The following is a 69,859-nucleotide window of genomic DNA, read 5'->3' as shown; positions in this document are numbered from 1 at the left end:
TTTCCAGTGTTGTATCAGAGCCTAAAGGATTCCGAACCCTGGTGCTACCGGTGTCGTGCAAATAGCTTTTAGGTTTCTCGGGTACTGTAAAGTTTGCATAATGTGTAGTTCACCTCCGATTCTGTAATCTTGTCTCTCGTGTGGATGAGAGAAAGGAGGAATTGCAAGGGAAGAAGCGCACATCAGTTAGTTCATGGTGTTTTTTGCAACGGTTTGCAACTTTTAGTGCAATGTGATCTGAGGATTGGATCTGAAGGTGTATGATGGTGTTTGGTTGGATGAAATTGTTTGCACCCGTGATGATATATTCGTTGCATATTAAATGGTCCTGCCCGTTATTTCTTTTCTACTACTAGATTTCTTTCTTCTCTGGATACAATTTATTTTGTTTATCTCTGGCTAGAAGAAAGTCACCGGAATCAGGTGGCTCTGCCTTAGAAGAAACAAATTCTTTGACAAGTAAGCACAGCAATTTCCATGTGGAAAAGAAGTGTCTCTGAGTGGAACTAAGAATTCTGCTGACGAACTTGTGGTTTGTATTCATCCGTCTCCGATTTTCAGTGTATTCTGCAATCTTTTTTTTTCAGGAAATTTGAGTGCTGAGTAATTGATATATCAACTTGGTCCTACGGAACATGTTTGAACAGCTACATATGCTGATCCTTGGGACATGTTTTTTTTTTGATACTCGATCCTTGGGACACGTTGGAATACGTTATCGGAATGATCAGCAGATTATGCAGAAGGTATCTGATGTGAGCAGCTGTAGCTAACAAATATTCCCTTCAGGGTGCAGTATTGGATTTGTAGATGAATATTCAAACACATCTTGCACATAGATTTAGCACGTGGCGCCGCCAAAGTGCAATTTATTTAGCAGAATAGAATATGGACCTCTGATAGGCTCGAAGCCCGCGGATGGGAGAACAATGGACATTGTGCATTATACCGGAGAATGCAGGAAAGGGGCTTCCATCTCTTGAAAGATTGCAGGTTCACCAAACGTACATGGGAAGGGGTAGCAGAGTGGCTCGGTAAAATTTTCTTATGGCCAGGTAATTGGGCACCTATCGACTCGGTGTTGCAATGGTGGACACAATTGTGCGCTACACCAAGCGCCACAAGAAAAGGCCTGCGCACCCTTGTCATCTTAACTTGCTGGGAGATACGGAGAGAGAGAAATGCAAGAATATTTGAACAAAGAGAATCGGCAAATGCAACACTCCTTTAGAAAATCAAGGATGAGGCGTCCCTTTGGATAACGGCAGGAGCAAAGGCTCTTTTATCTACCGCTCTTGAGCTTTTATTTCCTTTGCCGTTGTACCACGGTATGTATGTAACCATTTTGCCTATCTAGAATTTCTAAGCAGCTCTCCTGCCAGATTGTTTTAAAAGAAAGATTTAGCACGTAGCAATTGCCTAGCCAAATTAACCCTGCCTGATGAGCATAGAGAAGAGGCTCCGAGATCTTGAGTCTACCAGCTTCGATTTGATCTTGGAGATGGCAGACGAATGGAATGACACTAGCAGCCGTTACCTCTTTTTTTTTTTTTTTTTGCCCGCTACTGTTCTTGACGATTTTTGCAAAGATTTCTTTGATCTGCCAATGTTCTTTGAGCGAGTTGCTGGATGCAGCAGGATTTGCAGGTGCTTCTAGTGGGAAAAGTGACGAGACCTGCTGGTAGGTTGCTGGTGGCATCTGCAACAGATAAGATCTGCATGAGAGTTTGCCTGCGGCCACGCTTTGCCGGCAGCAGGAGAGGGCCCGTGGTGCAGATAGTCAGATAGGATTGGACTTGGGCCAAGAAGGGGCAGGGGTTGTGGCCGCAGCAGCCTCCCTCCTCCCTCCTCGTAGGCGCTAACCCGTTCATCCTTTTCAAAGAGCAGCAAAACATTAACCATACAAATAGGCCGGGTCTTTAGAAAAGAAAAAAGAAATGGGCAGATCTGCAATGGTGTGGATCTTCCGAATAGAGCAAGTACCAGTCCGCAGACCACCACCACCTAAACTTTAGATCTAGGTCGGTCACCAGGAGCTTGTTTGGATCGAGAGGTTAAATGGCTAAAAATTAGTCCGGGTGATCCAATCAATGGGGTTAAAAGTGGGCTAAAAATTAACCAATCCTCCAACTAAACTTTAGTTCATTAGCCATCTCCAAACCCAACTAATGGGGCTAATTTTAGACATAAATGGTAAAAAAAATACCCCTCCCACTAAATCTTACCATTTTTTTCCCTACACCACCTAAGGTTAGAATGTACTTTTATCAATAAATGGGCTAAAAATTAGCTCCGGCTCCAAACAACTAAAATTTAGACATCTAAACTTTAGTTTTAGTCCATCCAAACATGCCCTAGGTTTGCATTAGTTTGGTTGTTTGGTTGCGCGTCTCGACTTGCATGAGTTTCGACTGAGATTAAGCATGTATTTGGTTTCGAAATCAAATGAGATGGGTTGGCATCATCCTAATTTTTTGGGTTAAGTTTAAATCATCTCGTATTTAGTTGAGAGGGATGGATCCAACCTAATTTTTTTATTTTGTTGCGGAGGTCGAGAGAGTTAGGTTGGATGCCATCTTGATATCGTTAACCATAATAATTGTGGTGTCCACTTGTGCACAATAGGGCGCACCAGTCATTTTGTTTTTTTTCTTTCTGCCTTATCTTTTTCCTCCAACCTCCACCCGAGCTGCCCTTCCCTACCTTCCACCTTGCCGTCTGTCACTTCTGCTCCATCCCGCCTACCTCGCCTCCGCTCTGCAAGCTGGCCCCAACCTCGCTTCCACACCGCGCCCCCACGTGCGCGGCCTTGCTTTACCTGATTAGCGGTTGCCCGGAGTCCCTCCGCACCGTCCTCCCTGCCATTTCTGCATGGCCTCGCGCCCCTTCGGTCGTCCACACTACTAGTTGGCCGGCTTGTTTTGCCCTTGTCTCCTTATTGTACGCGCGGCCCTGCTCCCTAATCGGCGGTCGCCTGGAGTACTGCACCTCCGCATCAACCTCCTCGCCACTCAAGACAACTAGTTCATTGTTGCGCACATCTGAGCTCACCCCTACCCCTCTCAGCTGATGTCATGCCCACACGAACAGAGTAGACACAACATGCATGAGGATGAAGTGCGTCATCTCAATTCACTCATTTTGGGAAAACGGCATGAACCCGCATCTACGGGGAATATTCCATATTCCCCTCCTAGGGATGAATGTAACCCATCACACTCCAAACCAAACACCTCAAAAAATGGATCCAACCATCTTCAACCCTCAAATCGAACACATGCTAACAGTGCATAGTGTGCTGGATCCCATAAGGTGGCATGGAAGGAGTGATAGCTTTTGACTTTAGAATTACATGTCTAAACAAGTTCTGGACAACTCTGGTGCAATAGGTGAAGAGTTGAAGCTCCAAATTTATTAGTAAAAGGAATGTAAGTGCAATAGCAAATGTGGAAGATAAAGGGGTAGAGAATGCAAACTTCTGACTGGCGACACGATGAATTTTTACCGAGGTATCAGAAAGCAAAGCTTTGCTTTAGACCTCGTTGTTGGAGCCCCTCTGAAGGGAATGCCCACGCAAGGGCATAAGCTCCCCGATCAAGTAATTGCTGATGGCAGTTAGCACGCCAAGTTGTGAAACCGCAAGCGCACGGATCCGTTGTAACTTTTCCCTTGGAGTATCCTCCAAGGTTTATCAATCCACGAAATAAGGGATTTGCACACTTAACTAAGCACTAATCTATGTAACCGAAAGCTCTTTGTATTTGATAAGGTTATGCTAACGAAACAACTAAGCAGTCTAAATCAAAGCAGATAGAGAGTAAAAGGTTGTGAACAAGATAGGTGAAATGCTTGTCCTAGGGATCTAGAATCACTTGAAGATTGAATCGTCATGAATGAAAGAACTAGATCTAAGTGCTATCATGAGTGGATGTGAATCATGCCCAACACTTTCCCTCTTGCATACCGTCACTACACAAGGATAATCAACTATTGGACAATAGGAACACGACACGATTATCGTTCTAGGTAAGAAATAAAGCAACCCAAAGTAGCGCTGGCCAGCCATTAAATGAAAGAGCATCATTAAGATATGAATGATAACAAATAGATCTTAAACAAGAGGTTCAATGATTACAAATCAAGATTTCCATACAACCCCAAGGACAAACAGAGATTTTTCCCCATGATCTTACACATGTTGACACAAAAAGGGGTAAAGGACGCCCTGTAGATCAACTAGACCGATGAAGATGGCGAACGGGGGCAAGAAAGCCCCAGGACGATCGGCCTAGGCACCTCTAAGCCGATCGGCTTGGGGGTTTTCCCCTCCTCTGGTGCTCTGCTTCGCATGGCCTCCTGTAGATCCAATATTCTCTCCGTTTTCCTATCTTGTGGCGGCGGTGGATGGTGTTTACATGGCGTTTCCTCCTTCTCTCTTCTCTCTCTTGCTTGTAATCCATGAGGGGATATTTATAGTCCTTCGTAGGCGGCAGCTCTGGACGATTGGTCAGTGGAAAAACCCTAGATGTATCATAGACTTCACGCCAAAGAAACAGGGATGTGACCGGACCCTGGAATGGGCCAGGCCGATCGGCCCATAGGATCCCAGGCCGATCGGCCTAGGCCCTTTCTGGCCCATCTGGTTCTCCTCTTTCTCGTGCAGGCTTCTCTCGATGACCCTCATCCAATTATTCGTTAAGCTCCTTATGAAAACCTACTAATTATGTCATATTTCCTGTCAAAACACAATATGCTCCAAAATACAACACGTATGCAATAATAGGGTAATTTCAAGTGCCATGTGGTGGGTTAGTATAAGGATTAGTCCAATAATGCCACATAAATAATACTAAAAAGGTGTCAATAACGAGCGTCAATAATTCCCCCACACTTAGCTCTTGCTCGTCCTCGAGCAAGTCAGGCGACCACAAACATCTCCTAAGGTTGAACAAAGATCTTGAACCCAACCTAAACAAGCGAGTCAGCACCTAGCCCTTCAAACAAAAGATCAGAGGAACAACAAAGATAATCAAAGTATGGGTGTTCAAAGATTTATCTAAGCAAAATTTTACCCCACAGCTTCTATTCAGAACCAAGTAACTTCAAGAATCAACCACACTTACTTTCTGGCTCTCCTTGGAGGGTTTTCTTCATAAAACATTCTCCGTACAACAAGAATTGAAACAAAATTATCTTCCAAGTGCTTACATGTTGCTCAATTTAAAAGGTGGCTATCCTACTTATTGTGCAAGATCTCATCTCTCAAAAAGTCACTCATTATATGGTAGAGCTTAGGAAGGGTTTAGCAAGAATAAATCACTTATATTATCGAATTAAGAAAACTCTCTAACGGTCGCTTACCTTCCGAGCCAATGATCATGAGAATATCCACATAATGCGAGGTTTTCAAGGATGAGAAGATATAGAATGGTGGACATGTGCAAAAGCAAAGTAAAATAATGACTCTGAGGCACAAGCGATGTCCTCGTCGTCAGATTGCACATCGTTGGAATGAAATTTTCGTTCCGTGAACAAGGTAATCTTTCTTTGCACTTTTCTATCTTCATGATGGTGAAAAACTCCTCCTTTTGTTTCTTCCTTTTCCTTCTATTTCTTTTTCTTTTTCATTTTCTTTCTTTCTTTTCTTTCTTTCTTTTTATTTTTCATCTCTTCTCCGAACCTCCTCTGATTAGTACCATATCAAAATTAGTTTTAGAATGTTCCAAAAACCTTCCAAGGATTTTCCACACACGAACCGAGGCCAGAGGTCCCAGGACGATCGGCCCATAGGGTGCTAGGCCGATCGACCTGGCCTCCTCTTCCTCCCTTTCTAGCTCTCTCTTTCTGGTGAGGCTCCCATATCTTATATCCTCCATATTTTTGCATAGTCCCCGACCAGAAACGGAACAAATCTTCGAATATTGGGTTGTGTTCAAGGAATAGGTAATAAAATTGAGAAATTTTTTGTTCGGGTTTAGGAATTTAGTAGAGCATATGATTGTTTCATCGAAGAACTCTCTTTATTGAATATTGACGAGCCTAACAATTAGAGATGATAGTAAGGACATGATCAATGCTCAGAATTAAAGCTATCCAAGAGAGAGCAATTCTAACTCAATTCAAAGCATCAATTTCGCTTATGGTGGTATAATAAATTTAAGGCACTGGATAGGATAAATAAAACTCTCAACTTGGTAGAGGACTTGATCAACTTGTTTTTTCAGGGGTTTTAGATAAGTGATAGAATTTTAAATCACCTTCAATTCAAGTCTTACTCACAAGCGCAATCGAAAACAAAGTACAAGGTCATATTAGAGCATGGGTATTGCATAAACAAATCGATTACTAAACTCTACAACAAAGATTTAAAATTCAAGACAAGGCTCGTGATCCAATATTGAAAAAACAAAGTAAAAGATAAGCAAGCAAAGTTAGACACTAAAAACACTCGCACAATCCTCGAATTTTATTTATGCTTCTTCTCACAAAGGCGCTAAAGTAGCGATCTAGGCTTAAGTCTTCCTAGAAGCTTAAGAAGACTACTACTTTATCTACTTTTGATTGAAAGAAAAACTCTAATTTAGACTCTCACATGACCTGACTCGACCAAACTAACTCCAAAAACTCCATACAAGCAGCGATCCTCCCCCCCTCTAAAAATCTACGATGTCCTCGTTGTAATCGCATAAAGTACAAAAGGGGAAAAACACTCGTAAACACACTAGTGATGCTGCCCACATTGGTTACACACGGGGCGGTTGCTGCTTCCTTCTCCATGGGCTCTGTTCTTCCTTATGTTGCCACACATCCCGAAGAGCTTCCTCACATTCCTTTGCAAGAACTTGAAGTCGTCCTCCTGGCGGTGTTCATTCTCTTCCATCTTGTGATCCAGCTCCAGCATGATTTGCACGATGTCGTCGATGGCATCGAAGAGGTACTGGAAATTTTGCTTGCAACTAGGGCAACACGCATGGCGATGCTCCTCGGGTTCCGGACCATCATCATCTGGATCCTCTTCTTTGCCCTTGACGGCAGCCGTTCGGCTTCTCTTACTTGTCATCCTTGACTTCTTATACCCAGCCAAAGTACTCGTTGTCACCTTCGCAGCCTGCAGCACCCCACGATCCAAGGCTCATGTCGTCCTCCCAATCGCTATCACCACCATAGTCAGTCGGCGTGTACTCGAGCATCTTCTCCACGTAACACTTGCGCTTGATCCCGAGAAGCCTTGCTGAACGCCTTGTGGGAGTGACGACGGCCTCCTCCTTTTTCTTGGGCGCTTCGTCTTCGCTCGAGATGACAATTAGCTTGTGATCCGCAAGCTTTCCTGACGGCGCCTTGCCTCCAACGCTGATGCAAGCATTACGAGAAGTTCTCCTCAGAGTATTAGGCATCCAATCGCACCTTTTGGCTTCCAGGTGAAGGGTGAAGGTAGCGGCGAAAAGAGGGGGAGGCCGATCAGCCTGGGGAGGTCAGGCCGATCGGCCTGGCCTCTCTCGTGGCCTCCAGGTGCCCTCTCTCGTCTCCCGAGCTCTTGGTCACTGCCACTAAACTTTTTCCAGGGTTTCGAGGTTCTGGATTGCTTGTGTAGATGCGAAATTGCTCTTCCAATTGGCCTCAAATTTATACTCTTGAAGTCTTGGCCAAGGATCCAAATATTTCCAAAAATTTCTTCACCCTTTCCCGAAAAACTCACTTCCATATATTGTCAATACCAAAAATGGGGAAGGGGGAACTGAAACGGAGGCGGAAACCTCCCAGGCTGATCAGCCTGGGGGCTACTAGGCTGATCGGCCCAGGGGGTTTTCGTCCCCTCTAGCTCTAGTTTTTTTATGGCAGTGCACACGTCTAAAAATAAGCCTAATTTTGTCGAGTGCCACATAAAATTCAAAAGAAAAATAACAAAAATGAAATAAAGTATGTACAGGGTACCTATTTTAATGTTGTCAGGCTCGATGAACTCGTTCTTCCTCCATGATATAGACATCAACATAATTGATGGGCGCCACATCATGTTCGGACACCTTAAGTCGCTGCCCATTCACAACATATTGATCTACCTTAATGTCCATGATCGTTACTGCTCCGGTAGGTGACACAGAATGAACCACATATGGCCCGTCCCATTTGCTCATTAATTTTCCTTTACCGAAGAGTTTAAACCTGGAGTTGAACAACAACACTTTGTTTCCCTCCTTGAATTCCTTCTTGTGAAGCCATTAGTCAAACTATCTCTTAATCCTCTCCTTATAAATGCTTGCACTGTGATAGGCCTTAATTCTTAATTCTTCCGATTCAGTTATTTGAATCCTCCTTTTTATTCTTGCAGCATCAACATCAAGATTCATCTCTTTTATGACCTAATAAGCTTCATGTTCTAGTTCAGCGGGAAAATGACATGTTTTTCTATAGATGGATTGATATGGGGTCATATCAACGGGTGTTTTATGAGCTGTCATGTATGCCCATAATGCTCCGTCCAGTTTCTTTGACCAATCCTTCCCTCCCTTGATCACTGTCTTCTTCAAAATATCCTTGATCTATTTATTTGAAGTCTGCTTGGCCATTCATCTAAGGATGACAAGCTGTAGATACTCTGTTTTCAATCCCCAATTTTGATAGAAATTTGCCAAAGTCCTTTCCTGTGAAGTGCGATGCCCCATCGTTGATCAAAATCCTGGGCACCCCATACCTAGGGAATATTATTGTCATGATCATATGAATTGATTCTTCCATCGATGCCTTCCAGCATGGAATAGCTTCCACCCATTTAGACACATAATCAACCATAACCAAGATATGTTCATATCCATGCGAATTCAAGAATGGCCCAATGAAATCTATTTCCCAAACATCAAACAAATCTATTTGCAAATTGTAGTTCAAAGGCATAGAATTTCTGGATGAAATATTCCCCGTTCTTTGGCATTCTGGGCAAGTAGCAACGAACCTTTTCGCATCTTCGTGCATTTATGGCCAATAAAATCCACTCACCCACACTTTCGCTTTGAGTTTTGAAGTGTCCATAATGTCCTTCATATTCTGATGAATGGCATTTTGTAAGTATGGCCTCTCTTTCTTCTCTTGGGATGCAACTTCTCAATACTCCATCTGCTCCATATCTATATAGGAAGAGTGCAGACCAGTAATATTTCCTGCTCTTAGCAATTACTTTTCTTTTTGCATTCTTGTCCAAGTAATTCAGGGGAGCTCTTTTTATTGCCCTGATAATGTCATTCATCCAATCATCCTTGACAAGTAATTTGTATAAATGATCATCTCTCATACGATCTTCAATAGGCTCCTTTCCATCATCCTATTGATACATCCTTGAAAAGTGGTCGGCTACCACATTTTCGGATCCTTTTTTATCTCTGATTTCCACTTCAAATTCTTATAACAGCAATATCCAGCGAATCAGGTGTGGTTTAGCATCTTTTTTGGACAGGTCAGTGTACACAATCACTTTAGAGTTCACAATGTATGACCTGAATTTTTCAAAAGCGAATATTACAGCAAGCAATTCTTTTTATGTAGTTGCATAATTCACCTAAGCCTCATTTAAAGTCTTGCTTGTATAGCAAAATGTGTGTACCTTTCCTTCTTTTCTTTGTCCAAGGACTGCCCTAACAATATAGTCACTTGCATCGCACATTATCTCAAAAGGAAGATTCCAATCTGGAGGTTGAATGATGGGCGCACTAATAAGTGATTGCTTTAAATTTCTCAAAGCATGAAGGCATTCTTCATTAAACTCGAAGGTCACATCCTTCTGCGAGAGTTGTGTCAATGGTTTCGTGATGTTCGAAAAGTCTAAATCTCCTGTAGAATTCGGCGTGTCTGAGAAAGCTTCTTAATGACTTGATGTCTGTTGGTGGAGGCAACTTTTCCGCAGTTTTAATCTTTGCTTTATCAATTTCTATCTCTTTTGGAGATAACATACCCCAATACTATTCCTTGCTTCACCATGAAATGGCACTTCTTCCGGTTCAGGATCAAATCAACTTCTCCACACCGTTTGAGAGCTTTATCAAGATTTTCTAAGCAATTATTGAAGCTCGTACCATTTACTGAGAAGTCATCCATAAACACCTCCATAATAACTTCAATAAAATCCGAGAATATAGCCATCATGCAGCGTCGAAAAGATGCAGGTGCATTCCATAAATCGAAAGGCATTGTTCTATAAGAAAAGGTTCCATATGGACATGTGAACGTAGTCTTGTGTTGATCGTCTGGATGCATAGGAATTTGGAAGAAACCAGAATATCAATCAAGGTAGCAAAAGTGAGAATGCTTTGCTAACCTTTCGAGTATTTTGTTAATGAAAGGAAAAGGAAAGCGATCCTTCCTAGTTACCTTGTTCAACTTCCAGTAGTCCACATACATCCTCCATCCCGTCTCTGTCCTCTAGGGAATCAGCTCATTCTTCTCATTCTTCACAACAGTCAACCCTCCATTCTTTGGCACCCAATGCACTAGGCTCACCCATTCATTGTTCGGTACCGGATAAATTATCCCAGCATTAAGCAATTTGATTACCTCTTCTTCACTACATCGTGCATGCCATGGCTCAGCCTTCTTTGATTCTCCACAATTGGCGTGTATTGATCTTCTAATTAGACTGATTCCCTTCAAGTCATTGATCCTGTATCTAATCACTTTCTTATGATTTCTCAATAAATTCAGCAGCTTCTCGGTTTCTTCTTCGCTCAGCTCGTTGCTAATGATGATTGGATACGTCTTATTGTTCCCCAAATATTCATATTTCAATCCCTTGGGTAATGACTTTTGCTCAACATCTGGTGCTTCAAATTCTTGTTGTATTAAATCTTCTATATCTTCAAATTTTTCTTCCTCCAGAGTTCCATATTGAGCCGTCAACGCATCTGTTCTTCTCCCAATTCATCATCTTGGTTGTCTTCATTATTTTTCCTTGCTTTTAACAAAGGATCCCTGAAACTTTCAGCAAAACAAACATTCTCTACCCCCTCGTCATCAGGATGTAGAGGCAATATTTGGCGGGAAGCAGGCAGAAAATCATATATATATTTAACTCTGTCAAGATTAATGGTTACTTTTCCTTTTCCCGCATCAAGAACAACATTAACCAACTTAAGAAAAGGCCTACCAAGGATTATATCATCATAATCATCGTGGCAAGCATCAATAACAAAGAAATCAATTGGTATAACTTTACCAGAGAAAACAACATCTAGATCTCTAAGCACACCTAAAGGTTTTGTTGTTCTACCATCTCCCATAACTAGTTTAATCGGTGTCGGATCTAGCTTCAAGGTTTCACTCTAAAGCTCATCGTAAATCTTTGAAGACATAACACTTACATGTGCTCCAATATCATAGAGTGCCTTGTAGATGATCTCACCATTGATTGTGCAGTTAATATGTGGTGTAGGCAAAGGTTCACTTTCGTCGTGGTTAGCTCCAATGGCGTATACTCTTGCCAGACTAGCAAACGGCGATGCTTCGGGCTTTACTCCCATGATTGTCTTCACTTCAGTAACGTAGTCTGGGTCTACTTCTTCACTAAAGAGTATTTGAATTATCTCCCCAATTATTTCTTTGTCAAGCACATACCCAGTGTCTTTCTGGTGGAAGATCTATTTCTACAGCTCTAGCTAACCCCTTTTGATTTGGATATGGTTTATGCTTATCAAATATTATGCTAAAATCGATAGGGATCCAATCTATTTTTTCAAACTCCCGCAGGGGCTTCGCACTTGCCAGGCTTCGGGCTTCCGATGTTTCGATTTGTCATATTTGATGTACCGAGCAGGTTCCTTCCTTTTTGTGTGCTGGTTCTTCTTTCTTTTTGCACCACATATTCTTCTTTTGTATCCCTCTGGAGTTCTTTTCTAAAAATTTCAGCAACTATTTGTCCTTGAGTTCCTTGCTCTTGTGCTCCAGATTGATAACTATCCCATTCTCTATTCTCGGCTGCTCCTCAGCTGATCTTCTATAAGTGTTGTGCAGCTTCCTGAGTGTTTTATCTAGAAGATCTCTTGCACAAATTTGAACAAACTCCCAGCATTTTTGGGTTAGTGAAAAATACAATGTATGCAACAACACATCACCTGAGAATCCCAGCTTAGGTCTTTGTTCGAGTAATCTATTAAATCTATCCCAGGCTTGATCTATCCCCTCATCTTCTCTTTGCACAAAAGTGATCACTTCCTTCCAAAGGTTTTGGACTTTGCTTACAGAGAAAAATCTCCCGCAAAATTTTGTCATTAGTGTCTCCTAATTCCCCTCGCATTGAAAGAAGCTTTCGTGTACCATCTCTTTGCTTCCTGCAAGTGAAAACGGGAATAGATTCCATCTGAACTAGGTTCGTGGAACTCCTTGTTGTATCGTGTTGCAAAACATCATGAATCGCTCAATGTGCCTGTATGGATTATCAGTCTCCACTCCTCGGAAAGGATTGCTTTCAGCCATCTCAATTATTCCTTGATTCAATTCATATTGCGTGGCTGCAAGTACTGAGTCAGATTTCTGCATGTCGAATTGATCAGTTAATGGTATTGCATAGTCCCTCAGTGACTTCTCTTTGCATAGTCCCTCAGCGACTTCTCTCCTTCCTCCTTGTTTTGATTGATCAGAGCCATCCAGACACCAAAAATAAAAACAAGCATTTTTCTAGATAAAAAGTTAGATGTTAGAGGTTAACAAAAATTAATACAAAGTTAAACATAGCAAAACAGACTTATTCCCCGGCAACGGCGCTAGAAAAGCTTGTTGACGGCAGTTAGCATGCCAAGTTGTGAACCGCAAGTGCACGGATCAGTTGTAGCTTTTCCCTTAGAGTATCCTACAAGGTTTATCAATCCACGGAACAAGAGATTTTCACGCTTAACTAAGCACTAATCTATGTAATCTAAAGCTCTTTGTATTTGATAAGGTTATGCTAATGAAAGAACTAAGCAGTCTAGATCAAGGCAGATAGAGAGTAAAAGGTTGTGAACAAGATAGGTGAAATGCTTGTCCTAGGGATCTAGGATCACTTGAAGATGCAATCGCCATGAATGAAAGGACTAGATCTAAGTGCTATCGTGAGTGGATGTGAACCATGCCCAACACTTTGACTCTTGCATATTGTCACTACACAAGGATAATCAACTATTGGACAATAGGAACACGACATGATGATCATTCTAGGTAAGCAATAAAGCAACCCAAAGTAGCGCTGGCAAACCATTATATGAAAGAGCATCATCAAGATATGAATGATAACAAATAGATCTTAAACAAGAGGTTCAACGATTACAAATCAAGATCTCCATACAACCCCGAGAACAAACAGAGACTTTACCCCATGATCTTACACATGTTGACGCAAAAGGGGTAAAGGACGCCCTGTAGATCAACTGGACCGAAGAAGACGACGAACGGGGGCAGGAAAAACCTAGGCCAATCGGCTTGGGGGGTTTTCCCCTCCTCTGGTGCTTACGTGGCGGCAGTGGATTGTGTTTACCTGGTGTTTACTCCTTCTCTCTCCTCTCTCTTTTGCTTGTAATCCATGAGGGGATATTTATAGTCCTTCATAGGTGGCGGCTCTGGACCATTGGTCGGTGGAAAAATCCTAGATGCATCATAGACTTCACGCCGAAGAAACGGGAACGCGATCGGGCCCTGGAATGGGCCAAGTCTATCAGCCCATAGGGTCCCAGGCCGATTGTCCTGGGCCCTATCTAGCCCATCTGGTCCTCCTTTTTCTTGTGCAGGCTTCTCTCGACGACCCTCATCCATTTATTCATTAAGCTCCTTATGAAAACCCATTGATTATGTCGTATTTCCTGTCAGAACACAACATGCTCCAAAATACAACACGTATGTAATAATGGGGTTATTTCAAGCGTCAAGTAGTGGATTAGTATAAGAATTAGTCCAATAATGCCACATAAATGACACTAAAATGGTGTCAATAATGAGCATCAACAATAACTCCATGGGTAGCCGACGGGCCGTCCCCACACGTAAATAGGTCTCCACCTTGCCTCCTAGATGCTTCTCGCCATTCTTCACTTGGTAGAACCTCGGCAAAATGCCAAGGGCCTCTCCTCCCTTTAACATGCACCAGCGACCACTCCACAAACGTGGTTATACGGTCTTTCAAGACTTACAAGCCCTGGATTTACAACTCTGGGTGTGCACAAGCACCAATAACAAAAAGGTGTGCAAACCTCGCCTAACTCTAGGCCAACCCCTAAACCAATGCGCTAATAGGCCTAAACTACACTAATCAAGACCTAAGCCTTGTGCTAATTGCCTTAATCTTCTCTTTAGCACTTTGGTGGATAGAGCACTTCTGTATGTGTGGAAACCAAGACTAAGACTATATCTTCTCCCAGCTCTAACATCCATGAAATGGCGGAGCAACGGGGTATTTATAGACCCAACTTTAAGAACTAGCCGTTGCTCCAACAGACACATTCATTGTGATGACTGTCTGATTTAGTGCTCCCAATATGCACCACCGAATGAGTCAGTGGTCCTATTCCAAGTAGCCGTTGATGCCTAGGCCCTACATATATGTACCACCGATGGATTCAGTGACAAGTATGGGTATCATCATACGAATCGGTGACCCCTTCCTATGTCTTCCATCACTGACTGATTCGCTACTAGCTTTACTATTCACACCGAATGAATTTGTGTATGCATTAAAACATCCAGAGTCAAAACTAAACCGATGATCACTGACTGATTCGGTGATGATCATTGTTGACACCGAATGAATTGATGCACCCAGTGCATGCACCTGTCTTGACCCTACTGCCGATCTAAGTTAAAAAGATAAAATTTACAAGAAAATAACAAAAGAAAAATATGAAGAGATAGGTAATTTGGAATTATGTAACAGCCCGCCCTCCAAAGCCGCACAACCCAACCCTTGCAAGGGGCAAGCCCACGTATACTCAACATCCTACTTACACTTTCATCCTCATTTCGTGTAAAATGGTTAACCTGAATGTATTATAGCTAAACTACAAAGGCTTATAAGTTGACTCTACCCTTTCTCAACTAGTAAGATGGTACTAAGCATATGCAAACAACACTCATGGACCACTACTGGGCCACACCAAATTGGCCTGGGTGTTGCAAATTGTAACACCAATGCATACTTGGAATTCTAGCACCAACCACCAAAGACCATTGTTGCGTATCAGCAAGGCATGTGAGACAAGTAGCTCTACGACTTCAATCCAAGCACTTTCTAGGAGACAACATGTAACTTATTTAAAATTTTTAGACTATACTATGTCATCTCTAGTTGCTATAATCAATTAACATTCTACTATTGCTCTAAACTAATGAGCACTTTGTTACATTAATTGGAAAAATTGTAGACTTATTATGTTTAGTTAATTTTTTAGTATTGTTTATTATTTGTGTTCTCTTTTGGAGGGTATTAGAAAATATAGAACTTTAAATTGGCCAGGGAGTAGTATTATCACATAGATATCATGGTTATCACTTATGAATGAAAGCATATATAACTTCTTCATGCTTGCAACATCATGAAGGGCACTAGGATTACACCCATTAGTAGATATTGCACTTACCCTTTCTATGGGCACCATGGTGGCTGCCCCCACCTTCTCTATGGTTGTTGCTGGCCAGCCACACCATCCCCTTCCTTGTCTTCTTCCAGTCCTAAAGCCACCCGATCTAGATCTAGGTAATAAGATGGAGAGCAGGGGTCTGCAAAGAGAAGAGAAAGGTTATGTGCATCATCGAACAAGTCTGACCATGGGGCCACTAGCCATGTAGTACCTGAGGAATAATAAGAAAAAATAGAGGGGTAGAGATGGATGATGTGGACGGTCGCCACTTGCATCACACTTGGTCGTATCTGCCAGCGCAGGCGGGGTGGCAATGGATGATTTGACTTTTATACAGGTTGGAGTTTGTTTTGATTTGCTTCTATATTCAGCGAGACTCTTTGAGTCTACCATTAAAATATGTTATAGACGTTCTTAGCGAAGATACTATATGCACTATATCTATTATGTTAGTTTTGCATTCATATTCTATCCTGCAAAGGGGAAAGAATATTTTAAGATGGCTAGACACTTCTATAGAAACATGCTTAATTTGTAATTTTTCCTATGTTGTCATGTACATAAACTTGTTTGAAGTTTTCCATACATATTTGTTGTAGTGGGAACTTCTCCATAGTTCTCCGTAAAAAGAAGTAGCTTGTAGCAATGTGGCCTTTCAATTGTTTGTGTCCTATTTATAAATTAGTGATGGCATTTGATTACAATGTTAGTACTTGAGGTTCAATTTTATTTATCATCCTGCTAAGCCCGATATAGAAGAAAACAAACTTAGCAGGCACCATGGCATCCATCATCATGAACACACTACACTATCAATTGAAAACTTCCATATTTTCATTCATTTGAAATCTAGTAGGTGCACAAGGAGAGATTAATATGGGAACAAAAAAACATTTCAAGTTTTGACATCTGCATTGCAATCAACAAACAAAGGTAAAAAAAACTCTTGCCATGGCTAGAATGGTACATAGCAATTGAACATGTAATACAATGCGGCATCTACCAATTTCACTTGGGCACGTCTTTCCTCAGAATCATCTCATCAACATAGCTACTGCCATGAGGAAGGTAGATTAGTTCTTCCCCAGGGAACCAATCTACATGGACATTAACGTCAGGCAATACCAAAGGCCACCTGTTCTCATCCTCAAATGTTCGGCCGGTTTGTTGCCGCCGCTGGTGGTACTGCTTGACCCACAGCTCATCAGTGGCCTTGTTCTTGGCGGCTTGCACAAATGCCTCTCTCTCGGCATCCAGCTTGGCCTTGGCACACGTCTCCTGGCTGGCATTGGTGCCAGCTGTGATGGAAGCCTTCTCCTTGAGACGATGAAGCATGTCGCTGTGTCTGAGCCGAAAGTTTGCCACATCGAGCGCCAGCTCTGGATCCATGTACGCGTCGAACGCGTGTGCCGCGAATCGGGATAGCTCGGCATCATAGCTGCCATCACAGCTCTTCTGCACCATGGCGACCACTCCTGTAGGACGCATCGGTGCATGGCGACCCCGAAGAAACCGCAACTCTGTGTCGCTGAATGCGGCACGAAAGTTGAGCACCGCCGCGGATGTGTCTGCACCCAGGACAGCGAGTATGGCACGGTCATGTGCGAGTGCCGCGGCTGTTGCTGTCTCGAACCGACCGACATTGAATGGCCGACCATCTCGATTGACGATATAGGCATGCCACTTGCCGTCGGGCAGCATTGCAACACCGCGGTACTGAACGGCAGTGGCGGGAGTTGGGGTGAGGGCAACAGGAACCTCGGTGGTGGCCATGGAGCAATTGGCTTCAAGGGCCGATAGTTGGAGGTGTAGCCTATATATAGTGTGAATTGCCTAGATGCAATGTAAGGTTGTGTGAACAGCTAGGATATGGCTAGTACCATAAATGTAGATTTTTTATATTGTAGGAATCAATTGCATTAATGCAAATCCATTGCATGCATGCTGTCATTTAAAGAAGGCATATGAGCTTGGATATCCTATTTAAGATTTGCATTTTATGGGACGAGGCCACTGGCAGTAAAAGTAGTCCTACTTACATTAGCAGTATGTTTGGTTGGAGGTAATTGGTGGAAAGAAACCGAAGTTCAGAGATAGAGGTTTAGACCTCTTATTTGTTTGATGGTAGTAAGACTTTTGATGGAATGGGAATTTAGAGGGCTAAATGTTTCAGCTTGTTTTGAGAACAAAACTGAATGCTAACTATATATATGTCAGAATCTAGTTTCATACATATAATGGGTCCATGAGAAAATAAGAGTAAAATTATCAAGTACATAGCATTAACATTATCAAGTACACAATTTAATATGAAAGATGAGAAGACTCCAAATTACACGGTACTTGAGTAGGGCCTACATACTCCTAGATCTAAGCATCATCTTCTCCTACTGTCATTGTCGAGATTAGCGGATCAAGACTACGTCAAGTAAATTTCGTTTATGCGCGTAAGGCTTCGGATGGTGGCGTGAGAGGACACGGGGTAGACTGGTTCGGGCAGGAATAGCCCTACGTCCAGTATGAGGAGCTGCTCGTGTTACTCACGCGTGGTATGTAGTAGGGGTTACAAACAGGCGAGAGAGAGAGCTGGTCCCAAGTCTCCTGGGTGTCCACTGATGCTCGTGAGCAGAGTGTGTGAGTTATGTTGGCTTTTTAGTCCCCCTAGTCTCGGGGCCCCTGGTTCTCCTTTTATAGCGCAAGGAGAACACAGGAGTCATAGGTGAGCCAGGCGTGTGGAGAAGTAAGAGAGATAAGCTAAGTAAGGTAAAACATGGGGACAAGAACCGAGTTCCCAGGTCGCCGCCTTCCTCTCCGACCTTTGTCTCTCGTCAGCGTGGCCGCTGGAGGGGGCGGCTGTCGTTGGATCCTGTCGGTGATTCCCCGGTCGACCGTCGCCGCCTGGCATGATGATGATGCCCGGCCGCCACAACCGTGCACATCGTGAGGGATGGCTGACCTCTGTAGTCCTGCGTATCGCCCGCGGAACATGGACGTCACGTTCTTGTCGCCGGACAGGCTGAGCGCGACAACGGGCGGGGCTCCTGTCGCTGTCGCTGTAGCCTGTGCGGGCGTGGCTACAGTGTTCCGCCGGGGTACTTGTGGCGGGTCACGTTGAGGAGCGCGGGCGCCTTTCTGCGCGCCAGAGCCACAACGCATTTATGGTGAGATTGGTGGGGGCCCATGAGATCCGCACCCTCGTCTGCTGGTTTATGCCCGAGGCAAACCCTTGTCTTGTGGGCCCGGATGAGTCTGACCCCCTACGCCCGGGGTCGGGCGAGGCGGAGCCTTGCGGCGAGGGGTCGGGCGCATCCGACCCTGGGACCGTGGGTCAGGCGAGGTGGAGTTTTGCCAGCGAGGGGTCGGGCGTGTCCGACCCCGGGACCTTGGGTCGGGCGAGGCGGAGTGGAATGCTCCTTGCCCATGCCGGGTCGGCGGGGATCGCTATTGCCGTAGGAAGGCCCGAGCCTTTATGATTGTTGTTTAAGGGGCATAAGGAGGTTGTTAATATTTCCCCCCAACAGTAGCCCCCAAGCCTTTGGTGGAGCAAAGATGCTCCTCCAGAGGCTGCTTTCGTCGTTCGTCGGGGATCCTTGTTCGTCCTGCAAGCTGCAGTTGATCAGGGATAAGAAGTGTCGTTTGTTCGGCTTGGCCGGGGAGCTTGGTCAGGCGGGGTATCCCGTGGACGGCTTAGCGCGGGAGGATTCCCTATTGTTTCATAGGGCACTCCCGCCTCGACACCCCAAATTGTGACCACACGCATGGTCATTGGCTGCGATGCTAGCCCCCGAGCCCCCGCGCATTGCAGAAGACCGGTCGGGAGGTTAGATCGACTTTTGATCGTTACCTCGCATTCTTCTAAGTATTCTATCGATATTAACTTCTTCCTTCTTTTAGGCTGCGCAAATCGCTCTAGTGCAATCTCTGCAGCAATTGACTAAACTCCAAGCAGAGACCGGGATGCCAGCAACTCTTCCCACTGAGGTAAAGAGTCTTTGTTTGACTCAATTTTCTTAATGCTTAAACGAAATCTAACCAATTTTGATGTAGACTACCCTGGGCACATCGATTGTACCTTTCCAACAATCACCGACCGGGCGACTCACTGAGGTATGGCAGTCATTATATATCATCAGACTTAATCATTTGCCTCATACTTATAAAGATCCATTTCTTGATCTTTTCCAGGAAGCTGGCCCGAGCACGGCGCCGATAATCGTCGAATCCTCTTCCTCCGATGAACCAGCCACGCCAGCTCCCGAGACAAGGGTAGCACTCCCACCGATGCAAGCAGAAGAAATCCGCTTTAAAGAGGTAAGAAACTTTGACACCCAAATTGGCCGATTTCTTATTACCGTCAGCTAAACTGTATTTTTATTTTTTATTCTTTCTCAGGAGCAAGATACCTCCAACAATAGTCTCTTTTCTTTTGTGGTTGCACTTTCTAATGACGAAGAGGTTGCCTCGTGCCAAGTCGCACTGAGCTCGATCCCTGATGACGTCCGTGCCAAACTTGAGAGCATAAGGGCCCTCCTCCAAGACGACATCGGCTGACTAGTGGAAGACGCCTGGCCGATTCGGCAGCTTCTCAGCGAAATCAGAGGCCAAGTTCCAAAAGAGGCAGAAGAGGCTCTGACACCCGCCACATACATTGAGTCAATGCGGATTCCAGTGTTCAGGGCCTTGCGCCACATGGCCGATCGCGCCAAATTAGCGAAAGCCCACGAGGAGGAAGATTCCTACAAACATCGAGCTCAAGAGGTACATCAACGAATCAGATTCCTTGAAAGCTCTCGCCCAGATATTGTTGGTGCTATAGATCGCCTTAAACGGCGAAGGGCAGAGCTTGCCAAGAAGATGGAGCAAGTGACCAAGGCCATAGCCGCCGAAGAGAAGAGACTCCAAAACCTCCCATCTGTCATCGCCGAGCTGAAGCAGGAGAGGCAGAACCTGGCCCATGAAGCAATCAAACTCCACCGTCATACGCCAGAAGTTCCTGGATCGGCTGATGACAACCAGAGGACTTTAGACTCGGCCGATCAAGTTAGGCAGCGAGCGATTGCAGCTATTGATGCCCTCCTGGGGTGAATTGTAAAAGTACTAAATGCTCTGTAAAAACATTTAATGTCCTCTTGCTATTGACGTGCGGATCCAAACTTGGACCGTTCTTTATGGCAGTCTTTTCATTTAATGATCCTTTATTCCGATGGGACGCGTCTTACCAACCCCTCATCCTTTTCCTTCTAAAAGTATGAGACCCTGTATCGTTTCTAAAGGTATTCGCATCGCCCGTCCTCTTTTCCTCTAGTGGTTTGATCTCCATACCCTCAAACTAGGCGCCGAGATGTCTTCTTCCTCTTCTTCTTTCCCCGTCAACCAGGTACAAAATCTTCCTTCGTTCCTCCGTCTGACATTTCAATCAATCTAACAATGGGTGGTTGTTTGCTACTTTTCAGCCGAGACGCCTTAGTCCTGGCCTGGAACGAGCAACCGAGGTTATGCACTCCGACGAACCGCTATGGCAGGCGGACAGAGATCTGATCAGGACTCATCACGAAGAACTCAAGGATCACATCCCCGCTGATGTTCAGAAGATCCTGGACCATATGGACGCCAACTGCTCCAGGCAGCCACCAACTGAAAGAAGTCATCCGCTTCCTCGTCAGGTCACCCTCGAGGATGCTATAGCAGGGAAATCCCAACCACCTCTCAAAAGGAGCCATCCACTTCCTCGTCAAGTTGAGGTCGAAGCCGCCATGGAGGATCTGAAGGAAAAGAGTACCCGCCTCTTAATAGAATTAGGCCGGATCGAGAGGGAGATGAAGAAAAAGCGTGGCCAATAGATGTGTTGGTATTTTTGTTCTAAGGGCGACTTGTACCGTGTCGGCCATGTATCCTATTGCTGTACCGAATAATAAATCGGCCAGACTAATCAAATGTTTCGTCCTCAAGGCGATGTTAACTTCGCATCGGCTATATACACACGAGCCAATAGGAGTTAGCCACGTCATCTTGATGCGCCCTATCGTTAGTTATGCATCCACCCATATACTGGGATAGTATCTCTTCAGATATCTTTCGTTCAAAGCTCTTGTGAATTCTTCTCCTTTGATAGTTTCTAGTATATACATATTTTCCGGAGCGCATCGGCCGATTCTATACGGCCCTTCCCAAGTAGGCGACCATTTACCGAATTTGGGATCTTTAGACCCTATTGGCAGCACCAACTTCCATACCAAATCTCCTTGGGAGAATTGTTTGACCTTGACCTTCTTGTCGTACCACCTAGCCACCCTTTTCTTATTTTCTTCAATGCTGATCAGAGCCCTTAACCGCTGACCTGCCAAATCGTCGAGCTCCCCCTTCATGAGGTGGAAATAGTCATCGGCCGTCAACTGATCCTGAAGCGATGTGCGCCTGGACCCCGTTCTTAATTCCCAAGGCAATACTGCCTCGTGACCATAGACCAACTGATAAGGGGATATTTTAGTGGCTCCATGGCAGGCCATTCTGTAGGCCCATAAAGATTCAGTTAAGGATGTATGCCACCTCTTGGGTTGCTCTTCTATCTTCCTCTTGATCAACTTGATTATCCCCTTATTGGATGATTCGGCCTGACCGTTAGCTTGAGCATAATACGGTGAAAAATTCAATGATTTAATTCCCATATCGACGGTGAACTCCTCAAATTCTCCTGAAGTAAACATCGTTCACTGATCAGTCATAATGGTTTGAGGGATACCGAAATGGTAAACAATATGATCTCTCACAAAATCGACCATAGCAGCCGATGTCACGGTCTTCAATGGGACTGCCTCCACCCACTTAGTAAAATAGTCAGTGGCTACTAATATGAACTTATGTCCCTTGCTTGATGGAGGATAAATCTGTCCGATGAGGTATATTCCCCAGCCTCTAAACGGCCATGGCTTACATATCGAGTTCATAGCCGAGACTGGAGCACGCTGTACGTTGTCAAACTTCTGACAATCTTGACACCCTTTATAATATTTAAAGCAATCTTCGAGTATCGTCGGACAATAATATCCGTTGTTTCTAATCATCCACTTCATTTTGTGAGCCGATTGATGAGCCCCGCACACGCCCTCGTGAATTTCTCCCATTAGGACCATTGCTTCTTCCGTTCTGAGGCATTTGAGCAGAACCCCATCAATCATCCTGTAAAACAGATCATCTTCGAGCAGCACATATTTCATGGCTTGAAAACGTACTCGCCGATCCACTTTTTTGGATGGATCTTTCAAGTAATCGGTGATCTCTTTCGCCAATCGTTGGCCGCAAGTTCCAGAGTCATGGCACCTTGAATCGGCCAATACCCGGACACGTGTTGGGCAAGCCTATTGGCCTTTTCATTGTAATTTCTGGGAATATGCTCAATAACCGCAGATTTGAATTCCTTTATAAGTTGAAGGCAATCTTCATAGTAAATCCTCAAGACATCATCTTTGCATTCAGATCTCCCCGTTAACTGATCCACAATGAGCATGGAATCCCCAAAAATTTCCACCGCATCGGCTTTGATTTCTCTCAGCAATTGAATACCTTTTAGGACGGCTCAGTATTCCGCCTGATTATTGGTAGTGGATGCCTCTATCGGCAGAGGGAAATCATAACTTGCCCCTGAGGCGATATGAGAACGATGCCGATTCCTGATCCGGCCCCACATGAAGAACCATCGAAGTATAGAGTCCATGGAACTGGTTCAACAACGGCGACTTCCGGTCCACAATGCTGAGCCACAAAATCGGCCATGACTTGGCCCTTGACAGCTTTGGTCGATTCGTACCTTAGGTCAAACTCCGACAGAGCTAGGATTCATTTTCCAATCCTCCCTTTCAAAATTGGCAGTGATAGTATGTATTTTACTACGTCATCCTTGCATACGACTATGCATTCTGCCAATAACAGGTAGTGCCTGAGCTTGGTGCATGAGAAATAAAGACATAGGCACAGCCGTTCTACGGGGAATATCTTATTTCGGCGTCCAGGAGTCTTCTGCTAACATAATATATTACCCGTTCTTTTCCTTCGAACTCTTGTACCAGCGCTGATCTGATAGCCCGTTCATCGGCCGATACGTATAGTCTGAACGGCTTGTCAGCCCGTGGCGGGACTAACACAGGTGGCGAAATCAAATATTGCTTGATGTCTTCCAACGCTTTTCGTTGTTCTTCTCCCCATACGAACTCCTGATCGGGTTTCAACTTCAACAAAGGAGTGAAAGCTTGAATACACCCGAACAAATTGGATATGAATCTTCTGATAAAGTTGACCTTGCTGATTAAGGACTGCAGCCCAGTTTTGTTCTGCGGGGCCACAACTTTGTTGATAGAAGCTATGATCTTTCGATTGACTTCTATTCCGTGTTCGTGGACCATGAATCCTAGAAACTACCCGGCCGACACGCCGAATGCACACTTGTTTGGGTTCATTTTCAAGCCATACTTCCTTGTGCACTCCAATACTTCTTGCAAATCGGCCAGATGCTCTTGATGTCCTTTTGACTTGACCACGACGTCATCAATGTAGATTTCCACCAGTACACCAATAAGCTTGTGAAAAATATAATTCATAGCCCATTGATATGTAGCGTCGGCGTTTTTTAATCCGAAGGTCATTACTACCCACTCGAATAAACCGAGGTGGCCCGGACATCTGAAAGCCGTCTTCGAAATATCTCCTTCGGCCATTAATATTTGATTGTAACCAGCATTATCGTTCATGAAACTGATGACTTTATGCCCTGCAGCGACATCTATCAAAACATCAAGTGTCGGCATTGGATACCCATCCATCGGCGTAGCCTGATTTAGGTTCCTGAAGTCGATGCACACGCGCAGCTTTCCATTTTTCTTGTAGACGGGAACGATATTAGAAATCCACTGGGCGTAACGGCGCTGCCGAATAAATCTCACTTCAATTAATGTTGTGATTTTGGCCTTTATATCAGGTAGGATTTTTGGCTTCCATCATCGTGCAGGCTGCTGATACGGCCGATATCCTAGTTTTATAGGCAACCAGTGTTCGACAATGGACCGGTCTAGACCAGACATCTCATGATATTCCCAAGCAAAACAATCTTTAAACTCTTTCAATAAACTTGTCAATTTACACTTGTACTTGGGATCTAAGCTAGCACTAATATACGTCGGCCTTGACTTGCTGCCATCTCCTAAGTCCACAATCTCTAGTGAATCCGCCGACATAAATCTGTGTCCAAGTTTCCCATCTTCTTGGATGAACTGATCCATCTAATCTGATTCTTTAGAGCCGACTGCTTGGATCAGCTATAGGCCAAAATCGGACACCTTTAGGAAATCGGTATCCCAGGTTCGGCCAGATATGCACTTGACATGTTCGCAACTCCACTATTGCGCGTCGGTCGCAGCAACACTGTAGGCAGAATCGGCGGTGACTATCTTGATGTTGTCGCCGACCCACTGGACGAGGCATTGATGCATTGTAGGTGGGATGCAGCAATTCGTGTGTATCCAATCGTGACCGAGCAACATATTGTAGGACCCTTTGCCATTAATGATAAAGAAAGTAGTGGGTAGGGTCTTACTGCCGATGGTGAGGTTGACGCAGAGCGCTCCGCGGGCGGGGGATACGTTGCCCTCGAAGTCCTTGAGCATCATGTCTGTCTTGGTCAGGTCTTCGTCACTCTTGCCCAATTTCTGGAACATGGCATACGGCATGATGTGGACTGCAGCACCTCCATCTACCAGAAGCCTAGTGACAGGTTGCCCGTTGACGTGTCCTTTGAGCAATAAGGCTTTGAGATGTTGCCGTTTTTCATCCTCGGGTTTCTCAAAAGTAGCCGTCATTGGCTCCAAAGCCAATTGCGCCATTTGCTCCTCTATCCTTGTTGCGTCGTCCCGATCTACGGGAGCCATAAACTCCATCGGCAAGATAAACACCATGCTGATGTCAACTGCCGATTCCTGATTGCCGTCTTCTTCATCGGCTCTTCTTTTCGGACACCAGACTCGAGACCTGTCATCCTTCTTATCCGCCATCTGCCTCTACTCTTCTTCTTCTTGTTCCCATTGGCGCAGACATTGGATCCTTCATTTTGGGGATTTGGTCAATCCATCAGGGCACCACCTGGGGTTCACCAGTTTGGCCGACGGTTTGACGCGCTCCCAGTCTGGTTCTCGCCCTAGGGGGGTTTCATTTGACACCCTAGCGTCGGCCATCTCTTCTAGCCGAAGGTGCGCTGGCTCTGCCCCCCAATCGTTTGTGCTGGTCAATCCTGCCCTCTAGCCGATCATACTGTTCAAGTCTGCCCCTTGGCCGATCATACCAGTCAACTCTGCCCCTCAGCTGATCACGCACTGAAAGGCATCAATCCTCTTGCTCGCACCAATTTCTGCTGATCGGCTTTGACCCTCTGTCTCTGGAACGTGACCTCTTGAACGGGCGATTGTCGCGATATGGGCCGCTGCACTCAGGGCAGTTATCGACTGATGGTAACCTGAGTTTATTTTCCCAGCAGTGGATGAAGAACGGGCACCGCCAGTGATCTTCGAGTCGATGCATCATCTCTTCGCGGTGTCTCAAATTTTCTTGTTGCTGTTGATATTTGTTGAGTAAGAATTGGGAAGTGACAGATCTGCGTGATCTTTCCGATCCTTCGCCCTCGTCTTCGACCCGTCTTTTCCCTTTGACATCGTCAACCGTAGCCTGATTTCTGGGATCCACGGCGCCGCTTCTCTTAGCCGATTCCGATGTTAGCACCTTGGTTTGGAGAGCGTTTCTTCCTGTGTCGACCATGTTAGTAGGGAAGGGATGCTGATCGATCTTCATCGGCTTTACTGGCTTTGCCGGGACTTCGAATTTGAGTCTGCCTTGCTCGGTGGCCGACTGTATCTGCTGACGGAAGATCTTGCACTCGTTCGTGTCGTGAGATGTGGCATTGTGCCACTTGCAATACTTCATCTTTTTGAGCTGTTCGGCCGATGGGATAGTGTGGTAAGGTGAGACCTTGATCTGCCGCTCTTGGAGAAGTAAATCGAAGATTTTATCGGCCTTTGTCGTGTCAAAACCGAACGCTTCTGGTTCTTTCTTCCCGAACGGGCATGATATTGGCTTTTTCCCTTTTACCCATTCTGCTAGGCCGATTTCTGCCTCCTCCTCTGATTCAGATCCCTCTAAGTATGCCACCTTTTTTCTAAAAATTCCTCCGTTGATCGAAAGGGCGTACTTCTTGACCGGCCAATCGGTGGACGATTTGACTTAAGCTTTCAAACTCCTGGGAGGCGTACTTCTCTTTGATGTGTGGCAGGAGACCTTGGAAGGCGATATCGGCCAGCTGAGGTCAGTCAGGACTAGGGTATAGCATTTGTTTCTGACCTCTTTGAACCTCTGCACGTAATTGGTCACTGGTTCGTCGCTCCTTTGCTTGAGGCTGGTCAGCTCTAAGAGCTTCATCTCATGGACTCCCGCGTAGAAGTACTTGTGGAATTGCTTCTCCAGATCGGCCCATGTGACGATGGAATAGGGTTGTTCCTGCTCAAACTAGTCTAACCCCGTGTCCTCTCACGCCACCATCTGAAGCCTTACATGCATAAAAGAAATTTACTTGTTGTAGTCTTGATCCGCTAATCTCGACAACGACATGAGGCGGGCCCACAGGGGTTCGGCCGAACCGCCCTTGGCTCCTCTCGTCCCCAGCTGACGCGTGGCGACGGTTGACGGGACCCCTACATCGGTTATAGGATATTCCTCAAAGATTCCATAGCAAAACCGCCTCCAAGCTCCTATAAATAGAGTAGCACCCCCTCCATTCCTACACACACCACAAGTTGAATCACTCTCTCCCTCTTAGTTTTCAAGTTAGTGGAGTTAGGCTAGAGTAGCTCTACTTCAGGGTTTGAGGTCTTCTTGGAGTTCAGGGTATGGCTTTTGTATCTTATATTTTTAGGTTGACTTTATTTTAATCAAAGTATTCATCTTCTTTATATAGTGTTATGTCGCCGAGGATCTCAAGTAGAAGGTTGCGTCTGCACCCAACGCTGCCTGCGGTGTTGGCCCTTTTGCAGGATGCTTCCGCTGACGCATAGTTCCGATTGCAGCCCGGAGTCCGACTGGACTGCAACTTGGATTTGTATTGTTATCGCTTTAGTTCTACTTTGGGTGTGGCTTGCCCGCCCGCTCCTTCGGGAGTTGTACGGTTTCTGAACTATCTGTTGAATAAATGTGTTATCAGCCTCCTGAGACTGATAATTGGATCACATTTAGTCTCTACTTATGTGGGGACGCTTCACCACCTCTCCCCAACCATGTCGCCCCCTCCTGTTTTTCCCGTGTCTGGTTCTGTCTCGAGGAAGAAGAAAGGGCAGCTTTGCCTTTTTGCCCCTCCGCTTATTCCTTTTCGTATCCAGACCCTCCCACCTCCAAAAATAATTACAAACAAGTCCCTAACTCCTTGCAAATAAGCCCCTGATCCTCTGTTTCAGCCCCAAGAACACATTTGCCTCATCATTTTATGCGCCAAATCCCCTCCAATGAACCCCAAATTTGACCACATCATTCTTAAATATATTTCCGCCGAGTCATCTACAACATCCTAGAAAATACTCCTCATTTCATATTTTTAGTTCGCTCCCTCCCTTCGGGTAAAACTTTATTTTCTTTTACTTATTGTGCGCTTGCTTGTGTGTGTGTGCCATAGATCGCACAGTGACCGCGGAGGAGCTCGAAGACCCGTACCGCGAGTAGGAACTCCTGGAAGGCTTTGAGGACGGCAAGTCAAATCTCACCCTTTGATGCATATTTATCCTAATTTTTCAAACACAACCTATTGGCTTATTTTATAGAATTGCATATTGTTTTACTGCTGAAACACGGTTGGATAGCCACCCCTTAATTATTATGATTATTCTTTGATTGTCCTATAATTATATCTAAATATGATTTGCTCTGTTTGGATAATAATTACTGCTAGAATGCTTAAGACCTTGTTACTCCATTCAATCCTGACTACAATGTGTTTTGTTAAAGAATAAATGTGTGAGTGTTTTAAAAGGGAAAATGAGTTTTTGGAAATAAAGGAAAGAAATGCTTAGATGAGATGGATGGGTGTTTATTGTGTGAAATGCCAATAAGTTGGGCTCGTACCTTTGTGGTTGAGCAAGGTTGGGAGATATCCATCTTGTCACAATTAAGGATCGAGTTGATGTGTCATCTTGCCTAACCCAACCATCGTGCAACCACTCAACTATTGTATGCGGCGACGGCTTAGCATAAATCCCACTAGCTAGTATGTTAGTCATCAGGAGAGCTGGTGAGCAACGAAAGACCATGAAGAAGGAGAAAGAACTGTGTGAACTTAGATCCCGGTTGAGACCTCGTTGGTAGGTCATTAACCCCTTGGTTGCTTCCGTGTTGACTAGTCAGGCTTAGCTAAGGTGGGTAATGGCTTTGATAGGATCTGCATCGACACTAAGGTGATCGCGCTGTGGTACCCTACTTGTGGGTAAAGTGTGTACAACCTCTGCAGAGTTAAAACCTATCCGGGTAGCCGTGTCCACGACATTGGACGAGTTACGGCTTGGTCACATGACTAGTGTTTGGGAGATGGATGATTCCATGGTGTGTGCTGGATTTTAGAAGTGTCCGGCAGTTGTGCCATGAGCTACTACGGACAGGGAGTTCGGTAGCATTAAAATTGGATCCTTTGTGTTGGATCAACCCCACTTAATGATTCGGTTACTAAAGAAATGCTTTGCGAAAATCCTTTTAAAAATAAACCCTTGCATGTGTTAAAATCTAGCTTTATTGCAAATAAAACTGAAGTCTTATCATTGATATATCCTGTGCATATTCTTGATTGTATCCCCCTCCGTGGATGGGGTTGGATTTGTTGAGTACTTTTGTACTCACCCTTGTTTTGTTGCTTCAGAGGAAGACTCAGACTTCGTCGTCGAGGATTTCGAGTAGGAGGTCGCTCCCGCATCCAATGCTGCCTGTGGTGTTGGTCTTTGTAGGATGCTTCTGTTGCCGTGTAGTCCCGAGTGTTGTCTCTTAACAATAGCTTGGCTCACTGTTGTTGTTTATTTACTTATCATTTTGGCGTGGCTTTCGTGCCCACTCCCTAGGGACTTGTACGCTTTATGAACCATTTGTCGAATAAATGTGTTATCAGCCTCCTGAGACTGATATTTGTATCACATTTAGTCTCTGTTTATGTGGGGACGCTTCAGCAGTATGCAGGAAGTACATATGAACCTAGAGCTAACTCTTAGTCCTTCTCCCTAGCTTAGTTATCTTGAGATGATTCTTGTGTGTGTCACATTACCGTTCTATCATTATCTTACTCCTACTTTGAGTATTGTCTCTATCCATCTTATGATATACTCATATGCATAGTAAACTATTTTGACCTACTCGCTTTCCTTTGAAAAATACGATACCCTTGTGAATACTCTTAGATGAAATGTTACAACGTATATCCATGCGCTTACGGATTTATTGATGATCGTTAAACATACCAATAATGGTTGAAATGGATTTAAAATTAGATGCATGAGAAAAGTATTTGCAGGTTGAAACTTGTTTACCCACCCATGACCCATCCGATTCCTTTCTACGCTGTTGTGACACTTGTCCCGTGCAGGTTGGTGCTCACCTGCATCCGCAGGGTGCGCCTACTCTGTTGCACGCCAGTTCCGTCAGGAAGCCGTATAAGTTTCCGGCTGCATCGCGTATGGTACGTTGGGGCCAGTGTACAGCCTTGGGCCTGAACTAACGGGCCTCGCAGGCTGGCGCCCGACCTTCCACCGTCTCAACCGGCCCGCGAGTGTCCATGTCCCCACATGCCAGCGAGATATTAGCCAACTGCGGGCGGCCAGAGCGCGTGCAAAATTCTTTTCCACCCGACTCCCGAAAATTTCAAATACGCGCCGCCCTCTGCCCCTCTCCCTCTCAACGTTTTCGTTTCAGCACCGGGCACTGGCGGACCGGCCCCTTTCCTCTCCGCGCGTCCGGAGCGAGGGAGACGTGGCGAGGAGGCGGCGAAGCAAAGGTGAGGTCAGCCGCCGCCGCCATCCATTGCTCCCCGTTGGCTCCCTCTTCCTCCCCGCCTCCTAGTGTTTCGCAGTCGCACCTCACCGTTTTCTCGGCTTAATTCCATCAGCTTACCTCACGGCGCGGCCGCACGGATTGGTCGCCGCGATTCGGCTTATCGGATCGGCCATCTTCGCCCGGAGACCTCGAGCGTCGGGGCGCGACGCGTTGCTTTCACGTGCTTACGAGGCGTCGCCGTCGATCGCAACGCTAAGGTACGGGCTCCCACTTCCCCCGCGATTGGTCCGTCCCGTTCGATTTTGGTTGAAGTGCAGGATTAGGGTTTAGGCGCTCGAATTTTGGGTGCTGTTTGGATACGTGAGCCGTTTCGTGGGTTCGATTTCGTTTTGGGGGGATTCGACTGGGAGCGTAATCCTGTGCATTTCCGGATCGACGCGTTCTAATTTCTGCTGCGATTGCGCTCGTAATTGGGAAATTTGTGCTCGGTACTCGCGCTGTCCAATTTATTTTGAATTACGCCTCTGCTGTTGTGGAATCGCGCACCCGCCCATATTGCAGTTGGTTCGTACGGCAGCCCTTGCTCTCGTCCATGGATATGCACGTTGTATTGTAGTGTTGTTGTCTTTCTAATTTGTGATTACCACTTGCCAGTATTGATTTGCCTTTGGTGTCTTCGTGGTAGAGTGTTCACCCTGGATTGTGCTTCAGGAAGAGGATCACTGAATGTTGTGTGCTGTGTGCTGCTATATGATTTAGCTACATGAGTAACTCCAACTGGCCTCCTAATCAGTTATACTTTTGAGGGCTTAGGGGGTGAAATCTGGATGGGGTATCCTATTTGGAGGATTAGGGGCTCAAATGTAGGAGCTCGTTTGGAGTTGCTCTTATTGCGGTATGCTAAGGTAATATGCTTATTCGGGATTAGTCACTGTATTTCACCGAGTAGTTGAGAGCTTTTGTGCCACTATACTCGTGGATAATGTGATATCTTGAAATGGTCCTAGGAAGAATCCTTGGTCTGTTACTGCATAGATCAAAGTCAAATCTAGTTGTGGTATGTGATTTGTGTAATTTCAACTAAAAGCAATTTGGAGTTGAATTGTACAAGGCAATTGATCTATGCTAAATAACTTTGTGGATTTGGAAAATGCATAAGGTGTGGTTCTGTGACACACTGGCACTTACAATGTTTACTGCTATTTTCTCTCGGGCATGATTTCTACCGTATTCTCATATATGGATTTGATGATTATATAACTTTGATATCGGACTGCTTTAATTTGCTTGTTTTGTTAAGGACCAGTGGTGATCCTTGTTCCTATGTCCATGCTGGTATGCAGGAACCATGCTTATTTTCTTACAGAATGCTTTCACTGCTGCTCATATAGCTGCACTTATGTGCTCCTGAATCTCTTCCTGTAGCATGCTTTCTAAATGGTGCTTACTTGGTTGTGATCTTGAAGCTTAATTTAATTGTGCAAGATGCTTTCAAAATCTTATTTCGTGAAGTTATTTTCCAATTTGTCAGGTTCACCATAGTTACTTTTGCATATTATTATCTCTCAACTCTGAAGCTGCTCCAATGGAAGCTGAGCTGCAGAACATCCATAAAGTGAGTAGCAATTGCCTCTTCTAAGTTGTCCCCTTGTAGGGTGTGGTCCCTATTGATTTCACCTTTTCAGTTATTCTTAAATTGTAGTATTTATAAAATTAACATTTTATGTTATGTGTAGGCTGCTTCAAGTGATTATTGGAGTTTATCCAGCAACCAGTATCCGTCTGGTAAATTCGCTAAGGTCTCAGTTGGTATCACGATCCCAAGGGCAGGTTCTGTATCAAGAGTCAAAGATGCTACCCCTGCATTTGATAGGAACTTATCTCAGGGAACTGATGGAATATCTAGACCACCTAAGGATGATAATGCTTCACTTCAGGTCTCACAAGAAGCTGCAAAGAATGATGGATCTGCTAAAGGGGCGCCTGAAGCTGGCTCTGACATGAAGGTTTCTTTATCACAACCTGATGATAATACACATGAGCAAACAGGGACCTTTTCTTTTGGTACAAGAAGAGAACAAGTCAGCAGCATAGATAAATTGGAGACGCCCGAATTTGTAAGTTCCCAACGAAAGCGGAACTTGGAATCTGCAGATAAAAGCAAGCCCAATAGTGAGATGCTCAGGATGAAGCTGTGGGAGATCCTTGGTGGCACTTCACAAAACAAGCAGGCTGTTGCTTCACCAAACCCTGACAACTTTGAGACACCTGATCAACCAAAAAGTCAAACCGTCAAAGCACCATCTTCAGGGAACAAGGAGGTTTTCACTTCACCTTTTCCTGATAACATCAAGACACCAGATCCACTGAATCGTCAAACAGTGAACTTTAGTAGGTGTAAACCGTCCCTTGATCCAATTGAGTCAGATTCTGATAGTCCAAAAGTTGTTGAAATAAAACCTGTTACTCGCTCCTTGGGACGCAAGAAAGCACCAGCAGCCTCCAAGAAGCAGAGTCGAAGTGCAAAAAAACCATTGTCTACTTTTTGCTCTACACCCAAGAAGAAAATGCTAGACAATGTGTTTACCTTCAATGACAAATGCACTCCTAAAACAGTGGTAAAACATGCAATTGGTGACTCCGGCAGCTTAAGAAATCTCAGAAGCTCAAATAGGAAAGCTAAAGTTGAGGCTCAGAAGATACATTATTCAGATAGAATTTCTGATAAGACCACGCAGGATGACAAGGAAGGAAAGCTATCTTCTAGAAATACACCATCAGATAACAAGGTAGAGAAGGCTACCTCCTTTTCTTCTTTGTCCCGAACTGGAAAAACTGCTGAGAGCTGTTCTCGAAGCCCTAAAAGGGGGAGGAGACCGGATGTGATGCCTAAGGTTGGGCCCCGGAAGATGCAGTTTTCAGAAAATTTATTGGCCAAGACACGGAATGATGAACAAAACAAGCTCTATTCTCCTCGCAAGATATCATTGAAGAGCAAGGAAAATGATTCTTCTACATCACCACTGAAAAAATCAGACAGAATCCCTTGTGGACATACAGCAGCAGAAAATAATTTCAACTCTCCACCATCTGGTGCTGCTAATCCATCACCTGAACCTAAAATATACCCATGGGATCATGATGTGAGCCCTGAGATAACTGGTAAATTTGGGCAGAATGTTGCTAGTCCATGGACAGACAGATTCAGAGACACGCCAGATGATTATCCAAGCCCTACTCTTGCACCTAAGGTAAATACATCCCCACAAATAAGTAAAGAGCTAGATGGCGACCTATACACTTCCAAGTATCCCAAAAGTGTGGACAGGTCCAGATCAAGTTCCCTTGCCTCGGATCCAGAATCTGAGCCACCGGTATTACTTTGTAACACATATTTACAATCTTAGTAAATTGATGTTGTTTGTATTCCGTGTACAATAACAATTTCATCTTTTCACTGCTGATTAATATATTATGGTTCAGGACGAAATGGATAAAACCACTGAGTTGCCTGGTAGTGAATCTCCTGCTTCTTCAGAAGAAAGAGAAACCAGTAGACAATCATCTCTTTCACCCCCATCTCCAACTGAAGATGAAGGGACTAAAAGTTCCAAACCAAGCTTTGCAAAAGGTCAGAATATCACATTGCTGCTCTTTCATAAACTTTATACAGGAGTACAGGACACATCATTAGTTTGAATGGATTACGTTATGTTTTCTTGTGTGTGTTGTGTTATACATATTGAAAAAAAGGGCAAATGCAGCATTCTTATTCCCCATGCATTATGGAAAAAGTACAGGTTTTGGGGGTTAGCTCTTGGCCTCTTAGTATTTCTAGCATGTTAAACTTTCAGATAGCTATTGAGCTCTTTTCCAAATTGATGGAAGAATTAATGTGATAATTTCTCAATCATGAACTTTGAATTATGCTGTCCCCACATGTAGTCATTTCTTCATGAATTTCTTGTTTGCCAGATGCCAACAAGCTAAAATAATTTTCGAACACAAAAATATTCAAATTGACCATACATGTGATCAATTGAATAACAGAAATATTTTTCATATCCTGCAAGTTAGTTTGCATATATCTATTTGCTATATCAAGTTTTATATTTATTTGGATCTTGACTGCATAACTTCAATTGAGTATATCAACATAACTAAATTAATACCTTGAGGCAGCTCAAGATCTGTCCTTAGGATGTTTGTGGCATGCTACTCATAACTAATTTGTGGTTCTTCAAATGCAGGAAATAAATCTCATAAATGGCTTTCAGATATTGATGGCCCGGATAAATCTCATATTGAGCATGTGGGTAGGAAATCAAATCTAAACGAGGATAGAATGAGAAAAAGGCGCTTATCATCAGCTACTGCTTTTGCCTCTTCCGGTAATACTGCTTACTTTCTTTCTTTGACTTTGACTGCATGGTTAGCAGTTCATAACTTTTTTTCCCCAGGAACACAAGAAACTATAATTTCTGAGAAAGAACAAGAACAATACCCAGAAAACTACCTTACAAGGTTTTGTCTTACGCTGTGTTAATAAAGTAGATATATCCTAGGTTGTTAGTTTATTTGATTACATCCATGATTTCTACCAGGGCTTTTGATCAACTGGTAGTGGTGTTGGGAAGGTTCCAAACTAAGATTAAGTCTGAAACAAGCAAGAAAAGTTCTGAGATACTTGCAGCTACTGGAGAGATAATACGCCAGCAGCTTGAGGGGGTTGAGGTGCAGATGCAGGCTGATGTGTAAGATCTTGTTGCCCAGTGCTACCATGAAACACCCCCTGTTATCTCCATGTGCACATATATACTTGTTTTATATATGAATGTAAGTATCATATAAACTAGAGGTACAGCTGTTTTGATACATGGTAGTTTAACTGTTATTTCAGGGACAAGCTGGTCAATGTAGGCAAGTCTAAAAGGAAACGCCTAGAATCAACATTTGAAGGTACAACTTTCTTCATGACTTCATGTTAATGCTTCCATCAATGAACTGAACTCTTAATTGAGAATTATCATGACGAAATTCATCAGCTGTAAGCCTGTAACTCATGGAAAGCATCTAATCACTGAAGACGTGCTTTTTGACCCAACATTCTCGATTTCTCATCCCTACCTATTTGGATTATTCAACTCCAGTAGTGTACAAACTCTTTATTTGGAACCAATAGCAGATATGTGAAGTACGTTTTGAATCCAATCAGTGAGAACCATATCCTGTTATAGTTTTGTTTACAACTTATCATGTACTCCCTCCGTCCCAAATTACTATTCGATTTGGCTTTTCTAGATATATAGATTTTGCTATAGACCTAGATATATGTATGTCTAGAATGTAGCAAAAGATATGTATCTAGAAAAACTAAAACGAATAGTAATTTGGGACGGGTACTCAATAGAACATTTTTTTTCTCGAATGACGCAGGAGAGCTGTCATTTTATTAAGAGAGAAAAGAGAGTACAACGAGTCCGGTTAAGGACCAAAACTGGAGCACATAAACACACCCACACCCTAACTCAGAGAAGCTTACAGACGCGCCACAACAACATACAGGACCCTGACCAAAGCAACCCGACCTAGGCAGGTGGGGCCAGCGACCTCGCAAGGAATTCCTGAAGTTTGGCTGCCCCAGCCATGCCCCAAACACCACTCATCTGTTACTGTCTGAAGCAACACAGAGGTGCTTGGTCTAGCATTATCGAAAACACAAGAATTCCTGTGTTTCCAAACTTCCCAGGAAACCAGGATAATTAGTGAGTTAAATCCTTTCCTCATCTCCTTAGGTATTGAAAGCCTTCCTCCACCAATTAGAAAACCGAGCCTCTGTGGGTGAGGGTATCAGGGCATTAAGTTGTAGACGTTGGAAGATCAAGGTCCGAATCTTTTTTTTTTGAAATGGAGACAAGGTCCAAATCTGTCTTGTAAAAACACAGCCAACTAACAGATGCCGAATGGTTTCCTCCTCTTGATCACAAAAAGGACATACCTCAGGATGAGGCAGTCCTCGTTAGGCCAGGCGGTCCGCTGTCCAGCATCTATTGTTTATGGCTAGTCATATGAAGAATTTGCACCGAAGAGGCGCCCAACTCTTCCAGATCCTTCTCCAGGGAGCAAATTTAATGGTTCCAACAAAGAAGGCAGCATAGGCCGATTTGCTGCTATATACTCCAGTCTGTGTGAGCTTCCATCTGATCTGGTCTGGGACGTCCTGCTGCAGGACCACTCCCTCAACATGATCCCAAATCTGGAGATATTCCAACAGCACCTGAACTGTAAGAGCACCTTTGATGTCTGCCACCCAGCTTCGATTATCAAGAGCTTGTGCAACCGTCCTTCCAACAATAGGTGGTTATAGCCAATCAGACAATAATAAACATTTGATGCAAATAGAACCTACAAGCCAGTTGGAATGGTGTTACATTGGTAGATTTGGTGCTTATAATCTCATTAATCGTTTCCACACTGAAGCATAATGTCAATGCCATAAAAGATTAATTAAGATATCCTAAAGTAGCATCAGTTAATCTGTGTGCCATAATCCAACATGGATGTTTTTTTTGTAATCTTTGTTATTTGGATTTTTTTGTACCTTATGTTTTGTATCTAGCTGCATAACAAAGTTTGCAGTCTTGTTAAATTACCTTGTTTTCCTGCTTTTTTCTTTTCTTTTTGCTTTTCATGCATGTTATTAGTTATTCAAATTATGCCTTTTGGTACACAGAGCAACAAGAAAAATTAAGGATTCTCCATGAGAAGTTCAAGGAGGAGGTCAACAAACAGCTGCTGGATTGCAGGACTTCTCTTGAGGATTTTGAATCCTACCATGCAGAACTTAAGGGAGTAGCTGACAAGCAAAGTAAGTTTAACACAACACCTAACATCTAGAACAAGTGAAGCATTTATTTGGCGCACCATTTCGTACCATTTTCCAATTCTAAAGCTGTGAAATCATGTTGATCTTTGTGAATGCAAGTAGATAGCTGTGAAGTCTTGCTTATCCATACATTTCAATTGTATTCGTCCATGCTGCTTCTCTATTTGGAAATATGTTAGCTAGTATGGATGAATGATTCTTTGTGCGTACAGTCACTGCTTCAGCATCTGTAACCATAGCTGTGTCCATTCATGATTGCATCCACAGAATCATCCCACAAGAAGCTCCTAGTAAATGCTGAGAAAACAGTAGGCGCTCAGCTCAATGATGCAGAAGTCAAAATCGCTGAGGTCCAGAAGGTAGGTTGAAAGCGACTTTCAAAGCTCACTAGTGCCTCATTGACCAAATGCTCATCTCTTTTGTGACACTGTTTTTCAGAGAGCACGGAAGAGGATGAGCGGCCTGAAATACGTGCTCAAGGAGCTGATTGCAGAAACTGCAGATTGACTGATCGACCATGTTCACTCTATTCTAGTACATATCACAGGTGCAAAGATTCGGATACACAGGATGCCCATTGCAAAATGTCTATGGTTCCATTTACAAGGGGTACGTCCGTACAGGAGAATCGTGGTGCACATAGGTTTTGTTAGAAACAGAACTTTGCAAAGACATTTTTTACTTGCAGGTCCCATAGTGTCCTTTTGTAGGTCCTACCTTCGTTTAGGGTTCGCTACCTGGTCCACGTGCACTGCTGTATATTGGTTGCACTATGTCTATTTCACATGAGTTGCTAATTTACTATCCGGAAAACCAAAATACCTAGCGTCCTGTAGCACGTGAACCATGATGCAGTTCCGTGGACTGTCGTCCTTTCTTTCATTCTTCCCAAACATGTCGCGTGCTGGAATATTGGTGCTGTAATGCAGATGTGAAGTGAATTGTTTTTTAAAAAAGAAACTAAGTGAATTCATTTTGGATTTGACGTTAGTGATACGAAACTGGCTGTGATGCGGTGCACTGAAAAAAGGTCAAGTGGAGTTGTTTGGTGGTACCAACCATTGATTCATCTCTTTATGGTGCTGTTTTATGCAAATTCATCTTTTCTGGTGCTGTTTTATGCAATGTTGTTGATTCATCTTTTATTCATTTCGGTTGTTGGCTTCCTGCGGTGATTCTGGGATTGACGCCCAGTTGCTAGCTGATGTATCAAATGGCATTGACCCCCAGTAGTATGTATGCTTTGCAGCAGTCAAATAGTCCTGCCCTTCAGCCCTTGCACACTAGAAAAATGGAAACTGAGCATCCCTTGCAAATTCCAGGACTGCAAAACCCTCACTAAGCTTGTATGTTTCTACGTACATTGTATACTGCTAATCTACCAAAATATGAATGTTTGGAGAGATGCTTATTGTATCCGTATTGCATCTCAAGAGCGGAAGAGCCCGTGGAGGGTATAAGACGTATCTCTTTTCCCATCTGATGATTATTTCACCAGGCTGACAATGGAAGTAAATCCCTTTGGCTATACACCGCCTACTCCTAGTACCATCAGTCATAAGATGCTACTACCAGCTTCATTGTTAACAATTTATCAATGGAAGTCCGGTTGCCCGGTTGAGGTCAGGCACCGATGCCACATCCGGCTGTTTGGATCGACAAATCTTGCGGACTTGATGACTTCCGGTATCGGCAAGTACACATTGTGTGTGTTGCACACCCCGGTCGTGATGCCACTGAAACCTGCAAAGGCGCCGTGGACCTGCAAGGTTTACAGGACGACAAATGGTCAGGCGCGAAAAATACAGGATTTCTTCATGAGGCAGAGAGGCAACGAGGAGAAATGATGTCTTACAGCGTTCTGACCCAGCACAGTGCATAGGATGGCATCAGATGCATTGGCACGCACTGCACGGAGCATGTATGTGGGATCGATATACTTGATATCAGAATGGACTCCTATATTACTGAAATGAGATTTGATCTGTGACACGGCATGATGGAAGTTATTCATGGTCCATCCACAGTACACCCATCACGGTTAAAGCCATTACCCCAGTTTTTCACGCCCAAAACAACAGCTGAAGATTACAATGGACTAACCTTCTGCTGAAGGTGGACACCGATGTCACTAAGAACCATGTTCCCTGATGCATCAGTTGCATTTGACTTCTGCAGATATTCCTGAAAATGCATCACAATATTACTTAGTGCACAATTTTTATTACAGAACATATAGAATGGACTATTTGTTAAGCAGGATTCCCCATGTTATACCATTATACGCAAGCACAAGTGTGTAAAGGCAACTTAAATCCTTGTATGACGAGTCTATAAATAAATTCAAGAGCAACCAAAGTAATAACATCCAGTTCCAGAGTCGCTCATACTGGCAGTAAAAATAACAGAAATTTCTTTCAAATTCGATCTAACCTGTCCTGCTCCTTCAGCAACACAAACCAGAGCAAATCCCTTGGTCTCTATCAAGTGCTCAAGATGTCGAAGAACTCCGTTCGGTCCATCAAGAGTAAATGGTACCTTCATTTGGGTTATTGACGATTTAGATTCACCAGTGTGGTAAATGGGGATTCATAAACAACAGAAGACTTCATACCTCAGGTATCAGGCAGACATCTACTTGTCCACTGGACAGAGAGGCATGCATTGTGATGAAGCCACTGCTTCTTCCCATCAGCTTGACCAGTCCAATGCCATGAAATGCAGAATGTGCCTAAAGTCCAATCAAATAATAACCACACATATCTTCATAGGCGGCAGCTAATATATGCATATATTTCATAGTTTTGCTGTCAGATTTATCCTTGAATGCTCCAGATGTTGCTGAAAGAATCACCTCAATATATGCAGAGTTGATTGCTCTTTGTGCTGCTTCCACTGCAGTATCAAATCCAAAAGTCTTGTCCATAAGTAATATGTCATTGTCAATAGTTTTTGGGACACCCACAATCGACACTTGCAGTTTTCTCTTGCGGCACTGCAATAAGAATTATGCCAAAATACAATGTCAGATGGTAATACACAGCCAGCCACTTATGCTATGTTTATTCAAAACTACAAATTCAGTGCTATATGCATGGAATTCTGGTAAATTATCAATTTATTACAATGAACACTGGTTGCACAATACCTCCTCATGTATAGCATTAGCTCCAGCATGAGTTCCATTTCCACCTAGTACAAAGAGCATGTCAAGCCTCCTGGCCTGAATGTGGCATGTAGAAATTAAGGAGGTAAGTCTTTCAATCAGTAAATTATTTCAGACACTTTGCAATATGCAACGTAATAAATGTATACATGCCTGAATACTGTCAACAATGTCTGAAATGTTTGCACCACCACGAGAAACTCCTAAGAAGCTACCACCAGCAAGATTGATATTTTGGACTACATGCCTAGAAAGCTGAATGAAAGAAAAGAACCAAGTAAGTTCCCTTCAACATGTTATAAATGTTTAAGAAAAACAGTTTCCAGATATTAATGAAGTAGAAAAGATTCTTACTGGCACTTCTGATAAGTGATCCTCAAAAAATCCACGGAATCCATGCTGTATCCCAACAATGTTTTTCACCCCATATTTTTCAAGTGTAAGCACAATCTACAAGAGCACAAAGATGATGCAATTAAAAAATTAGAATATTGTTCTCTAAATGAAATTATCAGAAATTTTGGTTCTAAACAAAACAAGATCTACTCCAGTTCAAACCTACCTGCCGAATGACGTCATTGAGACCAGGGCAGAGCCCACCACATGTTACAATCCCAGCCTTTACATATTGAGGCTCGAAATATATTTGTTTACGTGGACCAGCACGGTGCACCCTGGAAAAGATAAACCTGGTGGTTAGGGAAAGACAAATGATTTGTAGACTACAAAATTCGAATTCATTTGTGTCACCACCATTGTTCAACCCAGCTACAATCAGGGTCAATGCAATCAGCTCCAGCAGATGTTGGTGAGGCAAACTTAATAACCTGAAGAAACAATAAGTCTGTAAGGGGAACTTCTACTCCATCTACTGATATTTATCTACTTACTAATGTATGTAATAAAATAGTAGCAAAGCAAAAAATCCTGCATATACTTGACTACTTCTTAGAACAGAAAAGGAACCTTTTCTATCAGAAACAGTTCACATTAATCAGATCTCAGGCATGCACTATAATAGCAAGAATTATGCTTGAGAAGAATTTATCAAAACAAATAGAGCTTGAGTCTACATGGCAAGAAAATAATCTCTTTTTTTTTCTTTGTTTAGATGTAGACCTCAAGACACTTAAAAAGTAAGACATATCCCCAAGTGAAACAATGAAAAACAATAATATATTACAGAATGGCATGGTAAATAACAAGGTTAATGATTCAAACTGTCTACAAATAATCACATAATCAATGTACATAATTATCATGATGGCAATCCATACCAAGGTAAATATAATAGCTCAATGTTAAGTGCATACCTTCAGAAGTGCTCTGTCATCATCGTTCACATAGCCATTCCATGATTCTTGCATCGAACCATTCACATTCTCAAGCGGAATCCTGTTGTAGACAGAGTAACCAGAATATGTTTAATAACCAATTATGTGGACTAGGATTAGTCTGGGACAAATCCAGTATAAAGAAAAGGAGGGAAAATATGTCACCTGCTCTTCAGAGAAAAAGTTGTTGGCCTTGGTTCCACATCAATCACATCTCTCAAGTGTGGCAAGCTGAAGCACTTATCAAAGTCCTCTTGAAACTGCTTCTTCCAGTTCGGATTCGAGAAATCTAGTTGTGGGCGATCAACAGATATGGCTCTAATGACCAACTGATTCGTTCTTGATTTCTTGTCATATCCCACACATTGCAACCTACTGCTGGTGTGTACTCCAAAATAGCCCAGGTGCTTCTGTCCTGAACTAACTGAACCAGCATACTCCATCGGCTGTGCTAGAGCCATTGTTTAGATTGCTCACCATGCAAATATGCTGTTGGACAAGTTCCAGCTTGCTATCAGTATCAGATCATGGTAAAGGGTTACAAGGCTCCTCAAAGAGCCATCGCTGAAGTACATGTATATGAATTGGGAAAAAAAATGAAAGGAAGAGGAGGCAAGAATATTCCTACACTACATGGAACAAAGTTAGCTAGGAAAATGTTAAAAAAGCAGATGATATAATGCATATGCTCCAACTATATTGGAGTTCCAACGAGTGAAAATGTAGAATTCTCAACGTGCATACTGGATTACTGTACCCATGTGAAAACAAAAGGTCATGATACTGAAGGACCAAATCAACTTCTCTATGCAGGGAGAAAAAAAAAAGGAAAGAAGAATCCACCCCCTTTCCACTAAAGAGCCAACCAATAGCATAGAACTAAATTCTGGAATTATTCCCACTGCCTGCTACAGGGCAATCACAACAATTGCATGTAACAATGACCAAACCTGCAGGCGGAAGCAGCAAATCGAACGAAACAGAATTGGGGAGATCGCCACCGATCAAGAAACGCACCTCTCTCCTTGCCACGAACCAGATTCCCCAGCGAAGCTCGGCAGCGGCACACGCGAAGCGATCGATGGACGGAGGAGATGCGGCCGAGGCGGCTTTTGTTGTTATATTTCTCAGGGGAGATCGCCGTGGCGGCGGCGCCACTTCCTCGACGCCTCCGTCCAGGTTTCTTGGAAAACCTGTAAATTTTGTTTGTTCCTCGAACGACGAGGGGGGGAAAAACGACGGACTTGTTTTTTTTCTTTTCTTCTGACACGCGTAAAGAACGGCGACGAGGGGACGACGGATCGACGGGGTGCCGGGGTTGTGAAGGAGAAATTGTTGTCGAAATTTGACGGGGTGGAGGAAGAAGGGAAGCGGAAAAGTCGGGGCTTTGGGGGCGCGCTGACTGTCCGGTGCGCTATATGTGGTTGTCGTTTCGCCTGGGTCGGTGGGGTGGTTCCAGTCCGGCCAAAGAAATGGACAATATTTGCACAACGACGAATGATCCCACTTGCCCTGGATCATGCATGGATCATAGTAGCTAATAAGCTAAAATGCAAAAGCGCTAGCTTAAATAAATAGAGATTTACTAGATACTCACTCGGTCATAAAACGATCGAGTGTTGTTTTTTCGTCAATCAAGCCACCTTGAGTGTAATCAAGTTTATATAAAACAAGTTCTAATATTTATATTCTAAATAAATTCATCATGAAATATGTTTTCATAGTGTACACTTATTTGCAAGTTACAAATATTGGTAGTTTTATCTGTAAAATTAACCAAATTTAAACTAGTTCGATTTAGGATAAAATTATATTGTTACTCTCTTTTATGACGGAGGAAGTAGATAGAGAGACATTCAAATTTGCGAGCTAGGGGAAGAAAGAGTTCGTCGCTTCCCTCACTCTTCACGTACATTGTATTGCAAAACCCTAATATCAACAATTAGTAGACAATTGCATGGTGCAATTCAGTGTTAAGTAATAACTTTTAACTTTGGGCCTTGGGGGGAGTCTGGTCATATGTTAAGGAAGTGCCGAGGGCAACAACAAAGATGCTTAAGAGGGAAGGTGTTGATGCAAGGGTGGAAGACTTGGTGATCTGAGAGACTACGACAAATTTTGCATTCATTCGGCTTCGATGATTGTGCTACGGCAAGATTTGTGTCTCTAATATCAATTTCGTACTCTATGAAATAAAAAAAATCAATATATTTTTAACATAAAGAACCATGTCCTCTGTCTGCCACAAAATCTAACGTAAAACTCAATTTGTGCATGGAGAAAAAAAAAATCTCAATATGGGGTAAATTGGACTAAATGAAGCAAATTGAGCTTAAGGATTAAGTGGATCAAGTGAATCGGTGAGGATAGTATAATGGCATTTTTCTAATGATTACATCAAAAATTTCACGTGCATAGTAGGCGAAGCTAGAACAAAACCATAAGGGGCCAAATTGTAGCAAATCACCAATTAGTGGCGCTAAAATTATTTTTTTCATTAATTAGTATTGTAAAAATTTATGTGCCACAGTGGTGTTGTACCTAAGAAAGCTACTAATTTTGTCAAACTTTAGGAATCTCCAAGTAGATTTACGAAGAAAGGCACGATCCAGCAATGACCGCTAAACTATTCAGATTACCGGAACCACCAGATATCATGATCATTAAAAAGAGCAAGTGTAAAGGCAGCTAGAAAAGGCACCGAGAGTTAAGAGAAAGCAAGAAGAGACAATCCAGTCGTTGATTCAAATATTCCACAAAAAATGTGTACAAGTATACAATATCTCATGATTAGGATATTCTGCGATAATTTGCAGAAGAATTACATTATCCCTGGATTCAAATATATATACTGCAAAAATGGTTCCTGAAACAAAACCAGGAGGCTGATCGATTATTGCTTCATTTCCCCCCGGAGACCAGTAGAGGGATTGTTCCATATGGAAACGAGATCTAGCGCCTCAAACTGTGCAGGATGTATTCAGCGTATAGGTCCCTGACAACAGCAAATAGGTTAAGTATTCTTAGATGATTCTAAACTATAGTGAGGATTCAGACAATAAAAAATGATAATGTTTCATAAAACTGAGTAGATTTTTCAAAGTGGAAAGAAGTGAAACCAGATGATTGAAGGTTTCACATCTCACTATCATGTTGAGGTATCATACTTTCAGTTTCAGATGCTTTCACATCGCAATTTTCTTACCAAAAGGATAGAAAGCATGGTTATCAACTATTTCAGGGAAGACTCACATTGAGTGCTGAATGGCCTCCAGGGCAGTAGTTGGTGGCAGGAACTCGTTCACAGCAACTTCCTTGTTCTCATTCTTTTTGTCTGCAGATACAACATGTGAAATAAACTTCAACACTTCAGGAGCAACTGCAGTGCTATGATTAAAGCAAATCTGACAGATTTGGAAAGGAATGGCACGTACAGTCTTCAAAGAAGCGACGGATTTCATTGAGGCGGTGGGGAGACAGCTCCTTGAGATCAGTTAAGTGACGATATTCGGGATCATCAACACAAACTGCAATTATCTTGTCATCTTTCTCGCCCTAGTCATTGAAGAAAGGCAGAAACAGATACACTATCAATCCAACATAATGTGATATGTAAACCTTTTAATGAAAAATCCGTAAAAGGCATCATGCCTGATCAATCATAGGCATAAGGCCAATGGCCCTTGCCCGAAGAAAGCAGCCAGGTATCACTGGTTCCTGTTCAGTTCATCAGTTGTAAGACAGCGAATAATCTCAGAGGCTCAAACATAACATGCATATGAGTGAGTTAGATGAAATAAACAGCAGTAAGACATGCTGACCTGCATCAGCACCAGCACATCCATCGGGTCTCCATCTTCACACAGCGTGCGTGGTATGAAACCATAGTTGTGTGGGTAGACCACTGATGAGTATAGCACCCTGTCAACCTAAGGAAACAGATTTTCAAATAAATTATCAGTTGCATCAGAGAAAAAATTGTCAAATTTTCTATTTCTTGCAAGCTTAAATTTTTAACGGACAATCTGTACCTTGATCAATCCAGTCTTCTTGTCAAGCTCATATTTCACTTTACTGCCCTTTGTGATCTCAACAACCTGCAAGCATGGAAGGTTTTTGACTTCTGAAGCATCTGGAAGTAATGCACTTACTCTACTACCCAGGACCAGGATGAACAGGACATGATGCTTACACAGTTGAAAACAGCAGGGGCTCCAGGTCCTGTCATTTGAGAATTTTGAAGCATCAGCTTGTATGAACCTCCAGAGTCATACTGCATTACTGCAACACCAAAAAAAGAAAAACGTGTTTACCTATCTCAAGGTCATGCCAGGAATGTGCGGCGACCGACCGCTTTGAGAGGGACGACATGATCCGCTCGTTCAGCCGCGGCTGGCTCTTCTTCTCTTCAGCCATGCTCCTACAACCATATTGAAAGATGCACAATGAACCTCCATGAGCGAGCAGTATACAGGAATGCTAGAATACCTCACTGGCTGCAGTACTTGCAGCAGAAGTCAAATAAAAACTTGTGGGTCTATAACAGTAAAAAAGAATGCATCTGCCAAGAGATTTTTGACATTTTCCCTCAAAAAATAGAGTGATCTTGACATTTACCAAATGTTAATAGGATTTGATCCGGGTGTGATCACCAAAGGACAAGGAGGCGGCAGGAAGCACAGGACCACAGGCGCAGCAGCAGGTTATATAGAGGAGCGCTTGGCCGTTTTGAAGCACGGCCGGATGGAGATCCTGGAGAAGTGGCGGGAGCAGCGGCCTCCCGGATGCCTCCCTCCGGCATGCATGCCTGAATTAGACAGGCGAACATGCAGCGAAAAACTGAAGCAAGCAATGCCATCAGCTTCTGCCAAAAAAAGGTTTCACGAGCACCTGAAAAAATTGCATCTTTACTACCCCAGGCCTGATCCTGCTGAATTTGCGCTTCCGTTTACAGGCACGAAAGTCCACGAGGCAGAACGGCCCAGACGCTCAGTGGCAGTTCTAAGAGCAACGATCAAATTCAAAGTTATGGCCCGCAGATTCTGAATATCAAAAGTCTCTTGCGGTGTCAACTCTAAACATTCATCCGCTACAGCATTAACGACATTACATCCATACAATGTTACAAAGTAGGGGTAACTGCGACAGTTTCATAGAATTGGATGAGTAGTTACAGAGATCAGTTTACCCGCGGTTCTACTCTCTTACATTTCCAGGACATACAACTTCATCAGGAAAAGTTTCAGCCCATAAAAATAATCGGTAGAGATATAAGGCCGTTATGCAGAAGTGGCCATCCTGATAACTGATAGGAGGTCAATTTAGTCAGCTACACAGGCATATCTATGTCATTACCTAGACGGACCATCAAGCCATGGCGACGTCTGTGCCCATACACCTTACCTTGCGACCATAACGATGCAAGGTCATCAACATTACCTACGGAAGGGCACTAGGAAGCTACATGCAAGCACTTTTTGATGTTTCAGCCCAGTCTTTGCCAGGATCTCCCTTCGAAGAGGCATGCCTCTTGTGACCACTCCGAGTCAATAGCGCAATGCTATTTGATCTTGGTATCTGCACAGCCCCAGCAACACAATCTCCAGCATGAGCACAACTCCAAACTCGAGAAGGTCCTTCCCCTAGGGAACGTAATCTTGGGAATCCATTTTTTAGCCTGCAAATCGACCAGTGCTCGGTATCTTTACCAGCCAGCTTGTCGCACACAGGGCAAGGAGGGTCATGCTTCTGCCCCTTCGGAGTTGTCCGCTCCAAGCACTCAGCATGGTAGACATGGGAGCATGGGAGAACACCAGCAACTGGCAAATCTCCAGTGCGCACAATTCGACGAGAACCCCAAGGTGATCTCTTGGTCAAAAACCTCTCACAAAGGTCACACCTTGTTTTCTGCATCACATTATTAGAACGCTGTGCTCCAGCTCGTTCAGCTTCAGGTTGTTCTGATAGATCAGTAAGATCCATGCTACTTGCAGCACTCCAGTTTCCTGACTCCCCATGACTGCCACTGGCATAGTCCATGGGACCTGGAGAACGAAGCTCTCCTTTTCCCTTGAACTCAGAGCGCAGAGGATTGTTAGAGCTTGCACTGGCAATGGGACTCTGAGTTCCTTGCGCTTCTAGTGCATGTTCAGGAAATGAGAGAGGATGAATTGGCTTTGACAGGAATGATCGACGGCTTGGGAAGTTGCGGGGCGTTGATGAGTATGATTTAGGTACAATATCATATTCACTTCCATCAGAACGAGAGGAGGTGGAACCACCACTATTCTGCTGTCCTGATATTCCCTACACCAAGAGAAAAAAAAATTAAGTCTCCTGAAAAGTGAAGGGAGAAATGAATATATTATAACATGAACAGCTGGCCTATTGCATACCTCTGACAACAATAAAGCACCAATCGGCTCAGCAACTGAAACTGCATAGTAAAAAAACAGCAATTAACACAACTGATCATGTTGTAAAGTTCTTTAGAAAAGGCTGCATGCACATGCCAGTAGATATACAACACCCAATTAACACAACATATATTATTGTAAAGTGCTTTGGGAAAAAAGGTTGCATGGACCTGTTATATCCATGTGCACACATAAAAGGATGATACACAATCATTATATTAAGCTATTAAAAAATACTATAAATGCTCATCCAGCAGTAACGAACAGCGAACTTTAACCATGTCAGAGAGGCACAAATGATAAAACAAACTATATTACAGAACAAAATAAACTTTGAAGAGAGATGAAGATAATCTTATCGGAGTAGCAAATGTTCTATCTTGCACTCATTCTGACCATAAAATTGTAGACTATTAATTGAAATTTAACAATGTCACATCATTCAATAATGCCATATTCCTATATAAGAATAGATTTGTCAGCTCATTGGCAACTTTGCACTGCTACCGAAGTGGTATAGGAACTACTTTGCCAAAAAAGAAAAGAGCTATTGAGAGTTGAGATACTCAAATGGTTCAACCAGAAAGAAAGAACATATTATCAATCTGATAGATATTTTAATAGACCAGCAAATCTTATCCCGAACAATCACAATATCAAATTAACTAGTGACAATATAACATGTAGGATTATTGTGAAATGAAAGGAAATTATGAATATCATAGGACCAAGAAGACTAGATACAAATGACATAACACTTGCCACCTAAAGCTCTCAGATGCTATGGCAATTTAATATATTTTAAAAATTAATGAATGTATCATTTTGTCATTTATGTCCATAGCCTAACAGCCCACAACAGCCATAACAGTAGGGAAGCACGAGAATAGTTGCTCTTTTGATATTTTTTTCCATCTTCTTTCTATATCATAGGAAACTGGTATTATTTGTAGGGTGATTTTATCCTTGACACATAAGAAATGCAGTAAAATTCTCCAATCTCCATCATGTTCAGTCTCTCCTTATTCCCGTCATCAAGTCATGTTGCAGAACCTACAACAGGAACCTATACCTAGAATGTATGATATAGAACCCTACACATACCAGAATGACAAGAACAAGTCATTTTATAGAGCCAGTGGACGGTTTTTATAAATTTTACAAAACAACACTAGGAGCATTCATTTCAGGGGCAACGTTCAGTCACCCATTGCTATTTAATTAGGGTTCAGACACATTGGCACCAAAACTTAGCATGTTGCCAATACATTTGATGGTGCATATGTATTTAATACAGAAAATATAATTGATCAGTGATCACATCTCGAGATGTTGCCAATGCTGGATATTGTGCAAGACCCAAGCATCTTAATATTGTGCAAGACCCAAGCATCTTAAGTTTCAGTTGAAACAAAGATAGTATAATCACTGAGCATGGCCAAGGCATCGGTTACCCCGTACCAGGAAAACCCTTAGGGATCAATGATCAATCCTAAATTTGATGGTGGCGAATATCAGGTAGCCATATATCTCTAGAGTGCATTTAACAATATGATTGATACTTCAGGCACGACAGCTCAATCAAAAGACCGAAAAATTCAGATTCCAGGAGCCATCATGAAAAACTATGCAATCGGTGACCTGCAATCTATAACTACATCTGGAAACATATGACCATTCAGTGTGGCATAAAATTTTTGCAAACAAAATGAAGCCACATTTGCCCTCACAGTTTCTGAAATCCCAACTCAATACCATGTATTCCCTCCAGTCACAAACAAGTGGCATTTTGGACATCGAACGGGTCTCCAAAATACAGCTTAGACTACTATTTTTGTTATAATATTTTTGTAACACATAGCAAAAGTACATTCTTCTATAAAAATTTACTCGTAATTTGTTATTGAAGTTTAGAATGCCTGACTTCAGACAACCTGGAAACATCACTTATTTGTAACTGGAGGGAGTATTAGTTATAAAAATTATGTTGGAGAGCATCGGTTTGGACCTGTAAAATGGGCATACTGACCTAGCAGACCAATCACTCATGCAAGGGGGTAAATCATCTTAACATAGCTTATAGCATTTGAGATGAATGTCTACAGCAATAACGATCACTAGTCAATGCCTCAATGGTGAAGCAAAATCAATAACATTACAGAACTGATTTGAGAACAACACTTGCCATTTCATGAATAATCTGCCAGTTGATCATCAAGGAATTCAACTTGAAATCAAGTTAGCAATCATAATTGAGGATTTGAAAATCACTCAAAAGTCGTACACAAAATAACAGTGCACTGCGTATCAATCAGTTTAGGTTTTAGGAGTTAATTCTGTCACTCAATCCAGTATGACCCTTGTTTCCATTACGACATACATAGTACATATCCAGCCCAACCTGCAGGAAGGCTGCTAGTGGTTATTCCATTACCATACTTGCAAACTCCATTATTTAAGAGTCAAATAAGGACCATCTGTATTTAAAAGTGTCCAGAATTGGTGAAGCAAATTATGATTTTGCTTGCCGTTATTTGTTGAAACAGTGTTTATAGTTAAGCCAAACATGGGTTGCATTTAAATGAAGCATGATTTTTAGTCAAAAATATGAGGATAATTCAAATACTATCATACAAATGGATATTGGAGTACATTGAAGTTTACATTTATGCTAACTGTTATCAAATGACAATCCTGGTGCACATAGTGGCAACGATATTGGTATAGAACAACAAGTTTCTGTTGTCACTCAAACAAATTTTGTTATGGCGGAAGTTATGTAATCTGGCATGCCTATGATCATACGATCCCAATAAATCAGCTAACAAGTCACCAAGTCCATGAGTTTCTGTTGAGCTTTACATTGGTGATTGGTCACCCCACAAAGTAAATCAGATACAATCTGCAGTTGTTGTGAAAGGGTGTGCCCTCTGCCCTGTAGTAAATTTTGCTGCATTCTGCAGAAATTGATACTTGATAGAACCACATGCTAGCAATTGTCAATGGGCTGTTTCTAGCCCTTATAAAGCAGTAGCTTCTATTATCCCAAAGTGAACTCTAAAACTACAAGTCTAAAAAAACTATTTTGTATGCCAACATATTATACAGCGGGTGCAACATATATATTAAAATCAAACACCAGTAGAGGATAATGTGACACATAAAGTAAATCTTAAATTGATGCATAGTCAATACAGAAAACAAAAGGAAAGTATAGGTGTCGATTTTGAACAATCTTGGGCACGCTTACCCTGAGAAATATTAATGATACAGAAGCAGCTGGAACATCAGAATGGATAGAGACAATTTTGGTACACATACCTCTCATGTATTCATCAACACTAGAATCTCGCAGCATTGGCAGCATAGCATGGTGGTTCTGGAAGCTGACATCTGGGCTGTTGAAATACGAAATGGCACCCTCAGATGTAGAGTAACGGTGCTCTTGTGGAAGCTCATTCCTCTCCCAACTCCTACTAGCCTCTTTACTATTTGATGACAGTGATGACCCATAATTGGCAGCAACCCCGCTATCACCATGGGATCCATAAGACAATCCTTCCGAATTGATCCTGTACTCCCACCCCCTAGACAGAGGTGGAGAGAAGCCAGCATTAGTCCGCCAGGGCGGGTCGCTCCGGCCAATAGAAGACCACTCCCTGCTCGCTGTGCTAGTCCCATGTGGCCGCGCTGCTACGCAGCATAACGAACCCATCCTAATTAGAGTCTAATACGGCACCCTAACTAGCATGTAAAATTCATTCCCAGATTTTCTTGCTGCAAATCGACCACGGCATCGCTATTCAGACAGCATGGGTTGACCCCCTGGCTGCTTCAATCTGTGAGGCAGAGTAACCAAGTGATCTTAGTTTCGGAGAAATTCTGAATAATATCTAAGATGCATGTACTAGTAGTAAGAAGAACTGACAAGGAAAGATCATAACTTTACCACTATGTTAGATTTTTGCCATCGCCGCTGCTAAGTAGGACTAAAATGCCCCTGAACCCCGGCTTACTACCGACGCATGTTCGTCGCTAGAGTCCCGGCTCTCCCCAGCGGCCAAGCTGCACGCACCACCGCCGGGCTCCACCGCCTCCGGCTCTGCTCCACTCCCGAGGACGGGCGGCGAAACCTGCCACGGTCATGAATCACACGAGTGAGGGTGAAGGCGGTCCATCTAGGGTTAGGGAGGGGGGTGGGAGGGGGACGACCCAGACCTGCTTGACGGGGGCGGCCGTGCGTCCCAGTGCTCCGGAACCGCTCGGCGTCGGTTGGCGGCGCTACGGGAGCAGGGGGCGGCGGATGGGAGCGGAGCAGGTGGCTGGCGAGCGGCGAGCGAATGTGGCAGCCAGAGAGGCGAGCGAGCCGATGAGTCGAAGTGTGAGACAACAGAAGGGAGGAATTGGGGCTTGAGCACAAGGGCAAAACTGTCATTCCCGTTTGTTTCTGTATGGGCAATTGGGCAAAGCAATCTGATATATGGTCTCATGTATTGACATGTACGACTCAACAGTCAACCCGTACAATAGGTTATCTTATAAGTTGTCTGATAGAGCTATATAATTTCTTAATTTGTGCATATGAAAAAGAAAATATTATGAGTTGCAGGGTAATAATAACTCGTACAATGGTTGTTGAGTTGTTTCGTAGTCCTACAATTTAGCTTATGAGATGGTTGTTTCGCAAAACAACGAACTTTTCTTTCTCCTCTCTCTCCTCCATATCATCAAAAATTCTATATGGTACTGCAAGAGATGACATACGAGACCGCTGGCGTGTAGCAATGTAGAAAAAATATTTAGGCAAGGTAAATTTATACTTACTCCTTCGGTTGGCTTTTATAGATCTACGTATCTAAACATATACATATCTAGATCTATATTAAAAGTTTTGTATCTAGGAAAGCCAAAATGAATAGTAATTTATGACGAAGGGAGCATCTAGATAAAAGTTATGTATCTTAAAAAAAATCAAAACGAATAATAATTTGGAACGAAAGAAGTATATTTATGGGTGGGTGGAGTCATAAAACTTTTGATTTTTAGGTGGGATATACCGCGAAGCATGAATCATGCTATCTTTCTAAGGAAAATGCTTAAATTCTGACTCCTAACTTGGAATCCAACTGAAAAAACAATTTTCTGAACAAATTCAACCTAAAATAGATTTGAAAAATCATTTTCTTATATAAAATATAAGCGAAGAACCTTTTGGTACTTTTTTTAATATTTGATCAAAAGGTTAAATTTGCTATTTCCGTTTCTAAGACTATGTGGACTGCAATCGATGTCGAAACTAAGAGAGAATATTTAAGCATCCGCGCATGCTGGAAACTAAAAGCAAGAGCTGTGGGGGATGTATATGCATCAGTGCTTACCAAATTAAATAATACTTCACTTTGAGTCGGGCGAACGGAACAGATGTTGTTTTGATGTGATATGTTTCCTTAAAATAATCGAAATGTCAACAAGTACGAGTTGCATGAGTTGCATGCAAGCAAAATGAAACGGCAACATGTAGACCACTTAAAAAATGCATGTCTCGAAGTTTGAAGAAGAAAACTAACCGAAAATCATATGCGGTTGTGGTGATATGCACTGTAAAATCGTGTGAAACTTTAGTATTAAACTTGTTTGTTTGGTGAAATCAAATTGGCAAGGAAAACATATACTTAACAATAGCTTAAATATTATTCATCCTTACTCATGCCGTGTCGTTCTCGTAACGAAGTCTAACCTGGTATTAATTTTTTTTACAACAGACATACTATTGAAATAGAGATGGTGGTATGTCATTTTCAAGTTGAAGACTTTGTAGATTAGAAGCAATACAATACCTTATAGGCTTATCCTAGTGGAAGTTTCATAAAGTTTCATGCACATTAAATACGGTGACACATCAGCATATGTGATGATATGGCAAGATAATTATGAAGTGCGAGAGGAAAGTTTTATCAGGGTGAAATTGTGTGTGCACTGTTTCCAATATTATGAAATATGTTGAAATTTGCCTTGGGGGCTATAGAGTTTCATTTCATCAGCTTATATCCAATCACATGCCTCGCAGTTAAATGGTATGGGCAGCCTATGAAATCGTGAAATGAAACTACGTATGGAGGGACATTATTTCATTCATCAACTCAAATTCTTTTGATGACATGTCACTTTTAGAAACTGCGAGATGCAACTTTCCACTGGGAATAGCCTAAACGCATCTTCATAATTTGTTTCATAGCCTATTGGTTAAGGCGATTTTAAATTGGGACTTATGCAAAAAGTAAAGGAGTCTTAAAATTGTTATAAGATAAAGATGTCATTATCTATCTAATAAAAAATAGCTTGTATTACCTATTTTATTCGGTGTGCCACTGTCACGTACAATCTTTACATCTTTTGTAAGTATGAGCCAATAAGTGTTGTCGATGTAATAAACGCTCGATTTAAATCTAGTTTGTGAATGACTTTGTGTTGAATGAGATGGTCTGCATGCTATAATACCGACTATGTTGCTACGTACTAGAATTAATTATGGTCGTGAAGTTGTATTATATTATGACTGAAATTAGTTAATATTATCGCATCATGGTGAAACATATCAATGAAACATCGCATAAAATTTCATAAAAATTAAATAGATCATGGACAAATAATAGCTCGCCGCCCAATTCAGCCTTGGTTCTTGATCCAAGGGGCGAGAAAGCCCCTGCGGACGGCCCTAACCCAGCCGCCGCCCGCCGGCGCCGTGGAGCAGCGGTGCCGGAAGAGGGGCGGAGGTGTTCCTCGGCACCACTATCGGCAGCTCTGCGGCGGCACCGCCGGCTTAAGCTCCAGGTGAGTTCGTTGTGAAGGTCTGTCTCTTTGCTGCCTCTCCTGGCGCCATTAGGCGGTTCCTGAATTGTTTGCTCTTGCAGTCCGCCTTTCTTTCAGATCAAAAGCTCATTGTGCAACTTTGCAGGTTGCTGATGCGCCATGCCGGTAGCTATTCCTTAGTTCGATCATCCGTTTCGCCGGTTGAATACAGATGTAGAAGGTCCAAAATTCTCAGGGGTGATCATGGAGGTCCAGCCTGTTTCCCCATTTCTAGTGCTCTGACGGAATCGCGCTTATTTCCTCCAGCAATGGTCGGCAGTTCCGGTGTTGCAGTTCTGAAAAGCTAGTCTGAGAAGCAGGTTTCACTCTTGAATCTTGATAGGGCCTGGGCCTGGGCTTTGCAGAATGTGCCGTTAAATAGATAATTACTTTCTTCAGTTTAGGCGCTTCAGTCACTGAACATGATGATAGGATAGCATTCTCTTTTCTTTAAGGATAGCATTCTCTTTTCTCAGTTAAGGTATTATCTTGGAAGAAACAGCATGTTTTAAAGCACTAAACTCACACCTGACAAGGAAAATTGCCATCGATAGCCGCAGTTATAAACATGTACTATTATGAAATTGTGATGTGGTACTTTTAGTGATTTATCAAGAATGAAATCTGTCATTTTTGTTAAAACGTATGCATCTTTGCATACCGGAAAGCCTACTAACATCTATGCGCGTACACAAGCTGTTCAAATATAGCATCTGAACTCTGAAGTTGTGACCTTGTGTGCCCTTACCAGTTTAATTTGCAGCAAACTTATCATCATTGGGTTAGTCCAAAGCTAGCCATTAGCATTTTTGCTGGTTGCTGGCAGAATAAGATGAACAGAGACATATAGCGATGTGGTTGCTTCAAATGCGATATGCCATTTCTTGTTCTACTGATTCCTTCTCTTATAGTACTAAAGTTGTTCATAAAGAATTGCAACTTGCGTATGCAAAGCAATGTTCCCATGGAACTTTATTGCGATGGCATCTATGTGCACAGGTGTATGCTACTGGATGAGGCATGGAGGTGTACAATCATCTTAACTCCTGGTATGAATATGATACAAAATCCAGGCCTTAGCTGTACAATGCGGACATCAAAGAGACAATGACTGGTACCATCCTCTGATCCTTTGTTTTCAGCATTCCTTTCAATCTTGATGCTCTGAAAAAAATTTGTGATTCCATCAGATTTGGAGAATATCATAAGCGACCAATATGACTAGGTCATTCTATTTATGATGCACAAATATTGTATTGTTCCTTTCCCAGAAAATCTTGTAGCTGATAATCTTGGCTACGCCATAATCTGTTGTTTTGATGCTTGGAATAGCGTGTGACATTGAGATAAATCAGCATAACAACTTTTTGACATCTTATTGCATTTAGTTATCCGCATCTGAATTCAGCATCAAAATTGACTTGCAGGCATGTTTCTAAGTTCAAGATGGAACGTCTGACTTTTAATGCTATTTTCACTTGAAAACCATGTGAAACATGAGCATACACCTTAATTTCCATTGAACGCTCCATGTATAGATTAGTTAGACCTTGACCAATTCAACCATTGGATAGTTACCTGTTATCAGCCTGTGTGATTACCAACAAGCTACTGGTGCACATCAATTGAGTCAATTGCAAGGCATGTTCACCTTTGCTTTCTTTTCAAGAGCGACATGCGTAAAAATCTGTGCGTGTCCATGGTGGGTTGGTTGGAGCCTCACTATCTTTCCTCTTTTCTTATGCCCTTTCCGTATTTAAACTTGACCACACGTAAAAATACCATTCAAAACAATCACGATAAGATTGTTTAACACTTGGTGTGGACTAGGAAATTAGAATTCTCCTAGCTAGTGACTCATGAGTCCTCTCTAGCCACTGTATGGTGTGGCTACTTTTTTATTTCTTTACTTGCCTTTGATGGGAAAGTGCACTCAAAGCTTGTTCAAAGTTTATTTTTTTAGTAAAGTCTTTTTCGGTGCATCACTTTGAAAAGGTGCTAGGAGGCTGCACACATGTCGACTGCCTATAGGGTTTGACCTCCAGGTGTCCAAGCAGGATGATTTCACACATTTTATAGCATAGCCGAAAGTTACTGAAGATAAACGTTACATGAGCAAGCTTGGCTGTTTTCTTAAGTTGCTGTGTATAAAATTTTGCTGTGCTTCTCAGAAAACATATCAATATCTTTGAGTCACCACATGAAATTCTGTTTGGACAGGTATTAGTAACTAAAGGAAAAGGATTTATCTTATCTGGAGGTATGTGTTAAAGTATAATAACTTGACCAAATGTTCAATTTTCGAGTGAAGTTATCTTCTGAAATATACTTTTAGTCATATGTTTGTCTCCATTATGGGAGCAATTCGAAATTCAATTTAAAATCATATATTTGATTGGGTTGTGGGTGCAATATGAATGCACTCGCACTACTGAATATCCCAAAAAGCTATCAGAGTGGCACTTAGTTGTAAGCATACCCTTCTCTCAACTTTTAGATAAGCATGCTTACTATTAAGGCATTGATTGTCCAGCACTTGGGCAGTAGTGTGGCCAGTCTAGTTACCACTAATCACTCTTTTAGAACTTTGGTTCTGAATCTTCTGATCACTAAGTTGGCAACTTGACATGTGGGTGGACTTTGGGTCTCGGAGATTAGATAAAATATAATACCCTGTTGAATTGGTTGACAATTGTGCAAGTGGAGATAGCACCACCCAAATGTCAACGCCCAGAAGGACAGTATGAATGGTAGTAACTATTCATGTTTTGAAGCATTGCAAAGATGATTTTTTTTCTCAACAAACAGGAAATTCATTAACCATTTTATCTTGTACAGTCAGTTTTAGAATTGTTTTAAAGTAACTCATCCAATCTACAGCACATGCGCATGTTCTGTCCAGTCAACAACACATGCGCATGTTTTCTTCTCGTTAATATTAATAAAATTGTGAAAGAATTTTCTTGATTCCATAAACAATTTTCTTTTTTTTAATTTTTCTTGCTTACTTCCAATCATATTATCTGCTTATTCATGAGATTTTCAGTACCTAATACTGGATTAGTAAACATGTATGCTCATGTGTCCCTCTCCCCATCTCACTCACAAATCTATTACTAGATCTTGAGTTTCTCTTTTTTTCTTCAATTCTTTCTCAATCCTTTTTCATATTGATTGGACTGTTTTGTAGGAGTGGACTGGCAGTATGCAAAGGAGCTAAAATATTCAGCTTTGGCTTTTAAGGTGAGTGGGAGCAATTGCACAAGCAGTTGCATGTCACTTTCCCTCCTTTTGGCCATGCCTGCCTCCACTTTTTTGCATCGCTTTCTTGGTCCAATTATCCCAAAACCAAAAGGGCAAAAAAGAAACAGGGAAAAGGAAATTGCAAAAAGGACTGATGCCCAGAACACAACAAAGAAATCGGATACTGTTTTTCATGCTCCCTGCCTATCCTGAAATAAAATACATAAGTATAAGGTATACTTTTAGAATATATCCTGAATCTAGTGGACTACCAAAAAAAAAAAGAAAATTTTCGTTCAAGACCTCGTTAACAAGCTACTGAAGAATAAAATACCTCAAGCAATATATTCCTTCTTTATATTATTTATTATCTACAACCAGGGACCACATTGATCTCCTGGTCTTTCTCCAACCCAAATAGCTAATTCTATGTACATGCGGCCACTACCTATTACAAGTCCAGAAGTAGCTATTTTACACATACACTCTGTTTCCCTTCCCCCCAACACCTATATTACAATCCTCTGATTTACAAAAAATTCAGTACTGCCGATGGGCTTCAAGATCCCTCCTGGAAGGTCACCGAGCGCGTTAGCGCGACAGGGTTCGTGTGCAGGAACGGCGACCTTGTGATCATCCCCGGTTTCGCCGCCTTGTTGACCTCAAGCTTCGGCTCAAACACCGTTCCGTGCTTGTGCCCGACAGCGTGGTCTGCGTCGTCCCGCTTCTTGTCGCCTTTGATGCCGATTAGGGACCAGATGGAGCTCCTGGCCACCTCGTCCGCGTCGTCTATCCGGATTGTCTTCGGCGCCCACACCTTGCCACTGCCATGGGCGCTGCTTCTTCCCTCGTCAACCTCCCTTGGATGCTTGCCCAGTGTGAGGGAATCAGGCCCCGATGATGAGACTGAAGGAGCACTGCTGGGCGACGAGAGGCCCTGCGACGGCGGCTGCACCGACCATGGCAGGCTCCAAGCTCCGGGAACCATGCAGCCCCAGTAACCCGGTGCGGCAGGGTATATCGGAATTGCGATGCCCGATGAGAAATACGCCGGAGGTGGCGCGCAGCTGTATGGCCACACGGCTGCCCCGTTCATGCCTGCTGGATACTGCGCTCCGTTTGCAGGTTTGTCTACGGTAGACGACTTCTCCTTGATGCCGCCGCCATGGGTCATGTCGTCCGTGCTGCTGGATCCTTCGCTGCAAGGGCCCACCGCCGGCGACGGGTTGCTGGTCTTCCTGGCCGGGATGAGCAGCTTCTCCTGGAGGTGGTTCACCTGCTCGGTGAGGTCATGCAGCGCGGGAGGCGGGCCGTGGCCGCCGAAGTTGAGCACCGTGCCGTTGGTCTTGAGCGGGTCGCCGGCGGCGGGCAGCGCGGCCCGAACCCTCTGCAGGAAGTGGGAGGCGGCGACGGCGTGCTTGTTCTTGCGGCGGCCGGCGCCGACGGGCACGTTGCGCATGGCGCCGCCGGCGGTCCAGTAGCGCTGGCAGTTCTTGCAGAAGTGGCGCGGCTGGTTGACGTTGTAGTTGTTGAAGTAGCAGAACTTGGTGTCCATGCTGTTGCAGCGCGGGCACGGCAGCACCTTGTCGGGCTTCTTGAGCTTCTCCCTCTGGCTGGCGACGTCGCCAGCAGCGTCGGGCTGCTGCGTCGTCTCCGGTGAGCTCTTGGGGTCCTCGGCGTCGACGACCTCCGGCTGCGGGGACGGGTCCGAGGCTTCCTGGTGCGCGTTCTCCGGGGCATCGGATTCAGTCGAGCTGCTGCTGCTGCCACTCTCCTGCAATGAAACAGAGAAATTATTGCTGTCAGAAAAACAGTTGTAATTTGGGAATTTCCTTTGCCTGAATTAGAACATTACAGATGTACTGGTTGCTGTATTTATAATAAAATGAAAGAAGAGCGAAAAAGTTGAATCTTTTGTTTTTCCTTATGTTAGGAATTACACGCGTGATTTCCATGAGTGCAATTTGGGGGAAAATTCAAACCTTTTATGTTGCTATTATAGCACTAGTTTAAATTACTACTAGTTGAATTTCCAATCCCCCACTGTATTAGATTAGATGCAGTTGCTGTATTTGGTACTAGTTTCCATTTGTTAACCCTACTGGAAGGTAAGAAGTTGTTCTCTTGGAGCTTAAGGAGGAAATGGCCTGAGATCCAGGGAGGTCAGATCAGTGGATAATCCTCTTATCTGAAGAGACCAGAAACATTTCAGAAACCTCCAAATTCGCACAAAATCCGCAAGCAGAGAGCAGAGTGGCATCGCCCGAGGAGGAATCCTCGGACAGACAGAGCAACCGCTGGCTCCTAGCAAACCCCCCAACCAAGAAACGATCCAGCCAAGAAACGCACGCGGAGAAGACGGAGATGAACTTCTGGCAAGCATGGGGGGGCAGCAACGAACCTTGGCGGCGTCGGCGGCCTCCGGCACGGGGATGGTCTTGCCGAACAGCTTGATCAGGCAGTCCCCTCCTCTGCACTCCGCCATCATCTTCTTCTTCCTCCTGCCTCCTTGCTGCTGCTGCTGCTGTCAGGTAGCAGCTCGTGGATCGAGCTCCCGCAGGTCCGCCGCTGGAAGCCAAAGGAGAAGAAGAGGAAGAGGAAGAGGATGCCGGCAACTGCAACGGCAAGCGACGAAAATCTGTGCTGTGCTGTGGCGCTACTGGCCATGGGCAGGGGGGCCGGTATAAGAGGGGGGAGAAAGGGTGGGGGCCACGGCGAGGGGCGGAGAGCCACAAGCTCCGCTTGTGACCTCCGGGGTGCGTTTTTTGATTCTCCTCCTCGCCCGCCTTTCCTCCCGCGCGTCGCCGTCGCGCCCCCACACCTCCATCTCCATCCTCCTCCTCGCTACCTCTCCAGTCGCCAGGCACCTGGCGCCCTCCCCTTGGCTGCACGGCCTGCAACCAAATCGCAACTTGCTTGCCTTGCCCTTTTTGCCGCGAGCTCCCCCCCTTTTTGCATGTGGCGCCTCAGCCTTGTGCTAAATTCTTATATTGCTCAAACATAGTATGGGCTAAAACTTGGGTTATCCTTTTTTCCCCCCAACATTAGGATACGTGCGCGCCTTCAAGGTAAAAAGTGTATTGTTTGAGTCTAATTCCTTGCTTGACAATATAATACCCAATTCTGGCTACCTTTTCAAACCTAGTAGATAAGTAAAGAAAACCTAGCTAGGATTTATCCTCCAGAGATTTTTGTTTGGTAAACTCCTAGCTACAAACATAAAAAGTAAAAAGAAGGTAGACAGCGGTCTAACACATACCTTGACTATTGTGTGCAATGCCTAGCACTTGATTGATGATGGTCATGTGGCCCTATTACTTTTGCTTATTTCGCTGCATTGCATTCTTAGGTACGCAAAAGCATTCCAATACCATGTAACAAACCCATGTATGGTCTTTATTTTTCTTTTTCTTCTTCCTTTTGCAAAACCACCAAACCTTATGCTAATATAGTGATACTACAAAACGTGTGGCCGTCCGAGCTTCTCTGGATTTGGTATACCAACGAATTTGCTTTCAGTTGGCATGTACTGCTCTCATAGCCTAACACAGGAGTGTGTTTGTGGCCATCTATGATGCTCAGCCATGCAGGTTCCTTTTGCCGCCAACTCAGGGCTATCATACTTAGTAACATGGTTTCAGGCCCCTTCCGAGGCCATGTCGCTCTCATGTCCAACTGAACGTAGGACTCCACAAATCCACATGGACAATTTTGTTTGTGGCCTCCCAGCTGTACTACAGAGAACAGGTTGTTGGAGAGAATTGTGTGGGCAGTGGGCACAGAGGACTTCACCAATGGATCATGGATGTACCCTGGCACTCCATTTTACATTGGCACATCACATTGGATGCTGCTGAATGCACTTCGATCACTACCTGCTACGGAAAACGGAATCACCTCATTCACAACAGGCAACAACATTGTCATTGCTATTTATTTTTGAACGTCTTTCGTGCTGTAGTTTCCAATTTTCCATATTGTGTGGTACAGTTGTAGGTTACAGTTTTTGAAACCCCCCACCCTTGTGTTGATATCAACACACACATGTGTGGTTTTTTCACAGGAAGAGCTTCCAATTTTATCCGGTAAAATTCACAACTAGGAGTTGTTGCTCTCATTGAAATCCAACTTTGGTCATCCATGAACCTCCTTGTGTTCTTTTTTGTTCCAATTACTTTTTGTCAAATTATGTTGTTTCGCAAATTGGTGGCTATCTTACAACTTGGTTTTGTATTCATGGAAAAGGTCACTCTCCCATAGGCTCACGCTCAACAAAACCTCGCGTAGCCTCCAAAAAACTGGGTGTGTACTGTAGTTACATCCCTTTCTTGGACCTGTTTTTTCATATAGCACCTCAAACTTTTGTTAAACATGTCCTGATCTAACCTAGCTAGCTTGATTTTGGCACTGTACTGCATGAGTTTCACATAGTTCGGTGGAGTGATTGACAATATTGATCAGATCTGTGGGTTACAGTGAGATCATGGTTTAGCAAGGTTGTGGTGATTATTGAAAACTTTTGCATGCTTTGACAAATTTGCGAGACATTGAATTGTTTTTACATTCTTCAGATTGATTTTATAGAGTGTATGTTTTCAATGGGGACCTGTTTCTCTCATTGTTTCACATGGAAATGCACATGTGTGTTTTCCGTATGGAAGAGCTCCGGTGCTATCAAGTTAAATTTTGTATGATATAGTAGTAACCTACATGGTCTACAATTGAAACACGTTGCGCTCATTGAAATCCATCTATGGCCATCCACAAAACTCCATGTAGGTTCTTTTGGTTTCTGTTGCTTTTTGTCGAATTGCTTTGCTGGCAACGAGTTACTATCTTAGAACTCAGTTTTGTATCCATGCAAAAAAGGTCACCCTCATGTTAAATAAAACCTTGGACTCATGCATGGTCTTGAAAAATAATTGGGTGTACTGCTATTACACCCCTTTTCTTGCAGCTCTCCTTTTCATACAGTGCCTCAAACTTTGGTTACATTTTGTAGCCAAAACCAAGCTTGATTTTAAATGGTACATGTGTTCACCTTATTGGCACCTGTTGCTCTCACTGCTTAACATGGAAATCCATTCGTGGACACCCTTGAAGCTGCAAACATGATGGCCTTTTCTGCCACCTATTTGCCTAGCCAACTTGGCAACCAATTCGTGGCTATCTTTAAACCTGAGTTTTATACAACCATCATCCATGCAGAAAAAGTCCTACTCGTGTCAGCTGAACCTAGGACGATGGAAACTTGTTTGGTGATTTCCTACCTATACGGCTATAGATGGGAAAAGAAAAAACAGGCAGAGTCGCAGAGAACAGTGTGAATTTAGACAGCATATAGAGGAACATGTATGTGGTCCTGGTAGTCTCCTTTGTTTTAACTTCCGTTGCATCCAGCAGTCATGCAAGGGTTTGGTACTTTTCCGTAGCGTCCGAAAGCATTTCACTCTCTCCCATGCACGGTGTCGCCTCACTTAACCGGCAACCTCTGTGTGGCTGTGATTCTCTATACACTGCTGCTGCTGCTGCTCATGTGTATTGGTTTCTTCTTATTGAAGCTAAGATGAGATGTTGCCGTGCAAGCTTTGGTAGCCTGCTTTGAAGTAGAATTTACCGTTTTGTCATCATCATGATGAGGGTTGCAAAGTCATATGTCTATAGACATATAGTACTCTCATGGACATAACCGGGGAGTCTGTGCCGAACATCGGTAAAATGATGTGTTGTCGAACAATTAGGCTATGGTTATTAATTTGGGGGTAGTTTTTTTTTTCAAAAAAGATGTTTTAGAACTTGTAATATAAGAAAAGAAAACATGGCAGAAGAGTTTTTAGGAAGCTTTCAAATGCTTTGGTTCTTAAAGACGGAAATATAGTGTTTTCAGTTTTTTTTAAAGGTTTATATATGGTGTTTAAAGATTGGCCTGGTGGAAAAGAGAAGGGAAGAAAGGTCATCGACTGTGCCTTTTTTTTTTCTTTTTGATAAGGACATCGGCTTTGCTTCCATCCTACTCATCATCCAATAAGGTCCATAGATTGTCTAGATGGACCTGGTCCACCAGGTTTATGTCTTGACCTGTCATGTGTCACTCCCTCAATCATATATATAAAAGCATCTCGTTTCATTAGGCCAATACTTTGATTAACGATTACTTCGTTAATATTTCATTTGTGTGATAAAAATATAATTATAACTCCTATTAAAATTGGTACTTCCCGGTACTTTTTTATTAAATTGGTACTTCCCGGTACTTTTTTATAAATATAAGCAATTAAATTGAAATACTTAATCTAATTTTTCTATGTATATACACATGAATTGGTTTTTGAAGTATAAGATATGAATTGATTTTTGAAGTGTATACACATGAATTAATTTTCTAAGTAGAACTAATTTATTGTTGAGAATTTTGTATACGTACGGTTAATTCGTGGTCGGTCATACGGTTCGGACATATAAAGCCGTGGATGAACTTATATACGTAGTATCTGCATAAATTAGTACCCGGCTCCTGTATCGAACACTATATATATGGAAAAAAAAGTTATGAAATATTTGTTATGTTAAAGGAAGTGTCACGAGATGTGAAAATTCAATACATACTGGGAATTCAGTCTTCCAATGAAGTTCCTCCTTGAATTCACACACGTGAGTTCGGCGAAATCGAGCCCATGCTTTGTTCATAGCTTCTATGATGTCAGTGTATTTTTTTTTTGTTTCCTCAAAGAGTTGAAGACATATGCGAAGCTCATGTTAGGCACGACAACAATGAGTATCCAATGAAAGCTGTACACCCAAATTAAAGCTAGTTAGTGTTATGTTTAACTACTAGTTTGAAAAAGAAAAAGAAATGGGAAACATACTCACTTGAAGTTGTACGGTAGTAGTATGTACTTCTTGTAATGTTTCTTGTCGAGGAACTTATATATATTTTTCAAGATCGGATTTGGTTTATCTCTTAGATTTTCCTCATGTATAACATGGGGGTCCATGAAGCCTACATCATAGTATCCGTTCCTCCGATAAGTTTGAATCTACATCCTGCATGATACAAAACCGAATAGGAGTTAAGACATCGCAAATGGACTAGAGCGGGGATTTTGAAGTTAGAGGAATATATTAAAGACTTACAGAACCCAGCAACTCATGAGTGACTTGTCGAGTGCGTCTTGATTGAACAGGAAATACAGTTCCTCCAGCAGCACATTTACGATGTCATCCCTACGGAAATAATGTTCATCACCAATCCAAACTTCGATCATGGTAAAACCCTATACTGTAGCCTCCATATATCATTCGTGCAACTTGTACATCTTCGTTGGGAGACGATTCACCAACTACGACCACACAAGTGGTTTACCATACTCATATTTTCATTTAGCAGCCCCAGGGTGCGTTGGGATGTGATCCTCCCCTCGAAGTTGAGCTGCGTTCAGATTAGTATCTTCAGCGAATTGCAGCAAATTCTTGTCAAACTCAGAAAGTTCTATCTTTCCACTGTACGATTCATTTGGACGGACATGTCTCATATTTTTTACCATTCTAAAAATCATCATTATTACCATTATTGGTAAAAGGCTCATCTTTATGAAACAAACTAATGATCCTTGTAATTTCAAACAAAAGGAGTAGACTTTTCCAATATTTAATCTAGTTCTCGAATAAATCAATATATGCACGTTGCTAGAGAGTATATATCATACTCCCTCCGTACCCGGAAAGGAAGTCGTCCCGGGCCTTGACACCATTTTCTCAAAGCATGTCCTGAGGCCGTAAGATGGACTACTTGGACGCGTTTGCCCCTGGAGAACGTTTTGGCTGCGTGCTCGCCCGTTTCGTTTCATGCGCCACCCGTTCACTCACCCACTAATCGCTCGCACGCTTGCCTCCCTTCCTCTCCTATAGCACGCTCGCCTCTCTTCGTCTCCCGCAGCACACGCTCGCCGCTCGCTTCTAGTTAGGGTTTAGATGTTCGCACGCCTCTCTTCCTCGCCGCCTGGCTGGAGTCCGACGCCATGAAGGTTGTTCGTGCCATGGAGGAGGAGCTGGAATCAGAGGTTGCGCCAGACTCGGAGATGACAATGGACTCGGAGATGGCATTGGATTCGGAGATGGCGCTGGACTCCGTCGAGATGGTGCCGAACTCCGTTGAGGTGGTGCCGGACTCCGTCGAGTCTCCGTGCTCTCGCTACGGCACGTTCCACGCCAACGATGATGACGGAGAAGCTTGCTTCCAAGCTCGCCGCCGCGCTCACAGGTGTGCCCGTTGTGGTCTTCTACATGAAGACTACAATCTAACAGCATGGATATTGCATGATATGGAAAATTTTGATTGTGAGATGTACATTCCTGATGTGGAGAAGCTTGAAATGAATGGTGAAACCATAATTCTTCCTGAGCACATTCAAAAGAAGTTGGACGAGCACATTGAGAAGATGAAGCAAGGCGCCATGGAAGATGCAAAGAAAGATCAGTAAGGTTACATGTCTCATTCATTTAACCTAAGATGCATGCATCTCCTAATGTTTCTTCTAATTTGCTGCATAAACTAACTTGCATCTTCTAATTTGCAGGGAGATTAGCAATGGCTTCAACTAGCAAGGAAGCTTCACATAAGATTTGCAATGGTAGCCGATCTTCTCTCTCTAGTTTTTCTTTTTGCATGTGAGGAATCTTGATGTTGTTGCATCCTTTAACCTTCATGGCTTCCTTCAAAACACTCTGAAGTGTTACAAAAATTCTGTTTGCTTTGCGCGGCGAATACTCCATGAATGCCTACAAAACATGTGTTGAAGAAATGAATCAATGAGTACATTAGTTGTTCAAGAAACAATGTAACAAGTGAACAATTGATCCATTTACCTGTTGCACGGCTGGAACTAGATCTTTAATTGTTTTTGCATTCTTCTTGTATTGAATAGCTTGAATAGCTCTAAAAAACTCCAAGTCTAGAATGTTAAAATCTGAAGAATTGGGTGGTTGACAAATTAGCTGAATGTCAAACCCATCTTGCTTAGCAGCCTCACAAAAAAAAGGATCATCCACTTTTAAATGAGAAGATGCATTATCTTGTTGTATGAAAATTATCTTGTTCACATCTTCTCTTAGACATTTGGCTCGAATGGCAGGCAAAACTCTATTTACCATGAAATATCTGAGCACATCCCTTGTGATTGAAGTTATTGGCTTAATTACTTGCTCTCCACGAAGACGATTTTGACTTCTTCTTACAACATTTTCATAAATGACAAGTGAAAAATAACCAATTTTCCCATAAAAAATACACTCTCCATCCCTAAACCTTGGCCGAGCACAAACACACAAAAACATGATCCTAGGGATGTAATTCTTGTTTCGTACAAGTGCGACGTGGTTCATCTTCCTCAGGTAGCAAGTAGTATTTCTCAGATTTTTGAGAGAGGTAGAACCATTTTTCATCAATGAACACAAAGTCAAAAAAATCCTTAAACCTTGGATCACCAACCAAACCTTGCTCAATCATGTCAACACACCACTTCAACCGAGTCTTCTTGTTGGCATCAGTGAGGTACGGTTTGATGCTACTAGAGTGGCGCTTAAGCAAACCTTTTTTCAAATACCTTTGTATCCTAGATTTGCTAATACTAGGTTTATTAGACACACCTTCTATGGTCATTCTTTGCTTGAGAGGAATGTTGCGCAATTGTTCCAAATCAAGAGGGACTGCCTTACGACCACATCTACCTTTCTTTTGACTACGAACCACAACCAGAATATTATAAGCAAGTTGGTTTTTACCTCGCTTTCATAAGCGCTGAACTGATTGAATGTGTACTCCAAATTGATCAGCAACAATTTTTGTATCTTTCTTGCCTAGTGTCCCATTCTTATTTGTAGCCAACAATGCTTGGTACACTTGTTTTGTGACTCCTTCTGTCATGTCCTTCCTTCGATGGTTTACTTCAACGGGAGCCTCAACAACATATTCTAGTAAAACAAAAAGAAGAACATTCTTCTTGTTAGCCACAACTTACATAAAAAACAATAAAAAAAGGAATGAACAAACTGAAAAAAATTACCAGGCAGGTTTTGTACATAATCGAAGTCAACCGCACCATATTTATCTAGTGTCAAGTTCAAATCAAATCCTATCAAAAAAAGGAAACAACAAACTCAGAAAAGGTGGATCTTGAAGGAAACAACAAACTCAAAGACGGAAACACATTACCATTGTCGTTGTGATCTTCCAATATTGGCTCATTGAGATCGAAGGTAAAATTGCCATTATCATCTTCTTCTAAGCGAACATTTAGATCAAAGCCACAATCTCTTGGATCAGCCATTGCATGCGGTAGATGGAAAGAGAAGAGGTGGAGAGAGGAAAGGTGGAGCATGGTATAGAAAGACACCACTTAATTAGGTACGGTGTAACCCAAACGTCGGAGAAAAAATGAGCCATGCCTTCGATGAACAAGAGAAGAACAAGGAAGGAAGGGAACCAGGTGTTTAAGGAAGGGAACAAGCAAGGTTCCAGACGTTTAAATACAACAAGCAGTGAGCACTCGAAGCGTCGGGAGTCCTGAGCACAGCGCGAGGCCAAAACTTTCAAAAACTAGTGCCATCACCAAGCAAACTCGAAAACTAACTCATGCAGCGAGCACTCCAAGCGTCGGGCGTTCTGAGCACAGCGGCATGCATCCTCATCTGCGCGCCAGTTTGAAAAAATTGAAAAAAAACATATGCAGCGAAAGCAGCGACGTGCGCCATGCGTTGCCGAAACAGTGCCATGCAATACGCCGCGAGCCATGCAAAAATCACTCCTACCAACAAAAAATTGCGTCCGCGAGGTATCAAACTCGACACACCTCTTTTCAGGTACGGAGGGAGTACATTTCTGCTGTCCCTTTCTTTTACATTTCTTTTTTTGAACTCTTTTACATTTCTTTGTTGGCATTGGTTCGTTTGAACTACAATGGTACAGTGAAACACACACACACATAATTATATTGAAAAAGTGAGGATTAGTTGAAGGCCGTACCATCCTAGCTATATATTACGACTCTGTTAGTTTCCCGATGTTGAAACATAATAAAAATAAAACAAAAAGGGGAAGAAAATGTAGACAACTCGACCTTAGTTCAGTCGTCACTACGGCGGCGGAGAGAGTTACAAAAAGCAAAGTCAAAGCATCGAAACGTCCAACTCGTGGAACTCCACGTTTCTCTTCCAGAACCTTCTTCTGTACCTTTTTGAAATCCTTCTTTAGTCACGGTGGACGCCTTTTAACCCCATCCTTGGTCACATCCCATGACGAACGGCGACTTGCTTTGGCCCGTTAGTGAATCCACTTTAAT

General features: G+C 43.0%; 6 protein-coding genes and 1 long non-coding RNA gene across 10 annotated transcripts in view; 3 read left to right on the top strand and 4 right to left on the bottom strand.

Annotated features, from left to right (window-relative positions):
- LOC117839880 (uncharacterized) overlaps nt 1-349 on the top strand; it is a 3,060-nt gene extending 2,711 nt beyond the window's left edge. Inside the window, exon 3 of the mRNA XM_034720311.1 lies at nt 1-349. This exon is cut by the window's left edge and continues 23 nt beyond it. Within this exon, the coding sequence (XP_034576202.1) occupies nt 1-25 (25 nt within the window). The 3' untranslated portion in view covers nt 26-349.
- A 30,047-nt stretch (nt 350-30,396) lies between these two features.
- Nucleotides 30,397-38,504, top strand: LOC117838570 (meiosis-specific protein PAIR3). Of its 3 annotated transcripts, none has more exons than XM_072290743.1 (12): nt 30,397-30,635; nt 30,742-30,886; nt 32,161-32,244; nt 32,366-33,880; nt 34,113-34,260; nt 34,880-35,020; nt 35,090-35,153; nt 35,234-35,383; nt 35,530-35,588; nt 37,363-37,497; nt 37,783-37,874; nt 37,954-38,504. In XM_072290743.1, exons 1-12 carry the CDS (start codon nt 30,412-30,414, stop codon nt 38,020-38,022), a joined length of 2,826 nt encoding a protein of 941 aa, XP_072146844.1. In that variant the 5' UTR covers nt 30,397-30,411; the 3' UTR covers nt 38,023-38,504. The 3 variants fall into 3 exon arrangements, with proteins under 3 accessions (XP_072146844.1, XP_034574539.2, XP_034574538.1); XM_034718648.2 differs by having other exon boundaries at nt 32,366-34,003; XM_034718647.2 differs by having other exon boundaries at nt 30,518-30,630; nt 32,366-34,003.
- A 301-nt stretch (nt 38,505-38,805) lies between these two features.
- On the bottom strand, nt 38,806-43,438 carry LOC117838571 (ATP-dependent 6-phosphofructokinase 5, chloroplastic). The gene is made up of 14 exons (XM_034718649.2): nt 43,033-43,438; nt 42,181-42,504; nt 41,995-42,076; nt 41,435-41,508; nt 41,244-41,355; nt 41,036-41,131; nt 40,835-40,936; nt 40,664-40,738; nt 40,370-40,510; nt 40,130-40,246; nt 39,949-40,053; nt 39,619-39,699; nt 39,371-39,499; nt 38,806-39,277 (listed from the first exon to the last, which is right to left on the bottom strand). The coding sequence occupies exons 2-14, from the start codon at nt 42,474-42,476 to the stop codon at nt 39,110-39,112; spliced, it is 1,578 nt and encodes a 525-aa protein (XP_034574540.1). The 5' UTR covers nt 42,477-42,504; nt 43,033-43,438; the 3' UTR covers nt 38,806-39,109.
- A 1,316-nt stretch (nt 43,439-44,754) lies between these two features.
- Nucleotides 44,755-46,992, bottom strand: LOC117838223 (soluble inorganic pyrophosphatase 1). Its single transcript, XM_034718167.2, has 9 exons — nt 46,633-46,992; nt 46,329-46,435; nt 46,208-46,236; nt 46,047-46,112; nt 45,837-45,944; nt 45,667-45,732; nt 45,450-45,570; nt 45,268-45,349; nt 44,755-45,010 (listed from the first exon to the last, which is right to left on the bottom strand). Exons 2-9 carry the CDS (start codon nt 46,429-46,431, stop codon nt 44,968-44,970), a joined length of 618 nt encoding a protein of 205 aa, XP_034574058.1. The 5' UTR covers nt 46,432-46,435; nt 46,633-46,992; the 3' UTR covers nt 44,755-44,967.
- A 153-nt stretch (nt 46,993-47,145) lies between these two features.
- On the bottom strand, nt 47,146-52,818 carry LOC117838222 (uncharacterized). 2 transcript variants are annotated; one of them, XM_072290678.1, is made up of 5 exons: nt 52,650-52,818; nt 52,376-52,564; nt 51,753-52,270; nt 48,411-48,451; nt 47,146-48,321 (listed from the first exon to the last, which is right to left on the bottom strand). In XM_072290678.1, the coding sequence occupies exons 3-5, from the start codon at nt 52,144-52,146 to the stop codon at nt 47,476-47,478; spliced, it is 1,281 nt and encodes a 426-aa protein (XP_072146779.1). In that variant the 5' UTR covers nt 52,147-52,270; nt 52,376-52,564; nt 52,650-52,818; the 3' UTR covers nt 47,146-47,475. The 2 variants fall into 2 exon arrangements, with proteins under 2 accessions (XP_072146779.1, XP_034574057.1); XM_034718166.1 differs by having other exon boundaries at nt 52,381-52,564.
- A 2,279-nt stretch (nt 52,819-55,097) lies between these two features.
- Nucleotides 55,098-55,887, top strand: LOC117840494 (uncharacterized). The gene is made up of 2 exons (XR_004637021.2): nt 55,098-55,262; nt 55,387-55,887. It is a non-coding gene; the product is annotated as an uncharacterized lncRNA (long non-coding RNA).
- A 2,955-nt stretch (nt 55,888-58,842) lies between these two features.
- On the bottom strand, nt 58,843-61,200 carry LOC117840493 (cyclic dof factor 1). Its single transcript, XM_034721001.2, has 2 exons — nt 60,925-61,200; nt 58,843-60,297 (listed from the first exon to the last, which is right to left on the bottom strand). Exons 1-2 carry the CDS (start codon nt 61,009-61,011, stop codon nt 59,083-59,085), a joined length of 1,302 nt encoding a protein of 433 aa, XP_034576892.1. The 5' UTR covers nt 61,012-61,200; the 3' UTR covers nt 58,843-59,082.
- Between the last annotated feature and the right edge of the window lie 8,659 nt (nt 61,201-69,859).

Source organism: Setaria viridis, chromosome 9 (assembly GCF_005286985.2).
Source record: "Setaria viridis chromosome 9, Setaria_viridis_v4.0, whole genome shotgun sequence".
NCBI classification, from domain to species: domain Eukaryota; kingdom Viridiplantae; phylum Streptophyta; class Magnoliopsida; order Poales; family Poaceae; genus Setaria; species Setaria viridis.
The sequence above is the reverse complement of the archived record's forward strand: the minus strand, read 5'-3'. Positions and strand labels throughout refer to the sequence as shown.

Excerpts from the sequence above, each read along its gene's own strand:
- LOC117838570 (XM_034718648.2), top strand. The coding sequence starts at position 30,412 with ATGTCCCCACATGCCAGCGAGATATTAGCCAACTGCGGGCGGCCAGAG. Across the intron at positions 34,261-34,879 it reads CAAACCAAGCTTTGCAAAAG|GAAATAAATCTCATAAATGG; the intron begins GTCAGAATATCA and ends CTTCAAATGCAG. Across the intron at positions 37,498-37,782 it reads GGGAGTAGCTGACAAGCAAA|AATCATCCCACAAGAAGCTC; the intron begins GTAAGTTTAACA and ends TTGCATCCACAG.
- LOC117838571 (XM_034718649.2), bottom strand. The coding sequence starts at position 42,476 with ATGGCTCTAGCACAGCCGATGGAGTATGCTGGTTCAGTTAGTTCAGGA. Across the intron at positions 41,356-41,434 it reads TGTAGCTGGGTTGAACAATG|GGTGCACCGTGCTGGTCCAC; the intron begins GTGGTGACACAA and ends TATCTTTTCCAG. Across the intron at positions 39,278-39,370 it reads CTGTGCTGGGTCAGAACGCT|GTCCACGGCGCCTTTGCAGG; the intron begins GTAAGACATCAT and ends TAAACCTTGCAG.
- LOC117838223 (XM_034718167.2), bottom strand. The coding sequence starts at position 46,431 with ATGGCTGAAGAGAAGAAGAGCCAGCCGCGGCTGAACGAGCGGATCATG. Across the intron at positions 45,571-45,666 it reads TTATGCCTATGATTGATCAG|GGCGAGAAAGATGACAAGAT; the intron begins GCATGATGCCTT and ends TTCAATGACTAG. Across the intron at positions 45,011-45,267 it reads GAGGCCATTCAGCACTCAAT|GGACCTATACGCTGAATACA; the intron begins GTGAGTCTTCCC and ends TGCTGTTGTCAG.
- LOC117838222 (XM_072290678.1), bottom strand. The coding sequence starts at position 52,146 with ATGGGTTCGTTATGCTGCGTAGCAGCGCGGCCACATGGGACTAGCACA. Across the intron at positions 48,452-51,752 it reads TGTTGATGAATACATGAGAG|TTTCAGTTGCTGAGCCGATT; the intron begins GTATGTGTACCA and ends TTTACTATGCAG. Across the intron at positions 48,322-48,410 it reads GTGCTTTATTGTTGTCAGAG|GGAATATCAGGACAGCAGAA; the intron begins GTATGCAATAGG and ends CTCTTGGTGTAG.
- LOC117840493 (XM_034721001.2), bottom strand. The coding sequence starts at position 61,011 with ATGATGGCGGAGTGCAGAGGAGGGGACTGCCTGATCAAGCTGTTCGGC. Across the intron at positions 60,298-60,924 it reads AGGCCGCCGACGCCGCCAAG|GAGAGTGGCAGCAGCAGCAG; the intron begins GTTCGTTGCTGC and ends GTTTCATTGCAG.